The 72,089-nt window shown below is 47.6% G+C and overlaps 2 protein-coding genes and 1 pseudogene across 2 annotated transcripts; 2 read left to right on the top strand and 1 right to left on the bottom strand.

Moving 5' to 3' along the window:
* The first annotated feature begins 44,515 nt into the window (after positions 1–44,515).
* LOC147982008 (uncharacterized) lies at positions 44,516–45,532 on the top strand. Its single transcript, XM_087516171.1, has one exon. The coding sequence runs from the start codon at positions 44,516–44,518 to the stop codon at positions 45,530–45,532; it is 1,017 nt and encodes a 338-aa protein (XP_087372297.1).
* Positions 45,533–59,499: 13,967 nt separating this feature from the next.
* On the bottom strand, positions 59,500–61,529 carry LOC147982007 (uncharacterized; annotated as a pseudogene).
* A 1,822-nt stretch (positions 61,530–63,351) lies between these two features.
* Positions 63,352–64,692, top strand: LOC147982006 (uncharacterized). The gene has a single exon (XM_087517257.1). It carries the CDS (start codon positions 63,591–63,593, stop codon positions 64,371–64,373), a length of 783 nt encoding a protein of 260 aa, XP_087373383.1. The 5' UTR covers positions 63,352–63,590; the 3' UTR covers positions 64,374–64,692.
* Positions 64,693–72,089: the final 7,397 nt, after the last annotated feature.

Genomic DNA, 72,089 nt, shown 5'->3' with positions numbered 1-72,089 from the left:
CGGTGTGAACGACCCGGGCGGCTGCGTTGTCAAATAGTCGAGCCGGTGGGGGAAACCAGGCTAATTGTTTGCAATATGTAAAACAACAAAAAACTAAAAGACAAGTAACGGATAATAAGCATGATTTAATCCTGTATTCAAAAGGTGGGGGTTTCTGATTCGAATACAATCAGTAAACCGGACCAAAGGGGTTAAGCTAAGGTTCGAATACGACCATATAGCCCCCAGTGGCTTTGGCGTTGCACCGATCAAGAGGGTACCGACAACTGTGTTCTCTTTGGTTCGAATACGACCTATGTTTGAACAGGAAGCCCCCAAATGACCTTGAGAGATTTTTAATGACCCTGATTCGAATACGATCCAAGTCGGACTCAAGAGGGGTTAAGCTATGATTCGGATACGATCAAGAAGCCCCCAAGTGAGTTTGGCCTTGAGCCGATCAAGAGGGTTACGACAGCTATGTTCTCTTTGGTTCGAATACGACCTATGTTTGAATAGGAATCCCCCAAGTGTCCATGAGATTACAGCTTAGATTCAGATACGATCATAAGCCGGAGCAAAAAAGGTTAGACTTGATTCAAATATGATCAACTCCTTAATAGTCTTTTGAAAATAAGAAAAAACATAGTCTTTGAAAGGAAAAGAGACCGATGGTCTTACTTTATTGCTTATCATGGTATATACAATGTGAACGTATGTACATGATGAGAGCTGGTGGCTCAGGTGTAGTATGGCCGAAGTTGAGCAATATTCCACGGTCGGCGGGTCTCTTCCTCCGACTTACGTGAGTCTTTGTGCTCTCGAACGTCAATGAGGTAATATGACCCGTTTTTTAAATTCTTACTGACCACAAAAGGTCCTTCCCAAGTCGGAGATAACTTGTGTGCATCTGACAGATCCTGGATGAGCCAAAGTACCAAGTCGACTTCCTGAAAAGTCCTGGACTTAACCCGGCGGCTGTGATAAAGACGCAGGTCCTGTTGATAAATTGCTGACCGGGCTGTTGCTAAGTCTCTTTCTTCATCCAACAAGTCAAGTGCATCCTGTCTGGCTTGTTCATTATTAGCTTTAACATAAGCCGCCACACGGGGCGAGTCATGACGGATGTCACTAAGGAATACTGCTTCTGCTCCATAAACCATGAAGAAAGGTGTGTAAACCGTAGACCTATTGAGCGTAGTGTTGATACTCCATAACACCGAGGGTAATTCCTCTACCCAACAACCCGGCGTTTGCTGTAAAGGAACCATAAGCTGGGGTTTGAGCCCTTTCAAAATTTCCTGATTGGCTCTCTCAGTTTGACCATTGGATTGAGGATGAGATACAGAAGAAACATCAAGCCGGATGTGTTCTTGTTGAAAAAACTCTTCCATAGCCCCTTGGGACAGATTAGTGCCATTGTCAGTGATAATACCGTGTGAAAAAACGAAATGGAAAATGACTTTTTTCATGAACTGAACCGTCGTGGCTGCGTCACATTTACTCACAGGCTCCGCCTCAACCCACTTGGTGAATTTATCAACTACCACTAGGAGATGTGTATTTTTATCCTTAGACCTTTTGGAAGGTCCCACCATGTCAAGCCCCCAGACCGCAAATGGCCAAGTGATTGGGATCATCCGGAGCTCTTGAGCCGGCACATGCGCTCGTCGTGCAAATTTTTGACATCCATCACATCTACTGACCAGATCTTCTGCATCAGCTTGAGCCGTCAACCAGTAAAAACCGTGACAAAATGCCTTGGCCACTAAAGATTTTGACCCGGTGTGATGAACACAATTGCCTTCATGGATCTCACGAAGGATTTCTTGACCTTCTTTGGGGGAAACACACCGCTGAAACGCTCCGGAAACACTGTGATGATATAACTCTCCATCTGAAATCGTCATGGACTTAGATCGCCGGGTTATCTGTCGAGCCAGGGTCTCATCCGCTGGCAAATCACCCCGGGTCATGTAAGCCAAGAATGGCACCGTCCAATCTGGGATGACATGAAGAGCCGCTACCAACTGCGCCTCCGGGTCAGGAACAGCTAAATCTTCCTCTGTAGGCAACTTGACAGAGGGGTTATGCAAAACATCCAAAAAGGTGTTAGGTGGCACCGGCGTACGCTGAGACCTCAACCGGCTTAAAGCATCATCTACTTCGTTCTTTCAACGGTCAATGTGCTCCACCTGATAACCTTTAAAATGTCCTACAACAGCATCAATCTCTCGGCGATAAGCCGCCATGAGAGGGTCCTTGGAATCCCACTTGCCGGACAACCACTAGATCCGAGTCGCCAAGACATCTGACCCGGCTCAAGCTCATCTCTTTTGCCACTCGAAGACCATGGAGCAAGGATTCATACTCTACTACGTTGTTAGTGCAAGGAAACATCAACCGTAACACATAACAAAATTTGTCACCTCGTGGGGAAGTTAGCACGACTCCAGCCCCCAAGCCTTCCAACTGCCTGGACCCATCAAAATGAATAGTCCAATACGTGTTTCCTGGGTTCTCTTCTGGCATCTGCATCTCTGTCCAGTCATTGATGAAGTCAACCAGGGCTTGAGATTTAATTGCAGTACGTGGAGCATACTTCAACCCATGAGACCCAAGCTCAATTGCCCACTTGGTGACTCGCCCAGTGGCTTCTTTGTTTGGAATAATGTCTCCCAAAGGAGCAGAGCTAACCACAGTGATTGGATGTCCCTGAAAGTAATGCTTAAGCTTCCGGCTTGCCATTAACACCCCATATACAAGCTTCTACCAATGTGGATACCGTTGCTTAGATTCAATTAGCACTTCACTGACGTAATAAACCGGCCGTTGAACCGGATGCTCTTTGCCAGCCTCCTTGCGCTCTACCACAATAGCCACACTAACAGCTCGTGAGTTGGCAGCCACGTATAACAATAGCGGCTCTTTCTCAATTGGAGCAGCCAGGACTGGCGGCTCAGCAAGCTGTGTCTTCAGATCCTCAAAAGCGGCGTTCACAGCATCGGTCCAAACAAAAGCATCTGTTTTCTTCATCATCTGATACAGAGGCATTGCCTTTCCCCTAACCGGCGTATGAACCGGCTCAAAGCAGCAACTCGACCCGCCAGCCGCTGGACATCATTGATGCATGTTGGTTTGGCTAGGGATGTAATTGCCTTGATTTTCTCCGGGTTTGCTTCAGTGCCCCGGTTGGACACCAACAAAAGCCAAAAGCTTGCCGGCTGGAACTCCAAAAACACACTTGGCCGGGTTAAGCATCATCTTGTAGACCCAGAGATTATCGAAAGTCTCTTTCAGATCTGTGATCAAGGTTTCCTATTTCCTGGATTTCATCACTATGTCATCCACATAAGCATGAACATTACACCCAATCTGATCGTGAAGACAATTTTGTACACACCGCTGGTAAGTCGCCTGGGCACTCTTAAACCCGAAAGGCATAGATACATAGCAGAAAGCTCCAAAGGGAGTAATAAAAGTTGTCTTCTCCTGATCCTTGACCGCCATCTTAATCTGATGATAACCGGAATAAGAATCCAAGAAACTCAAACGTGCGCAACCTGCCGTAGCATCAATGATCTGATCAATACAAGGGAGAGCAAAAGGATAAGCCGGACAAGCTTTGTTCAGATCGGTGTAATCTACACACATACGCCAGGTGCCATTCTTTTTTAGTACAAGCACCGGGTTAGCTAACCATTCGAGGTGAAAGACCTCCACAATGAACCCGGCTGCCAAGAGCCGGGCCACCTCTTCTCCAATGGCCTTGCGCCCTTCTTCATTGAACCGTCGGAGAAACTGTCTGATAGGTTTGAATTTTGGATCGATATTAAGAGTGTGCTCAGCGAGTTCCCTTGGGACACCCGGCATGTCTGTAGGTTTCCATGCAAAGATGTCCCGGTTCTCACGGATGAACTCGATGAGCGCGCTTTCCTATTTCGGATTCAAGTTTGCGCTGATGATGAAATGTTTGGATGAGTCGCCAGGTACAAAGTCAACCATCTTAGTGTCATCAGCTGATTTGAATTTCAACTCCGGCTCATGCTTTGTTGTTGGTTTCTTTAATGACGTCATGTCTGCCGGGTCAACATGATCCTTATAAAAATTTAACTCTCTATTGCCCAAACAGATTCAACATGATCCCTTGAGCCCTTCGAAGTTGCCCTTCAAGAACTCAAATCCACCGTGCGCTGGCCCCACGGTGGGCGCCAACTGTCGTGGAGTTGACACGGCAGATGTCCTAGGGCAAGGACTTAGTCATAGGGCCATCGCACAAGGAAGCTTAAAGGGGTTAATCGGGACAAAGGACACGAGAGAGTTTTTATACTAGTTCGGCCCCTTATGATGACGGTGAAAGCCTACGTTTAGTTGAGATTGGTATTGCTGAGGTTTCAATCTCCAAGGGGCTCAACTCACCGGCTTGGTTATCGATCTGGTTGTTTTCTTCCCCTAAGCCGCCACCGGGTCGTCCCCTTATATAGATGGGTTGACGCCTGGTGGCCTAGAGAGTCCCGGCCGGCTCATAATCGCGTCCGGCTCGGTGACTTCCTTTACATGCCTTTCTTTACAACTCTTTCCTTACATACGGCGGTTTACAATATCGGGCCTTAAGCCCGCCCAGGCCTTTGGGCCTTTGATATGTTTAATAAACTATCATCTTGAATGTTTATTGGGCTTCTTATGTAACCCGCCATTAGGGCTGACCCGGCCCCTCCGGGGCGGGTCATATTGATAGTAATATCCCCAAGAGAAGTAATATATTCCGCAAAAGTCATTCTAAAGGAAAAAATTAGGTAAACAAAAAGGTTGAACTTTTTGGAATATTGAAGAACATTAGGCAATGGGCAAGTGGCTACGGAAGACGGCAGAGCCGTAACTCTACAAAAACTTTACTGAAACACTACAACTATTTTTATATTTTCCCTTTTTCCCATTTGATATTCTGAATCTTTTTACTTGTTTCAAGAAATTGAGTTCATGTCTGGCAAGTTTGAAAAGAATTTCATTACAATTTCAATAAGATCTTTAGGGAATTGTTGGCAAAACAGTTGGACACAACTACTAACTGGAAGTTTGGCAAAAGTGCTGGATCGACATGGCGTGATGGCTGGGACGCGACCCTGCATTCTGTCGGGTGACCCCGTTCGGGAGCGAGGCAGAGAGAGCGAAGAGATGTGGTAAAAGGGATAGATGAAGGGAAGAATACCTCAGTATTCTTAATCTTCTTGGTACGAATTAAATCAAGGGATATATGAAGGGAAGAATACACATTTAATCTTCTTGGTACTCGGAAAGCCAATTTTAAACTAACAGAATTGTAACTTATTTGCATTGTAGATCGACCATATGGTCTACCTGAACCATCTATTTTTTTATCATGTTTGCGATGCTAGCATTTTTTCCTTTTGCTTGTTGTGCCTTGCCCCCCCCCCCCCCCCCCCCAAACTCAAATCCTGGCTCCACCCCTGCGAAGAAGCCTACCCTCAATCGACCCATCGATTCCACCGGTAGCGACGCTCGTTCCGTGACCCGGTTGACCCGGATTTTTGGCAACGTGATCTGGACCTCGTGCTTCTGTACTTGGGCTGCCATGGCCATGGTCGTGTCCTGCAGCTCCGGATGCGTCGCTTTGTGCATCGTCCGTGGCCATCGCCGTCTCCGAGACCTAGGGCAGAGAAGCCAACTTCTCGCATCCTTTTCACACGCACGCTCTCTTGTTTTGTCCTCTCTTTTCTTGCTTTTCTCTAGAGGAATATGACTCCTTTGCAGGAGTCATTTGTTGTCTGCAGGCGACCGCTTTTGCGCCACAGTGGCATCGGAGCCTAGTTAGCTTGAGGAGCAGCACCTCCGGGGCTAACCATTGCCCATGCCCTCACCGGTGCTTCATCCCAACAGTTTATACTAGTAGTGGGTTCGTACTAATAAACAGGCACTTGCAACACATCGAAAATTGTGTACACAATCTATATAATTTGCTAGAAAATTGTGTATACTATCTTTAGTATTGTGTACACTATCTATAAGGGTTGGGGCCGAGCACCCTTAGCCGAGCAACCGGAAGGCGCATGCTGGCACACCCGCGTGTGGTCGGCAGCCTCGTGGTACACGATGCGGCCGGCGTCGCAGCCATACTTCTCGAAGTCACACGACACCGTGGCGGCTGCTGCGAAGGCGTCAAGAATGGCGTAGTGGACAACCGTGAGGCCGCAGGATTCTCCATGGACTCCACGACAGGACGAGCACATCACATGGTCGGCGTCACACTGGCTGCAAGATTCAGTTCAGAAAGCAGGATCTAGATATGATATGCAAAGACGATTAATTGACGAAAGAAACTGTGGATCCATCTTTGATACCTTGAAGATGGGAGGTTTGAGGGGGAGGTGGCAGGTATGGCAGTCCAGCAATGCCGCGGGCATGTATGCCATGATAACGCTCACGGCGTGCTCCGGTTTCATCTCCGTTGCGGTGGCTACCACCGCAAGAGCTCGCTCTCCTCCTCCATGGCTCATGTTTTTTTTTCTTTGACAATGACGGCGGGGGGGGGGGGGGTGATGGGTAGTGGCTGATTCTATCGCTGAAAGCATCGGCGATATATAGTGTCATACGTTTTCCTCTAGGGTGGAGGTGGAGGTGGCGGCGTGGGTTGGTGGGAGGAGGTCCCGCATAGGAGCTCTGCCTCGGCGGCGTCTAGGGTTCCCATCGATTGCCAGCACGGGAGTACGAGCGGTAAATGGATTTGGATTGGATCCTACCAAATTGGAAAGAAGTAAAATGAAGGCTGAATTGGAAAGAATTAAATTTCCACGTATCTCAAAATTGAATGTCTTGCCGATTGATCAAATAATGTTTTTTTGCTTCTGTCACCTCTGGAAAATCACTGGAGGCGCATTTGGTTTCTTGGCTTGCACCTGCATCGCACCCACCATGCAATTTTCTCCAGGCTACACATCTCACTGGAAAAGGCCCCAACGACGCAAAATCAGGCTCCCAGCCAGGCTGAGCGGAAACGTAGGGATCAGCCGCTTCCACGAGTCAGGCCCGCGCATACACCCGCGCATGTCAGCCCACATCTCCCCGCCGCTCTCTCCTCTGGTGCGATGCCCAGGGCCGGCCCTGGGGTATGGCCAGAGGGGCGATGGCTCAGGGCCCGTGCTGGGAGGGGGCCCATGACGTAGTACACATATAGGCCTCCTTTGGTTCATAGGATAGAAATGTTGTAGGAATAGAAAAATCATAGGAAGTGAGATGACATGCATCTTAATTCCTATAGAGAAAGAGATGTCATTTGATGCATAGGATAGGAATTTTTTCATTGAGTCCTAGCTAATGTTTTTTTTTTCTCCAAAATATGAAGGACTGATTCCTATCCTATATAGAAATAGGAATCCATTCCTACAAACCAAAGAGCCTCAAAGAAAAAAAAAATTATGCAAATCCTATCCTATAGAAATCCTATGACATTTCTACAAACCAAAGGAGGCCATATAGTATAGCCCAGAAGAAAATATTTAAGGGGAAAAATTATGAAAGAAAAAACGAGATGGGCTCGGCCCTTCGGATCACTAGGTAGCTAAGCATCGGCCCACGCAAGTCACGGCTGCAAAGGACCGTGATTGAAATGCGTACGTATGAAACAAATCGATCAATTGATCTGGCTTGTCCTGTTCATGGCTCGTCGGTTCGTCTTTCTCGTCTCATCGGCTCGTCGCTCCATCGCTCCTTGCTCGGCGCCTCAGCCACTTATTGTCGCCGCCGCGCGCAGCAGTCCGCCACTCCAGCAATATGGCAATACGTCAGTACGTATCCTGATCCATTCATCCACCCCTCAATTTCAGATTTCCAGTAGTTTTTTAATATGTCTATTCAACTATTCATCCATGATCCATCCCTCAATTTTAGTTTTTCAGTAGCTTTTTAGTACGTCTATTCTACTATTCATCCATGATTCATCCTACAAAGTTTCATTTTTTTTATGTATAATTTTCTAATTCAATCGTACAGATTATGTATTCAACAATCCTAATTTTTTGTTGTATACATGTCTATGGTACCCATCATCCGATCTATAAATTTTTAATTCTTTGTATACTCTTTACTTCATAATTTTAGGAGATTAGCTTGTCATGTTGACTAAGATACATTTTTCGGGTGCTAAAAAGGAAGAAGAAAGAAAGAAAGTAATTTGAAAATTCAACCACCGAAGGGTTCTTTGACTTAGGGGCCCATGCCGTCCAATTCTCCTAGGGCCTCCCAAAACATAGGGCCGGCCCTGGCGACGCCGCATCTCCTCATCGGTGCCATGGTAAAGGTCTCCTTCTCTCTTCCCCCTCCCTTCCCGAGCTCTGGCCCCTCCCTCCCATTCTCAGCCGTCGCTCACGGGTCGGCGCTGCCCACCTGATCTGGCCATCAATGCAAGCACGGGACTCTGGCGGGACATACACCACATGCGTGTGCGCGATCCACGCGGGTGAGCAAGCACGGACCAGCGTGTTGTGCTCTTATCAGCGGGGAAGGCCTGGTCATGGTAGATGAGATCTGCTGGACCTTGTGCTTAGGCAGCTGTACCAGCAATCACCTGGGCTTCTCATCGATGCTTGTGTGCGCAACGTTGTGTCATCTATTTTGGAATGGAGGGAGTACATGACAGATTCCTGTAAAAATGCGTGAAGCGTATGTGAGGGAGTCCTGGATTAGGGGGTCTCCGGACAGCCGGACTATCTTCATTGGCCGGACTGTTAGACTATGAAGATACAAGATTGAAGACTTCGTCTCATGTCCGGGTGGAACTCTACTTGGCGTGGAAGGCAAGCTAGGCAATACGGATATGGATATCTCCTCCTTTGTAACCGACCTTGTGTAACCCTAACCCTCTCCGGTGTCTATATAAACCGGAGGGTTTTAGTCCGTAGGGAACAACAACGACAACATACAATCATACCATAGGCTAGCTTCTAGGGTTTAGCCTCTCTGATCTCGTGGTAGATCTACTCTTGTACTACCCATATCATCAATATTAATCAAGCAGGACATAGTGTTTTACCTCCATCAAGAGGGCCCGAACCTGGGTAAAACATTGTGTCTCCTGCCTCCTGTTACCATCCAGCCTAGACGCACAGTTCGGGACCCCCTACCCGAGATCCTTCAGTTTTGACACTGACATTGGTGCTTTCATTGAGAGTTCCTCCGTGTCGTCACCTTTAGGCCCGATGGCTCCTCCGATCATCAACAACGATGCGGTCCAGGGTGAGACCTTTCTCCCCGGATAGATCTTCGTGTTCGGCGGCTTTGCACTGTGGGCTAATTCTCTTGGCCATCTGGAGCAGATTGAAAGCTACGCCCCTGGCAATCAGGTCAGATTTGGAATTTTGAACTACACGGCCGACATCCGCGGAGACTTGATCTTCGACGGATTCGAGCCACAGCTGGGCGCGCCGCACTGTCACGATGGGTATGACCTAGCTCTGCCGCCGAACAGTACCCCAGAGGTCGCGCCCGCATCAGCTCCGACCCTTAGCTCGGAGCCAACTACGCCAATCGAGGACGGGTGGCTAGACACCGCCTCAGGGGCTGCAGTTTCAACGGCGATCGAGCCGAACACCAGCCTAATCCTCTGCGAAGCCCGTGACTCCAAGGTGCCGGACTCTTTTCCAGACTCCGAACCGTCCGCGCCCCTGCCAATAGAATCTGATTGGGCGCCGGTCATGGAATTCACCGCCGCGGATATCTTTCAGCACTCGCCCTTCGGCGACATTCTGAATTCACTAAGGTCTCTCTCTTTGTCAGGAGAGCCCTGGCCGGACTATGGCCAACAGGATTAGGATGCGGACGACGAAGAAATTCGACGCCCACCCACCACCCACTTCGTAGCCACTGTCGATAATTTAACCGACATGCTCGACTTCGAGTCCGAAGACATCGACGGTATGGACGATGATGTAGGAGACAAACATGAATCAGCGCCTATAGGGCACTAGAAAGCCACCTCGTCATATGATATATACATGGTGGATACACCCAAAGAAGGCAATGGCGACGAGATAGCGGAGCATGACCCCTTCAAGAAGCAACCCAAGCGTCGACATCAGTGGCGCCGCACTAAGTCCCGCCAAAGCAAAAGTGGTGATACCTGCACAGGAGATAATAACACTCTGGATAGTGCCGAAGACAACAACAATCCCCTCCAGCAAGATTTAGAGCAGGAGGATGGAGGACCAGCCCTCCTGAGAGAGCGGTAGACCGAGAGGAGGAGGATGACAATTACATGCCCCTCCGAAGACGAGGCAAGCCTTGGCGACGATGAATTCGCCATACCAGAGGATCCCGTCGAACAAGAGCGCTTCAAGCGCCGGCTTATGGCCACGACAAATAGCCTAAAGAAAAAGCAGCAGCAGCTTCAAGCTGATCAAGATCTGCTAGATGACAGATGGACTGAAGTCCTCGTGGCCGAGGAATATAAACTTGAGTGCCCCTCCAAGAATTACCCAAGTGCAGGTTACTACCCCGACTGGAGGAAGAAGCGTATGATACGGCTGATCGGACACCTCATGGCCGCGATAGAGAGGCATTCCAGCCAAAAACTCAGCCTCCACCCCGACGCCATTCAAATAAAAAGGCATGGGGAGATACGCCAGACCCGCAAGACATATTGGAGGACAAAGCAAAGCATGCAAGATCGATCTACGGATCACGAGGGCGCACCACTCTGTGAGACGATAAACGTCACGTCGAATACAGTAAAAGCAAATCCGGTCGGGCCGAACACAGCGGGCAAGACCCATTCGAGCTGTGTCACGATATAGCCCAATACAGAGGCGCCGCACACCCCTTATGCTTCACAAACGAAGTAATGGATCATCAAATCCCAGAAGGTTTCAAACCTATAAATATTGAATCATACGGCGGCACAACAGATCCCGCAGTATGGATCGAGGATTTCCTCCTCCACATCCACATGGACCACGGTGATGACTTACACGCCATCAAATACCTCCCACTAAAGCTCAAAGGACCAGCGCAGCATTGGCTTAACAGCTTGCCGGCGGATTCCATTAGCTGTTGGGAAGATCTGGAAGCCACATTCCTCGATAACTTTCAGGGCACTTATGTGCGACCACCAGACGCCGATGACTTGAGCCACATAATTCAGCAGCCAGAAGAGTCGGCCAGGCAATTCTGGACTTGGTTTCTTACAAAGAAAAATCAAATCATCGACTGTCCGGATGCAGAGGCCTTGGCGGCTTTCAAACACAACATCCGAGACGAGTGGCTAGCCCGGCACCTTGGTCAGGAAAAGCCAAAATCTATGGAAGCTCTCACGACGCTCATGACCCGCTTCTGTGCGGGAGAAGACAGCTGGCTGGCTCGCAGTAATAACATATCAAAGAACCATGGTACCTCCGATACCAAGGACGGCAATAGCAGGTCACGTCGCAACAAACATAAGCGCTGTATTAACAACGAAAATACCGAGGATACGGTAGTCAATGCCGGATTCAAAGGCTCTAAACCCGGTCAGCGGAAAAAGCCATTCAAACAAAGTACGCCGAGTCCGTCCAGCTTGGACCGTATACTCAATCGCTCGTGTCAAATACACGGAACCACAGACAAGCCAGCCAATCACACCAACAGGGATTGTTGGGTGTTCAAGCAGGCCGGCAAGTTAATTGCTGAAAACAAGGACAAGGGGCCGCATAGCGATGACGAGGAGGAGCCCCGGCAACCGCACACCGGAGGACAGAAGAGGTTTCCCCCGCAAGTGCGGACGGTGAACATGATATACGCAACCCACATCCTCAAGAGGGAGTGGAAGCGTGCGCTCATGGACGTATATGCGTTGGAGCCAGTCACCCCAAAGTTCAACCCTTGGTCCTCCTGTCCGATCACCTTCGATCGGAGGGACCACCCCACTAGTATCCGTCATGGCGGATTTGCCGCACTAGTCCTCGACCCAATCATTGACGGATTTCACCTCACTCGAGTCCTTATGGATGGCGGCAGCAGCCTGAACCTGCTTTATCAGGACACAGTGCGCAAAATGGGTATAGACCCCTCAAGGATCAAACCCATAAAAACGACCTTTAAAGGCGTCATTCCAGGTGTGGAGGCCCATTGCACAGGCTCAATTACACTGGAAGTGGGCTTCGGATCCCCGGATAACTTCTGAAGCGAAGAGTTAATCTTCGATATAGTCCCGTTCCGCAGTGGTTATCACGCGCTGCTTGGGCGAACCGCATTTGCTAGATTCAATGCGGTACCGCATTATGCATACCTCAAGCTCAAGATGCCAGGACCTCGCAGAGTTATTACAGTCAATGGAAACATAGAGCGCTCTCTCCGAATGGAGGAGCACACCGCGGCCCTCGCAGCAGAAGCGCAAAGCAGCCTCTCAAGGCAATCAACCAGTTCGGCGCTTCAAAGCCCGGACACCTTCAAGCGCGCTCGAAGCAATCGGCAAATAGACCGCCTGGCGCGACCTGAGCTGGCGTAGCAATACGGCGGCCACCCCAATCCCAGCCCAACGGTGAAACTCGTGCCGCGCGTACATAATTACGCATTAAAAATACCATGGGCACAGGTGGGGAGGGGGGCACAACTGCGGCACGCCCCAAGACGCGGCTTAAACCGCACTAGGGGCTTCCCGTTTGGTTATCTTTCTCTTTTTTTTCAGGACCTTAATCTCTGGAAACACTGTCCGGCAGCACTATTGCCGAACACATGATGCAGCAACCAAGGAGGCAGACAACTACGTCATACCACGGAATTCCCAGGTGGATTACAGTAACGAGCGAAATATTCGATTTAATATCATTCCTCAGCTTGCCCTTGGAAGGGACATAGTCCTACTCTTTGCTTATCGCACTATCTGTGTCACTCTGCTTTAACGCAATTTTCTGAATAAACAATGCATGACATTACGACTATTATTGCATTCTTGTTATATATATATATATATATGTGTGTCATTAATGACGCCTCGCAACCGTACACTTTGGTACGACCAATACACCAGGGGCTTACGTACCCCACAATACGGTGTGAAAAATCCGAACACTTTCACAAGTGCGGCACCCCGAACTTATAGCATTATATGTATCAGCTCCGAATCATGTCTTTGGTCAAATGTTGGGTTTGCCCGGCTCCTATGTTTTGGTACCTTACGTTCCGCTCTATCAGCTAAGGTAGCGCTAGGAGAACTACTGCGATTGTGCCCCAGTTCTGCTGGGTTCAGCACCTTGGTAGAGAAAGCTAAAACTGACTGTCATGATAAGGCGAGAGACTGGTCGCTGTTCGGCGAGGTTTTCGAGTCCCTAAAGACTTATGCCGCTTAGAGCGAGGGGCCGGCCCTGTCCGGCTTAAAGGCATGTATTGCGCCCCAAATTCGGCCTTCCGAATACCAGGGGCTTCGCCGAAATTTAAAATTATAGAATTCTATGGCTAAGTGAGAGTGATAAAGCATTATTAGTCCAGTTGTCTTGTTCGCTGTGCTGAGCACCTCCCTCGAAGGACCCAAACATGGGAACAAGAGTGCTCAGGTTTATCCCGAACACCCCAGCACTCGTGGCATGGGGGCAGAAGCCGAGGACTAGCCATCTCTCAAATTGGATAAACAACCAAACAGAAGGTAATATTTTAAATTCAAACAAGCGTCGCATAGCGCATATGGAACAACTTTTCATAAATACAGGATAAAACGAGCAAGTCTCACTCAAATATTACATCTTTTGAACACTCGTCCGCTATGAGATGGGCACCCGGCAGAACACCCTCGTAGTACATCTCGGGGTGGCGGTGCTCCTTGCCCTCCGGCAGCCCCTCCTTGATAAGCTTCATGGCGTCTAGCTTGACCCACTGCAATTTCACACGGGCGAAAGCTCGGCGTGCACCTTCAATGCAGACAGATCGCTTGATGACCTCCAGCCACGGGCAGGCATCCACAAGCCGCCTCACCAGGCCGAAGAAGCTGTTCGGAAGGGTGTCGCCAGGCCACAACCGGACTATAAAGCTCTTCATGGCCCGATCGGCCGCCTTATGTAGCTCGACCATCTGGTTCAGCTGGTCGCTCATTGGCACCGGGTGTTCGGCCTCAGCATACTGAGACTAGAACAACTTCTCCGTTGAGCTTCCATCCTCGGCCTGGTAAAATTGTGCGGCATGGGACACGCTACGGGGCAAATCTGCGAATGCTTCTGGAGAGCTCCGGATTAGGGTAAGTAATCGGTAATTTACTTTTACATGCTTGCTTTGCATATAGAAAGCCTTACCTGTCGCTATCTTCTTCATTGCGTCGATCTCCTAGAGGGCCTTTTGGGCTTCGGCCTTGGCACTTTTTGCGCTCTCGAGGGCCGCGGCAAGCTCAGACTCCCGCGTATTTGAGTCAAGCTCCAACGCCTCGTGCTTCGCCATGATAGCCTGGAGCTCTTGCTGCGCCTCGCCCACCCGAGCCTCGTGCTTCTCTCGCTCGGTGCGCTCCTTGGTCGCTTTATCTTCGGCCTTGGTTAGCGCTTGCTTCAGGGTCGCCACCTCGGTCGTGGCCCCTGGCAAATATACGATGATCCTGTCATTGTGCAATCGCGTCTTCTTTTATATAAACATATCTATAGACAGGGTATTACATACCCTTGTTCTCCTCGAGCTGCCTATTGGCAAGGCCAAGCTCTTTCCTGGACCCCTCGAGGTCCTGCTTCAGTACGGCGACCTCCGCAGTCAATGCGGCGGACGCCAGCAGCAAAGCCTGCATATGCATATTGACATACTTATATTAGACTCCTGCGATATTATTTGATCCTCTGTTCGGCTTTTCTTTGTGAACATCGAACAAAGCATCAAGGGCTACTGTCTATGCGGTAATATTTCTACTGCATTTTAAAAACACTTACCTCAAAGCCTGTCAGAAGGCTGGCACAGGCTTTAGTCAACCCGCTCTTGGCGGACTGAACCTTCTAGACCACCGCACTCATAATAGTACGGTGCTCCTCGTCGATGGAAGCGCTGCGAAGCGCTTCCAGCAGATTGTCCGGCGCCTCTGGATGGACAATGGTCACCGGCACAGGCGTCTTGCCCCTCTTAGAAGGAGGCCGCCTGCCCGAGCCCGGAACCACTGGAGGTTCCGGCGCGGTGTTCAGCTGAGGGCCGAACTCAGAGCTCTCAGGGGCCCCGTCCCCTCGGCTCCCGGAGTCCGGAAGGTCGCCTTGAGGCGCCTCGGGACTGTCCCCCCTCGATCCGGTGCCTCTTGAGACAGCACCTCAGCGTCGTTGGCAGGATGAGGGGAGGCGGCGGTCGGGACTGGATTGCTATCCATGTCCGACGAGCCCAGGGAGCCGTCCGATGATACATCGATACTGGCTCGTGGCGGCCTGCATAATTATGTTCGGCGTTAGGGAAAGCAGTGCGACAAAGGAATGCTATGAGTTACTCTGGTATCCGAATACTTACGATCTCCCCAGGGGCTTGGCCCTGGGCAACCACTCGTCCTCGCCTTCGTCGGCGGCGGTGGAACTGTCCGGAAGGAGAGTCCTTCCCTTCTTGGACCCTTCGCCCCCCCCCCCCAGTTGGGGCGGCCTTCCTTTTCTTATCTCCCCCAGCAGGAGGGGGAGCATCTTCTTCTTCTTCCTCGTCTTTGAGGGAGGAGTGCGCCGCAGAGTCATCGGACGGTGAGTCCGACGACGCCTGGCGTCGGGAACTCTTTCGGGTTCCCTTGGTCTTCTTGGTCTTCTCCGGCACCGTATAAGGAGCCGGAGTCAGCATCTTCACCAGAAGAGCGTCTACAGGGCCTTCGGGCAAAGGAGCCGGACAGTCGATCTGTCCGGCTGTCTCCTGCCAGTCCTGTCAAAGGTACGGGAGTTTAGATCCCACATGGAGTCAATCTATAAAAAATAAGTATCCCGTGAGAGGTAAAGCAGCTTACCGCACTGGCTTGGTGCTTCGCGCTGAATCCGTGATCCTCAGTAATGGGAGGGGGGACCTCGGCGCTTTTGAACAGCACCCTCCAGGCATCTTCGTGAGTTGTGTCGAAGAGCCTGTTCAGAGTTCGGTGCTGCGCCGGGTCGAACTCCCACAAGTTGAACTCCCGTTGTTCGCACGGGAGGATCCGGCGGTGGAGCATGACCTGGACCACGTTGACGAGTTTGAGCTTCTTGTTCACCATGTTTTGAATACGTGTTTGGAGTCCGGTGAGCTCTCCCGAACTACCCCAGGACAGGCCCTTCTCTTTCCAGGAGGTGAGCCGCGTGGGGATGCCAGATCGGAACTCGGGGGCCGCTGCCCATGCAGGGTCGCGCGGCTCGGTGATGTAGAACCACCCCGATTGCCACCCCTTTATGGTTTCCACAAAGGAGCCCTCGAGCCATGTTATGTTGGGCATATTGCCCACCATGGCGCCTCCGCACTCCGCCTGGCGGCCGCCCACAACCTTCGGCTTGACATTGAAGGTCTTCAACCATAAGCCGAAGTGGGGCTTGATGCGGAGGAAGGCCTCGCACACAACGATAAGCACCGAGATGTTGAGGATGAAGTTCGGGGCAAGATCGTGGAAATCCAGGCCGTAATAGAACATGAGCCCCCGGACGAATGGGTGGAGAGGGAATCCCAGTCCGCGGAGGAAATGGGTGAGCAACACTACCCTCTCATGGGGCCTGGGGGTGGGGATGAGCTGTCCCTCATCTGGGAGCCGGTGCGCGATGTCGTCGGGCAGGTATCTGGCTCTCCTCAGCTTCTTGATGTCTCCATCCATGATGGAGGAGACCATCCACCTGCCTCCCGCTCCGGACATGGTTGGAGAAGGTTGAGGTGTGAAGTGCGGACTTGGGCACTAGAGCTCGAGTGTGCGAAAACGGATGAGCGAAGGAGGAGGAAGGCGTGGATAGAAAGGTGAATCCTTATCCCTTTATATGGGCGGACGACACTAAGCGTCCCCACTTGCCTGGTAAAACTCGCTTATCCGCCAAGCGCCATAATTGATGGCGCAGTTGGGTTACCCACGCCAGTATTGATGAGAATCCCGTAATAAGGGGACACGATCTCTGCTTTGACAAGACGTGTCGAAAAACTGCCTCGCGTTATGTGCGGGGCTAGTTAAAGGAAACGGTTTGAATAATCACTTGGCCATGACATAACGTCATACTGTCAAAACAAGTCAGCAAATTAGATTTGCGAAAATATTATTCTCTCTACGGTGGTATGTGGAACTTATTTTGTAGGGTCGGACACTATCTTCGTATTCAAATTCTTCTGTGATGTATTCGGAGCAGGAACGCGCCTTGCAATGCCGAAGACAATACTACGCGCCGGACTCATCGTCATTGAAGCCTGGTTCAGGGGCTACTGAGGGAGTCCTGGATTAGGGGGTCTCTGGACAGCCGGACTATCTCCATTGGCCGGACTGTTAGACTATGAAGATACAAGATTGAAGACTTCATCTCGTGTTCGGGTGGGACTCTACTTGGCGTGGAAGGCAAGCTAGGCAATACGGATATGGATATCTCCTCCTTTGTAACCGACCTTGTGTAACCCTAACTCTCTCCGGTGTCTATATTAACCGGAGGGTTTTAGTCCGTAGGGAACAACAACGACAACATACAATCATACCATAGGCTAGCTTCTAGGGTTTAGCCTCTCTGATCTCGCGGTAGATCTACTCTTGTACTACCCATATCATCAATATTAATCAAGCAGGACGTGGGGTTTTACCTCCATCAAGAGGGCCCGAACCTGGGTAAAACATTGTGTCCCCTACCTCCTGTTACCATCCGGCCTAGACGCACAATTCGGGACCCGCTACCTGAGATCCGCCGGTTTTGACACAGACAGTATGCCTTAGTAGGGACGCGCTGCATGTTTATATAGGCATATGGATTACAGGGTTAGTTGTTAGGTAGTTGCTAGATTGAACTCCAAGTAATGATCTATACAAGAGATATACGAGATCATCCCCAACAACCCTAAAAATCGGATTACAACGCAATGCCAACCCTTATCTACTCTTACTTACGATTTATACACATACCATACATACGTTCACAATATACACTTTAGCACGCCCCCTCAATGACAACTTCACCAAGTTGAGATTGTTCTTAAACTCTTGCAACTTGCTTCATGACAAGGCCTTGGTAAAACCATCTGCAACTTGAGCATTTGTAGGAATGAATCGTATGTCTAGTAGCTTCTTAGCTACTCTTTCACGAACAAAATGATAATCAGCCTCAATATGTTTTGTCCTTGCATGGAACACTGGATTTGCTGACAGATAAGTAGCACCAATGTTATCACACCATAAGCATGCCGCAGAAGAGCGTTTTATGCCAAGTTCATTAAGCAAAGCCTGAACCCATATCAACTCGGCTGTTAGCCAAAGCTCTTTATTCAGCTTTGGTGCTAGATCTTGACACAGTCGCTTGCTTCCTTGCACTCCAGGATATAAGGTTTGGTCCAAAGAAAACTGCAAACCCTCCTATAGACCTTCTGTCAACAGGACAACCTGCCCAGTCTACATCAGAGAAGGAACTTACCAAAGTTGAGGTTGATTTTGTGAACTGTAACCTTGTACTCATAGTACCTCTGAGATATCTCAGATCCTTTTAACTTTAGTCAATTGCTGAAGAGTAGGAGCATGCAGAAACTTGCATACTTTGTTGACAGGAAAACATATATCAGGTCTTGTAAGTGTTATGTATTGCAGAGCACCTACAACACTTCTATAATTTGTAGCTTCTTCGTCTCCCAAAGGCTCACCCTCTTCTTTAAACTACTTTTCAGTGCTTGAAAGTGGCATATTTGAAATCTTACAGTTCATCATACCTGATCTCTTCAGTATATCTGACACATATTTTTGTTGACTTAGAAGTATGCCATCAGTTACCTTCTTTACTACTATGCCCAAGAAATAATGCGAGTCACCAAGATCTTTTAGAGAAAAATCCTTCTTTAGATCTTCTAATAGTGCATTACTTCCTTCCTGTGATGAGCTAGCCACAATTATGTCATCAACATATACCAACATAAAAATGATTACTTTGCCTTTTTATAGAAGAAGAGGGATGTATCTGCCTTTGAGGGTCGAAATCCAAGCCTTTGAAGTTTTATACTTAACCTAGAGTACCATGCTCTAGGTGCATGTTTTAAACCGTATAATGCTTTATCAAGTTTGCAAACATGATGTTGCTTGCCTTTTACCTCATACCCAGGTGGTTGTTTCATGTAAACTTCCTCCTCTAGAACGCCATGAAGGAACGCATTCTACACATCCAATTGACGAAGACTCCAAATGTTTGATACTGAACAGAGAGAACAAGTCTGACAGTAGCTGCTTTACCAACAGGGCCAAAAGTATCATCATAGTCTATTCCATATCTTTGTTTGAACCCTTTGCCACTAGTCTAGCCTTGTACATGTCTATCTCTTCATTAGCTTTCCGTTTAATTCTATAAACCCATTTACAATCAATGATATTTCTCCCCCTTGCTGCAGGGACTAAGTGCCAAGTCCTATTTTGAACAAGAGCATTATATTCCTCATCCATAGCATTTTTCCAATTTTTACTTTCAAAAGCCTCACTTAGATTATTGGGTTCACCTGTGACAGCAAGGCCTCCAAAACGCTTTTCATACCTGACCATACCATCAGTATGAATTTTTGGTTTGGAAACTCCATGTTGTGATCGTGTTCTTGGCGCTAGTACAGGAGCTGCAGCGGAATCCCGTGGCGCAAAGGATCTGACGGAGTTCGAGGCAGCACACGATCCAGCGGCGCCCAATCCAAGGCGGATGCTGTCGGAGCCATGCGGGGCGCCCGATCCAAGACGGATGTTGTCGGAGCCATGCAGCGGCGAGCCCGCGCCCGTTCCCACGTCTGCGTCGGGCTGGGCCACTTGGCGAGGCCCAGTTAGTTGGTTGGCGGGATCGAGGGACCGCCCGGTCGGACGTGTCAGAGCGGATGGCCCGCCACAAGTGTGGGGCCCGCCACGAGACATCGTTTTCTCGCTCGTGGGACCGCGGGGGGACATGTGGCCGCCTGGCGATGGCCCGCCTGGCCCCGAGGCGGATACGCCGCCATTGCCTGGCGTAGCAAGCGAGGATGGATCGCCTTCGGGATCACTGCTGTCAGAATCTGGCGCAGCACCTGAATCCACCTCGTGTCATGTGTTTGTCTCTTGCTGCTGCATAAAATCATGACGCAAAACAGGATTTCCACCAAAATCATGATTTGCATGAAATTACCCGAAGTGTCATTAGCTAGATGTTCGTCCTCCTGATCAACAGAAGTTGGTTGGGTATTTTCAGAGAGGAGAAGAACTTCAGATCTAATGAGAGCACCGGCGTTTGCATTGAGGGCAGCAAAAGGAAAAATTGTTTCATCAAACACAACGTCACGTGAGATGTAGACACGTCCAATAGTGATATCTAGGCATTTGGAACCTTTGTGAAGATTGCTATAACTAAGAAACACACATTGCTTTGACCGGAATTCTAACTTGTGAGAATTGAAAGGATGGAGATTAGGCCAGCAAGCACAACCAAAGGTGCGAAGAGCATGGTAGTTTGGTTTCTCATGGAAAAGTTTTTCCAAAGGTGTTTCAAGGTTTATTACTTTGCTAGGAGTACGGTTGATCAAGTATGTGGCAGCAATGAATGCTTCATCCGAGAATTTTAAGGGCATGGATGTATGTGCTAGGAGGGAGAGACCAACTTCAATGATGTGGCGATGTTTTCGCTCGGCAGAGTCGTTTTGCTGATGAGCGTGTGGGCAAGAAACATGGTGTGTGATGCCAATTTGGCGAAAGAAGGAATTCAAACACTCATACTCACCACCCCAGTTTGTTTGCATGGTGATGATTTTATGATCAAAGAGTCTCTCAACAAGTGCTTGAAATTCATGAAACACTTTAAAAACTTCAAATCTATGTTTAAGAAGAAATATCCAGGTGAACTTGTTGTAATCATCGATAAAACTCACATAATAGTTTTTGTTATTTATAGAATCACGAGCGGTCCCCCATACATCCGAGAAAATGAGCTCTAAAGGAGCATTCGAAGTGCTACTAGAATTCAGATACGGGAGCTGGTGACTTTTGCCCTTTTGGCATGCATCACACACTCCTTTATTCAACTCTTGATTGGAAAAAGGAATTTTATTCTGCCAAAGGACGTGCTGGACGATTTGCAAAGAGGGATGACCTAATCTAGTGTGCCACCTTGAAGGAGATATCTTGGTGGCGCCAAAAGCTTGCCTGCCAAGGTGTAACAAAGCTGATGATAGGGGATAGAGACCGGTGCTACGCCTGCCTTGGAGGAGGGTGCTCCTCGTTGCCTTGTCCTTGATGAAAAAGAAGCGAGGGTGAGTTTCAAGAAACACATGATTATCTTGAGACAAACGATGGGCAGAAACAAGATTTTTCGTGTCTTTAGGAGAATAAAGGACATCTTTTAGATGAAGATTGCGAGTGGGAGTACGAACATAAGCTTGACCAACATGAGTAATTTTCATACCTGATCCGTTGGGCATGTTCACTTGGTCATGGCCATTGTACCTCTCCCTCATGGTGAGTTTGTCCAGCTCGCCGGTAATGTGGTCGGTGGCGCCAGTGTCGACGCCATAGGATGAATTGGCCATGGCACTTGCACTCTTCTCCTTGGTGAATGCAATGTCAAAGCGTCGGTAGCACTCAATAGCCGTGTGGTTTGGCTTCTTGCAGATCTGACAGAAGACCTCCTGGAGATCGTCGTGGCCGCCTCCTCCTGCATGGCCACGGCCACCATGACCATTGTTGTTGCCACGGCCGCCGTTGCCTCCATTGCCATGGCCACCAGCATGGCCACGACCACCTCCGTTCCTGCCGCGGCCACCACGAGTGAAGCCACCACGGCCGCCGCGAGAAGCAGCGTTGGCGGATGAGTGTGATGATGATGAGTTTCCCTCGAACATGGCAAGGCGACTCTCGAAGCTGATCAGCTGGGAGTAGAGCTCGTTGGGCTTGATGGGGACGGTCCTGGCGCAGACGGAGGAGACGAAGGACATGTAGTCGAAGTCGAGCCCGGCGAGGATGTATGACGCCATGTCGTCGTCAGTGAGCGGCTTGCCGATGGCAGCCATCTCATCTCCAAGGGCCTTCATGCGGCCAAGGTACTCGGCGATGGTGGAAGTCCCCTTCTTGGTGGTGGAGAGGGCGATCCTCGTGTTGACAATGGCCGCCTGCGTCCGGGAGATGAATATCTTCGTGATTGCAGTCCATGCTACTGACGCCATAGTGCAGTTTGCAATCTGAACCATCACAGGGGGTGAGATGGAATTGAACAAAAAACTCAGAACCTGAGAATCTCGTGCCTTGTTGATCTCATAGGCCGAGTTGGGCACGTCAGTAGGCTTGCTGTCCTTGTTAGAAAGCTTGAGCGCCGAGATCTCCCTCTCTGGATCGAGGTAGGAGACTAGCTGAGCGCCCACGGATGGTGGCTAGGGCTTGCGCACGCCAGACATTGAAGTTGGAGCGGTAGAGTTTTCCGGCTATGGGGATGAGGACGGATGCGGCGGCGGCAGTGGTGCTTGAGGAAGCCATGGCGGGGCAGAGAGGATGTGCTAGAGGAGATAGGCTTTGAATACCATGTAAAAATGTGTGAAGCGTATGCCTTAGCAGGGACGCGCTGCATGTTTATATAGGCATAGGGATTACAGGGTTAGTTGTTAGGTAGTTGCTAGATTGATCTCCAAGTAATGATCTATACAAGAGATATACGAGATCATCCGCAACAACCCTAACAACCGGATTACAACGCAATGTCAACCCTTATCTACACGTACGTACGGTTTATACACATATGGTACATACGTTTACAATATACACTTTAACAGTTCCGTGCCATTTAAGTTTCAAGCCAGTAGGTAATCAAAAGTATTTACATTTGGAAAACTTGAAATTCAATCATATGGTGGGTTTATATAATTGGGAAAGATTCACCTACATATTTCAATGGAAAAAAAATGTAAGCCTGGGTCAAGGCAGAGTTGCATACACCATTTCTAGATAATTTGGCTTGTGTGTCGCTACGGCACCATACCTTTCATCTGCAACTGCAATGTCGCATCATTGCCTAACAGCAAACATGGCGGCTACATCTGCAGGGGTAACAACTTCAGCTGCTTCCCTATGCTGTCGAGTAGGAGTGTAGGACTAGGACAATGCTTGAGTATTAAAACCACCCAGCTGGATGCTAAATACAGTACATGAATAATCATTGAGGGCTATCTTGTCCTCATAATGAGATAAATAGAGCAAGTTGTATTTATGTTGCGGTGAGCAGAGAACTATGTCTTGTTTGTTGTTTCCCCTAGCTACAGTTAAGAGTACAGTTTATAGTCCGTGTTGTCTACAATTGATCATCTATTTCTTGGTTTGGCCGCTGGCCTTGTAGAGGTCCGATTTGGTTGTGAGAGCTGCCTATGGATTAGAGATGATTCTGCATATTTTTATGTTAACTTGACAAATAATTTGTGCATATTTTTCCTTTTGATTTGATCAGGAGGAAGATGAACAAAAGAGAGACAACCTAGTTTTGTTTAGTATTTGTGTTGTGGGGATCAAGAGATCAGCGACAGACACTAAAAAGGTGCCTTAGAAGGGCTTGCTGTTCTGTGCATGTATGTTAAATATAGGAGCTCAAATGGATGCTGTCACTGCAATACACATAGAAGTACATGGGTATACATTTGTTTTCATTCCGTTCTTAGCTGCCTCTTTGATTCAAAGGATCTTCATACGGAATTTGCAAGGTACAGAATATTATGATTTCTTATCTGTGTTTGATCATATTAAAACACGATCCAGATCTGGTCTTCACTAGGGAAAGAGGAGAGGTGATGGCACCGGGGTCTTCGACGCCGGCCCGCGCTGACGCACCCGGTGATCGCCGGAGAGTGGGGGGGAGATTCTGGGCTCTGGCGGACGAAGACAGCGGAGATGACGAGGACGACAGCGGGCAATCCGGCGACTCCACGGACTACTCGCCTACTCCCTCCGATATAATCTGTGAGGCTTTTTCTCCTGGCTACGATGAGGATGAGGTGGCTGAGATCGTGGAGACGGTCGTCCCTCCCGAGGATCCGGCGAGGAACGGCTTGCGACCCGGAGAGAAGCTGGAGCTGCTCCGGCGTGTCGTCCATCGAAGGACAGCGGCGAACCCATCTCGGCCATGGAAGGGTCCAATTCCCAAGGTACGTCTACCCAAACTTACGGTTTTCGATTTGGTTGCGCCGAAGGCATGGACGGTTGTGGTAAGACGGAAGAAAGGTGGCCGTGTGGCGGCCGGCCGGCAGCAGGTGACGCCGGCGGCTTCGATCGGGATCGCGGCGGCGAGGGCCCTGCGTTTGAACTCCCTGATTGGCGCCTGTGGGCCATCGGTGGCTACTGGGCCTCCTTCGGCTGGGTATGTGGCCCTGTGCGAAGGGGCTGCTGTTGGGTCGGGTCCAGTAATTCTGGAAAAGGATGGGATCGAGGAGACATCGATCGTCGACGTGAATTACGCATGCATTAATCGATCGGGTTCATCCTCCTCCTGCTCGCGCCGTAGGATTCTGCTGCGGCGTTCTCCACATCGGCGGGCGGTTCTTGCCGGCCGTGCTTGTCGCATGCCCCCGCTAGGGTCCATGGCGGGTCGGGGTGCGGCCGGGAAGAAGCCGACCGAGCCTACTGGGGCGGGCCGCGCTGGGGCTGTGTCGGGCGGTGGCCGTGGTGTGCTGCCCTCGGCTGTGCCGCCGCCGGCTGCTGCCTCTGGCCGTGGTTCCTTGCTCCCTGGAGCTGGCCGAGCTTCTACTGGTGGGGGGGCTGGTCGGGGCACCGGAGCTCCTGGCGGTGCGGCTGCGGCCACGATGGGCTGAGGAATTGGCGCACCGACCGGGGTGAGGCCGCCCGTGCTCCCAAATTCGATGACCACCGCGGGCCGTGGTGCACCTCCGCCGAGGCCTCCCGTCACCCCCGTCATGGGGCGCGGAGCTGAGCCGCCAAGGCCGCCGGTGCATAATGGCCCTAGACCGGTTGTCCATGTCGATGGGGTTGCACCACCGCCTCATTACATCGCGAGGCCGACGCATAATCGCTCGGGTCCGACACAGATGGGACATGACAACGTGACTGCCGAGTCATTGGATCCGCCCCGAGGACAGTGGGGAGATGATGGTTATGATGTGCATGGAAAAGGCCAACACCGTGGTTCGTCATCTACGGGAGGTGGACGCGGATACGCCTGGCAAAGTGATGGTTCGGACGAGAGACCTTTCCTTGGCCCGGCGGGTAGCTTCGTCGAAGGGACTTTGGGCCCGAACAGCCGGCAGAGAGGTGGTTTCCGTGGCCATCGTGGTGGCCGTGGTGGTGGACGGGGTGGTGGTCGTGGTCGGTTTCGCAAGCCGCCCCCAACACCGGTCGTGGTTGACCAGGCCTCTTCGGATATGGCTATTGATCCTGTGCAGTCGACTGAGTTGCCTAGCCAGGCGATGGAGGTGGTGACGGCCTTGGACAATGTGGAGGTCCCTATTACTGGTGGAGATGTCGAGGTAGGGGACATGGCTGAGTCTGAGAGGGCATCTAAATGGGCACGTAAGAAAGAAAAGATGTTGTGCTATCGTTGTGGTGAGAAAGGCCACTTTATTGCAGAATGTGTGGCGGAACTATGTAGCTTGTGTGGCAAGAATGCTCATGTTATGGGGGACTGCCCGGTTATGCGTGATCAGGCTCCTGGGCTCATGATGTACGGAGTATATTGTGCCGAACTCACTTTCTTTGAGTCCCCGACGCCGAGGGACATTACTGTTGTGGCTCAGAGTATGACTACTGGCATTGTGAAAGACACCCGAGAGGTGGTGTCTGAGGCTCAAATTGTGCGGAGACTTCAGGAACTGGCTCCCGGTGACTTTCAGTGGGAGCTTGTTCGGATCGAGGACAATGTATTTAGGGTTGATTTCCCAACGGTGGACGACTTGCAGAAGCTGTTGAGTTTCGGGTTATGCAGGGTGCCTGGTACTAAGTGTATCCTGGAGTTTCACGAGTGGAAAAAGGAGGAGCCTAAGGGCAAACCGCTCACACAGGTGTGACTGCGGTTTTCAGGGGCCCCATCTGAGGCTTTAACCGATGCTCGAGTAGTGGCGAGTTTGGGTATGCTGGTGGGTAAGACTGAGGAAGTGGACATGGCTTTTACCCGCGCACATGGGGTGGCCCAGCTCTTAGTGGGCGTTCTGGACATTGATTTTATCCCGAACATGGTTAACTGGTTTTATCGAGGAGAGGTGTTTCCTCTTGAGATAGAGTTTGAGGATGCCGAGTTGTTTGCCGATGTGGGTTCTGGGGCTGATATGGACATGCACGAGGGGGATGGTGATGCCGGTGCTCGTGAGGACCCGACTGATGAGGCAGGACGAGAGAGGGCTAATGGGCCTAGTACGGCTGCTCAGTTGCCCGGTGATGGTTCTGGAGTAGAACCTGCATCGGCCCCGAAGGTACCGATGAGTACGTTGCGTTTTTGGTCCTTCGAGCCAGCTTCCGCTCCTCCTTGGCTTTGGAGTGACAGGGTTGAGTCTGATGATTGCTTTGAGTGTATGCTCCCTCCTTTGGAGCTTGATGTTGTGGCTAGTCCTGTGATGGTTACGGAGGTGGAGCCTCAGGTGGGTTCACTTCCTCATACCGTGGCTTCGAGTAGGGATATAACGACAGGTTCGGAGGTGCTCTTTGGGGAGGAGAGTCTAGGGCAGGTGTGTTGGAAATATGCCCTAGAGGCAATAATAAATTAGTTATTATTATATTTCCTTGTTCATGATAATCGTTTATTATCCATGCTATAATTGTATTGATAGGAAACTCAGATACATGTGTGGATACATAGACAACACCATGTCCCTAGTAAGCCTCTAGTTGACTAGCTCGTTGATCAATAGATGGTTATGGTTTCCTGACCATGGACATTGGATGTCGTTGACAACGGGATCACATCATTAGGAGAATGATGTGATGGACAAGACCCAATCCTAAGCCTACCACAAAGATCGTATAGTTCGTATGCTAAAGCTTTTCTAATGTCAAGTATCATTTCCTTAGACCATGAGATTGTGCAACTCCCGGATACCGTAGGAGTGCTTTGGGTGTGCCAAACGTCACAACGTAACTGGGTGACTATAAAGGTACACTACAGGTATCTCTGAAAGTGTCTGTTGGGTTGGCACGAATCGAGACTGGGATTTGTCACTCCGTGTAAGCGGAGAGGTATCTCTGGGCCCACTCGGTAGGACATCATCATAATGTGCACAATGTGATCAAGGAGTTGATCACGGGATGATGTGTTACGGAACGAGTAAAGAGACTTGCCGGTAACGAGATTGAACAAGGTATCGGGATACCGACGATCGAATCTCGGGCAAGTATCGTACCGATAGACAAAGGGAATTGTATACGGGATTGATTAAGTCCTTGACATCGTGGTTCATCCGATGAGATCATCGTGGAACATGTGGGAGCCAACATGGGTATCCAGATCCCGCTGTTGGTTATTGACCGGAGATCGTCTCGGTCATGTCTGCATGTCTCCCGAACCCGTAGGGTCTACACACTTAAGGTTCGATGACGCTAGGGTTATAAAGGAAGTTTGTATGTGGTTACCGAATGTTGTTCGGAGTGGATGAGATCCCGGACGTCACAAGGAGTTCCGGAATGGTCCGGAGGTAAAGATTTATATATGGGAAGTCCTGTTTTGGTTACCGGAAGAGTTTCGGGGTTTATCGGTAATGTACCGGGACCACCGGGAGGGTCCCGGGGGTCCACCAAGTGGGGCCACCTGCCCCGGGGGGCCACATGGGCTGTAGGGAATCCTCCTTGGTCTACATGGGCCAAGGGCACCAGTCCCACTAAGGCCATGCGCCTAGAAGGGAGAGGGGGCAAACCCTAAGGGCAGATGGGCCCTAAGGCCCATATACCCTGCGCCTCCCTCTCCTCCCCCTTGTGGCCGCCACCCTTAGATGGGTTTGGGGCTGCCGCCCCTCTAGGGGTGGGAACCCTAGAGGGGGCGCAGCCTCCTCCCCTTCCCCTATATATATGAGGCCTAGGGGCTGCCCATAACACACGTGATTCGATCTCTCGTTAGTGCAGCCCTGCATCTCTTCTTCCTCCTCTTCTGGGGTGCTTGGCGAAGCCCTGCAGGATAGCCACGCTCCTCCACCACCACCATTCCGTTGTGCTGCTGCTGGATGGAGTCTTCCTCAACCTCTCCCTCTCTCCTTGCTGGATCAAGGCGTGGGAGACGTCACCGGGCTGTACGTATGTTGAACGCGGAGGTGCCGTGCGTTCGGCACTTGGTCATCGGTGATTTGGATCACGACGAGTACGACTCCATCAACCCCGTTCACTTGAACGCTTCCACTTAGCGATCTACAAGGGTATGTAGATGCACTCTCCTTCCCCTCGTTGCTGGTCTCTCCATAGATAGATCTTGGTGACACGTAGGAAATTATGAATTTCTGCTACGTTCCCCAACAGTGGCATCATGAGCCAGGTCTATTGCGTAGTTTCTATGCACGAGTAGAACACAAAGTAGTTGTGGGCATTGATTTTGTTCAATATGCTTGCCGTTACTAGTCTTATCTTGATTCGGCAGCATCGTGGGATGAAGCAGCCCGGACCGACCTTACACGTACTCTTACGTGAGACAGGTTCCACCGACTGACATGCACTAGTTGCATAAGGTGGCTAGTGGGTGTCTGTCTCTCCTACTTTAGTCGGATCGGATTTGATGAAAAGGGTCCTTATGAAGGGTAAATAGCAATTGGCATATCACGTTGTGGTTTTGCGTAGGTAAGAAACGTTCTTGCTAGAAACCCATAGCAGCCACGTAAAACATGCAAACAACAATTAGAGGACGTCTAACTTGTTTTTGCAGGGTATGCTATGTGATGTGATATGGCCAAAAGGATGTGATGAATGATATATGTGATGTATGAGATTGATCATGTTCTTGTAATAGGAATCACGACTTGCATGTCGATGAGTATGACAACCGGCAGGAGCCATAGGAGTTGTCTTAATTTATTTATGACCTGCGTGTCAACATAAACATCATGTAATTACTTTACTTTATTGCTAACCGTTAGCTATAGTAGTAGAAGTAATAGTTGGTGAGACAACTTCATGAAGACACAATGATGGAGATCATGATGATGGAGATCATGGTGTCATGCCGGTGACAAGATGATCATGGAGCCCCAAGATGGAGATCAAAGGAGCTATATGATATTGGCCATATCATGTCACTATTATTTGATTGCATGTGATGTTTATCATGTTTATACATCTTATTTGCTTAGAACGACGGTAGTAAATAAGATGATCCCTCATTAAAAATTTCAAGAAAGTGTTCCCCCTAACTGTGCACCGTTGCGACAGTTCGTTGTTTCAATGCACCACGTGATGATCGGGTGTTTGATCCAAACGTTCACATACAACGGGTGTAAGACAGATTTACACATGCAAACACTTAGGTTAACTTGACGAGCCTAGCATGTACAGACATGGCCTCAGAACACAGAAGATCGAAAGGTCGAGCATGAGTCGTATAGAAGATACGATCAACATGAAGATGTTCACCGATGTTGACTAGTCCGTCTCACATGATGATCGGACACGGCCTAGTTGACTCGGATCATGTAATCACTTAGATGACTAGAGGGATGTCTATCTGAGTGGGAGTTCATAAGATAAACTTAATTATCCTGAACATAGTCAAAAGGATTTTGCAAATTATGTCGTAGCTCGCGCTTTAGTTCTACTGTTTAGATATGTTCCTAGAGAAAAATTAGTTGAAAGTTGAAAGTAGCAATTATGCGGACTAGGTCCGTAAACTGAGGATTGTCCTCATTGCTTCTTAGAAGGCTTATGTCCTTAATGCACCGCTCAGTGTGCTGAACCTCGAACGTTGTCTGTGGATGTTGTGAACATCTGACATACACATTTTGATAACTACGTGATAGTTCAGTTAAACGGTTTAGAGTTGAGGCACCGAAGACGTTTTTTGAAACGTCGCGAAACATATGAGATGTTTTGAGGGCTGAAATTGGAATTTCGGGCTCGTGCCCACGTCAAGAGGTATAAGACCTCCGACGATTTTCTTAGCCTGCAAACTAAGGGAGAAAAGCTCAATTGTTGAGCTTATGCTCAGATTGTCTGAGTACAACAATCATTTGAATCGAGTGGGAGTTGATCTTCCAGATGAGATAGTGATGTTTCTCTGAAGTCATTGCCACCAAGCTGCTAGAGCTTCGTGATGAACTATGATATATCAGGGACATATATGATGATCCTTGAGATATTCGCGATGTTTGACACCACGAAAGTAGAAATCAAGAAGGAGCATCAATTGTTGATGGTTGGTGAAACCACTAGTTTCAAGAAGGGCAAGGGAACAAAGGGATACTTCATGAAACAGCAATTCAGCTGCTGCTCTGGTGAAGAAACCCAAGGTTGAACCCAAACCCGAGACTAAGTGCTTCTGTAATAAGAGAAACAACCACTGGAGCAGAATTACCCTAGATACTTGGTAGATTAGAAGGCTGGCAAGGTCGATAGAAGTATATTGGATATACATTGTGTTGATGTGTACTTTACTAGTACTCCTAGTAGCACCAGGGTATTAGATACCGGTTCGGTTGCTAAGTGTTAGTAACTCGAAATAAAAGCTACGGAATAAACGGAGACTAGCTAAAGGTGAGCTAACGATATGTGTTGGAAGTGTTTCCAATGTTGATGTGATCAAATATCGTACGCTCCCTCTACCATCGAGATTGGTGTTTGCGTTGAGCATAGACATGATTGGATTATGTCTATCACAATACGGTTATTCATTTAAGGAGAATAATGGTTACTCTGTTTATTTGAATAATACCTTCAATGGTCTTGCACCTAAAATGAATGGTTTATTGAATCTCGATCGTAGTGATACACATGTTCATGCCAAAAGATAGTAATGATAGTACCACCTACTTGTGGCACTGCCACTTTAGTCATATCGGTATAAAACGCATGAAGAAGTTCCATGCCGGGGTTGCTGATCCACGGGCACCTATGGGACCGGCGGACCGGGTCCCTTTTTGGTTCGGCGGGGGCGGAGGTCGCGCAAAGAGCAGATCGAGGCGAAGCACGCGGCGATTTACCCAGGTTCGGGCCGCACGGATGCGTAAAACCCTACTCCTGCTTTGTGGTGTTGTATTGATTTCTAGCTCGGGAGCGCGGAGTGCTACAGTGCACACCAGCAGCTAGCAAGACCGAGCGTGAGTGTTCGAAGTGGCTAACCTCCCTCCTCGTTGCACTCGGGCCTCCTTTTATATGCTCAAGGGGTTACCGACATAGCAACGGGGGTAAAGGGCAAAAATGGAAAGGTGCTTGTGGTAGGTACAGCTACCTGCTACAGTGTTATCATACCTAACCCTGGCGGCAGGGGACAAGGGCATTAATTGCCCGCCTGTGTCGCCTAGACAGTACCGAAAGGGACCGCTAGGGACGCCACCGTTTGCCACGGTGGTTATCTTGTCAGCGCCTGCTTGCCACCTCGCACCCCTAGCTGCATGGCCCCCTGCCACGTGTGCTCCGGAGGGCCCTAGAGCAACACGTTGGCAGGTGTGCTGGAGCGCGTGCACGAAGTGGGGGTTTCCCGCGGCAAGCTCCTTCCCGCGGTCGTCGTCTTGGCGTGTCCGGGAGCTTGTCGCTCACCAGGCCTTGCCGGGACGCGTGGCGCGTCGCGGTAAGTTTTCTTGGTATGCCTTGGGTGGCCTTCCCGGCAAGCTCCTCTTGCCGGGGTCCTGTTTCCTTCCCGGCCAGCTTCTCTTGCCGGGGCCTTGTTTGGCCTTCCCGGCAAGCTCCTCTTGCCGGGGCCTTGTTTTGAGTACTTTGTTCTTGAATGGTCTTCAAGGTAGCCGCGGAGGGTCTTGGCGGCCACCCGGCAAGCCTTGCCGCGGGATGCTGCGACTGCCCGTGCACAAGTTCGGGATACTAGGGTACCCCTACTCTAGTACACCGACACTCCATGTAGATGGATCTTTGGGCTCACTCGTTTTTGAAAGGTTTGAGACATGCGAACCATGTCTATTGGTGTATATGCATGAAGAAACTCCAAATGGACCGTTTGGACTCACTTGATTTTGAATCACTTGAGACATGCAAATCATGGGCAAGATGACTGAAAGCCTCGTTTTCAGTAAAATGGAACTAGAAAGCAACTTGTTGGAAGTAATACATTTTGATGTGTGCAGTCCAATGAGTGCTGAGGCATGTAGTGGATATCCTTATGTTTTTACTTCACAGATGATTTGAGTAGATGTTGAGTATATTTACTTGATGAATCACGAGTCTGAATTATTGAAAGGTTCAAGTAATTTCAGGGTGAAGTTGAAAGATCGTCGTGACAAGAGGATAAAATATCTATGATATGATCATAGAGATGAATATCTGAATTATGAGTTTGGCACAGAATTAAGACATTGTGGAAATTGTTTCACAACTAATACAGCCTGGAACACCATAGTGTGATGGTGTGTCCGAACATCATAGTTGCACCCTATTGGATATGGTGTGTACCATGATGTCTCTTATCGAATTACCACGATAGTTTATGGGTTAGGCATTAGAGACAACCACATTCACTTTAAATAGGGCACCACGTAATTCCGATGAGATGACACCGTATGAACTATGGTTTAGAGAAACCTAAGCTGTCATTTCTTAAAAGTTTGGGGCTGCAACGCTTATGTGGAAAAGTTTCAGGCTGATAAGCTCGAACCCAAAGCGGATAAATGCATCTTCATAGGACACCCAAAACAGTTGGGTATACCTCCTGTCTCAGATCCGAAAGCAATAAGGGATTGTTTCTAGAATCAGGTCCTTTCTCGAGGAAAAGTTTCTCTCGAAAGAATTGAGTGGAAGGATGGTGGAGGCTTGATGAGGTTTTTGAACCGTCTCTTCAAATAGTGTGTGGAAGGGCACAGGAAGTTGTTCCTGTGGCACCTACACCAATTGAAGTGGAAGCTTATGATATTGATCATGAGACTTCGGATCAAGTCACTCCCAAACCTCGTAGGATGACAAGGATGCGTACTACTTCTGAGTGGTACGTAATCCTGTCTTATAAGTCATGTTGCTAGACAACAATGAACCTACGAGCTGTGGAGAAGCGATGGTGGGCCCGGATTCCGATAAATGGCTCGAGGCCATAAAATCCAAGAGAGGATCCATATATGAAAACAAAGTGTAGACTTTGGAAGAACTACTTGATGGTCGTAAGGCTGTTGGGTACAGATCGATTTTAAAAGGAAGACGGACAATGATGGTAAATGTCACCATTAAGAAAGCTCGACTTGTCGTTAAGATGTTTTCCGACAAGTTCAAGGAGTTGACTATGATGAGACTTTTCTCACTCGTAGCGATGCTAAGAGTCTGTTGGAATTATATTAGCGATTACTGCATTATTTATGAAATCTTGCAGAAAGGATGTCAAAACATTGTTTCCTCGACGTTTTTCTTGAGGAAAGGTTGTATGTGATACAACTGGAAGGTTTTGTCAATCCTAAAAGATGCTAATAAGTATGCAAAGCTCCGGCTATCCTTCTGAGGACTGGAGTAAGCATCTCGGAGTTGGAATGTGCGCTTTGATGAGATGATCAAAGATTTTGGGTTTATACAAAGTTTATGAGAAACTTGTATTTCCAAAGAAGTGAGTGGAGCACTATAGAATTTCTGATAAATATATGTTGTTGACATATTGTTGATCAGAAATGACGTAGAATTTCTAGAAAGCATATAGGGTTATTTGGAAAGTGTTTTCAATGGAGAGCCTGGATTAAGCTACTTGAACATTGAGCATCAAGATCTATAAGGATAGATCAAAATGCTTAATGGTACTTTCAAATGAGCACATACCTTTACATGATCTTGAAGGTGTTCAAGATGGATCAGTCAAAGAAGGAGTTCTTGCCTGAGTTGTAAGGTATGAAGTTAAGACTTAAAGCTCGACCACGGCAGAATAGAGAGATAGGATGAAGGTCGTCCCCTATGCTTAAGACGTAGGCTCTACAGTATGCTATGCTGTGTACCGCACCTGAAGTGTGCCTTGCCATGAGTTAGTCAAGGGGTACAAGAGTGATCCAAGAATGGATCACGGGACAGCGGTCAAAGTTATCCTTAGTAACTAGTGGACTAAGGAATTTTCTCGATTATGGAGGTGGTAAAAGAGTTCGTCGTAAAGAGTTACGTCGATGCAAGCTTAACACCTATCCGGATAGCTCTGAGTAGAGATACCGGATACATATAATGGAGCAACAATTTAGAATAGCTCCAAGTAGAACAGTTATTTGGATTAGCTCCAAATAGAACGTGGTAGCTACATCTAGGAGATGACATAGAGATTTGTAAATCACACACGGATCTGAAAGGTTCAGACCCGTTGACTAAAACCTCTCTCACAAGCAACATGATCAAACCTAGAACTCATTGAGTGTTAATCACATAGTGATGTGAACTAGACTACTGACTCTAGTAAACTCTTGGGTGTTAGTCACATGGCGATGTGACCTGTGAGTGTTAATTACATGGCGATGTGAACTAGATTATTGACTCTAGCGCAAGTGGGAGACTGTTGGAAATATGCCCTAGAGGCAATAATAAATTAGTTATTATTATATTTCCTTGTTCATGATAATCGTTTATTATCCATGTTATAATTGTATTGATAGGAAACTCAGATACATGTGTGGATACATAGACAACACCATGTCCCTAGTAAGCCTCTAGTTGACTAGCTCGTTGAATGTCGTTGACAACGGGATCACATCATTAGGAGAATGATGTGATGGACAAGACCCAATCCTAAGCCTAGCACAAAGATCGTATAGTTCGTATGCTAAAGCTTTTCTAATGTCAAGTATCATTTCCTTAGACCATGAGATTGTGCAACTCCCGGATACCGTAGGAGTGCTTTGGGTGTGCCAAACGTCACAACGTAACTGGGTGACTATAAAGGTACACTACAGGTATCTCTGAAAGTGTTTGTTGGGTTGGCACGAATCGAGACTGGGATTTGTCACTCCGTGTAAGCGGAGAGGTATCTCTGGGCCCACTCGCTAGGACATCATCATAATGTGCACAGTGTGATCAAGGAGTTGATCACGGGATGATGTGTTACGGAACGAGTAAAGAGACTTGCCGGTAACGAGATTGAACAAGGTATCGGGATACCGACGATCGAATCTCGGGCAAGTATCGTACCGATAGACAAAGGGAATTGTATACGGGATTGATTAAGTCCTTGACATCGTGGTTCATCCGATGAGATCATCGTGGAACATGTGGGAGCCAACATGGGTATCCAGATCCCGCTGTTGGTTATTGACCGGAGATCGTCTCGGTCATGTGTGCATGTCTCCCGAACCCGTAGGGTCTACACACTTAAGGTTCGATGATGCTACGGTTATAAAGGAAGTTTGTATGTGGTTACCGAATGTTGTTCGGAGTCCCGGATGAGATCCCGGACGTCACAAGGAGTTCCAGAATGGTCCGAAGGTAAAGATTTATATATGGGAAGTCCTGTTTTGATTACCGGAAGAGTTTCGGGGTTTATCGGTAATGTACCGGGACCACCGGGAGGGTCCCGGGGGTCCACCAAGTGGGGCCACCTGCCCCGGGGGGCCACATGGGCGGTAGGGAATGCTCCTTGGTCTACATGGGCCAAGGGCACCAGTCCCACTAAGGCCCATGCGCCTAGAAGGGGAGAGGGGGCAAACCCTAAGGGCAGATGGGCCCTAAGGCCCATATACCCTGCGCCTCCCTCTCCTCCCCCTTGCGGCCGCCACCCTTAGATGGGTTTGGGGCTGCCGCCCCTCTAGGGGTGGGAACCCTAGAGGGGGCGCAGCCTCCTTCCCTTCCCCTATATATATGAGGCCTAGGGGGCTGCCCATAACACACGTGATTCGATCTCTCGTTGGTGCAGCCCTGCATCTCTTCTTCCTCCTCTTCTGTGGTGCTTGGCGAAGCCCTGCAGGATAGCCACGCTCCTCCACCACCACCACGCCGTTGTGCTGCTGCTGGATGGAGTCTTCCTCAACCTCTCCCTCTCTCCTTGCTGGATCAAGGCGTGGGAGACGTCACCGGGCTGTACGTATGTTGAACGCGGAGGTGCCGTGCGTTCGGCACTTGGTCATCGGTGATTTGGATCACGACGAGTACGACTCCATCAACCCCGTTCACTTGAACGCTTCCGCTTAGCGATCTACAAGGGTATGTAGATGCACTCTCCTTCCCCTCGTTGCTGGTCTCTCCATAGATAGATCTTGGTGACACGTAGGAAAATTTTGAATTTCTGCTACGTTCCCCAACAAGGTGGCCCCGGCCTCTCCCTCTCGTGGTCTGGCGCAGGTCACACCGGTGAGGCCGGTGTTGGTCGGCAGTGGGGGAGGTAGCCTAGCCTCCTCTCCCACTGCGACGCCGGTACCGGTCGGCTTGGCCAGTGCCGGGGTAGCGAGCCCGAGGCAGGTGGCCTCGGCTCCTGCTTCTCCGGTTGGGGCGGTGGCCCTCATGCCGGCGGCTGCGCTGGGGGGAGAGCTGGGGCCGGTGGCCGTGGATCTCCACTCCTCTCCGGCAGTCAGGCGGACTGCTTCTCCTTCGACAATGACGATTTCCCCTGCACTGGCCCTAGACATCCCTTCCTCGTCTGCGGTCAGGAGGACCGCACCGTCGGCGACTTCGACGCTTCGCCCTGAGCCGGTGGGCGGGGCAGGAGGAGGGAGTGGGTAGGTGGCCCAGTTGTCCCGTCTCTTGTCCTACCCGCCGGGCACTTGTCCGAGGGCATTGGGAGCCCGCCGCCTCCTCATTCTCGAGAGGAGGTTATTGCCTTTGGCGGGATCCTAGACCCGGTCTCGACGGGGAGACGGATGAGTGCTCGCGTTCTGGACCTTCCGGCGGTGGACGATATGCAGCAGCGGTGCGCTATGAGGGCGGCCAAGCTTCACGATGCTGCGATCTCTTCTGGTATGTCCGTTAACATATCTAATTCTTTATTGCATTTTGCTCCTGAGGAGATTATTAATAATGCAAACCAATTAGGAGTTTCACTAGGCGCTACTGATAATGAAATTTCCAATTCGGTGAATGATATGTTAGATTTAGAGGCGGAGCGGGCCTTAGAGACTATTCGTAATCTTGCTGCGGTCAAACCCATGAACGATGAGGAAATTGATGCGTTAGGGGTTAGAGTGCTAAATAATCTATGTGCGGATCTAGCACCTCCTAATCAGGAGTCTGAGGGCGATGATGCGCCCTTAGATGATGTAGCTGTCGGTTCCGTTCAGCCCGGTTATGAGGACCGGGTGACGGAGCCCACTAAGCCAAAGCATAAGTGGAAACGAAAGATTTATCCCGATTCTGCAGTTCGTAGGAGTGCTAGGATTCGGACTGCTAAAAAATTCCATGATGAACTATGAAAGGAATCTTTTGGAATAGCAGAGGTCTGAAGGACTTGGCTAAAAGAAGGTTTCTTGCTGAAGCTTCTCTGGAACATCGGTTAGATTTCATTGCTTTATTGGAAACCGGTAGAGAGAATTTTGCGCCGCAGTTTCTTTCCTCTCTTGTGGGTGGTATTGATTTCGACTGGCATTGTCTCCCGCCACGAGGTAGATCGGGAGGTATCTTACTGGGTGTGAGATGCGATTCCCTTGAAGTCCGGAGTGTAGTAATGGGTGACTTCGCGGTAAAGTTTCGAGTTAGATCTAAAGTTGATGGGTTCAACTGGGCTTTGGTAGCGGTCTATGGTGCCGCACAACCCGAGCTTAAACCGGAGTTTCTGGCGGATCTTGTTCGGATCTGTGGATCCGAACAGCTTCTGATTTTGGTCGGGGGTGATTTCAATATCATTAGGAGGAGAGAGGAGAAAAATAATGATAACTTTGACGGCAGGTGGTCGTTTATGTTCAATACCATTATTGAAAGCTTAGATCTAAGGGAGATAGAGCTTTCTGGTAGAAAGTTCACCTGGGCTAATGCTCTGCCAAACCCGACGTATGAAAAGCTTGATCGGGTTCTCGCCAGCGTGGAGTGGGAACAGAAGTTCCATCTTGTTACGGTGCAAGCTCTCACGCGGGGAATCTCCGATCACACACCATTGTTCGTTGACTCAGTGGAGCCGAACCATATGGGAAACAAAAACACCTTCTCATTTGAGATGGCCTGGTTCGAACACGAGGGGTTCTTAGACATCATAGCCAGGGAGTGGGCCAAGGGTGTTGGAGGAAGGACGGCGGTCGAGCGCTGGCAGAATAAAATTAGGCATTTGAGAAGTTTCTCAGTGGGGTGTATAAGATTGAGAAGGATAGGCTCCTCTCTCTTGTACAGGCCTTGGACGTAAAAGCCGAATCCGCGATGTTGCTGCCCGCCGAGCTCCAGGTTAAAAATGAGGCGGAGAAGAGGCTGAAAGAACTTCTCCACGAAGAAGAATTGAAGTGGGCTTTGCGTGCCAAGGTCCGCAAAGTAGTCCAAGGGGACACGAATACTCAATTCTTTCACCTCATTGCTAATGGTAAGCACAGAAAGAAGCGGATCTTTCAGCTAGAGCAGGATGAGGGCACTATTTTAGGTCAGGATAATCTCAAAACCTATATTACCGAATACTATAGACAGTTATTTGGACCGCCGGAGGACAATTGTGTGTCCCTCGATGAGTCCAGGATCGAGGACGTGCCTCAATTGTCTGCTGCTGATAATGATATCCTGGTTGCCCCGTTCTCAGAAAAGGAGGTGTTCGATGCTATTGCACAAATGAAAAATAATAAGGCTCCCGGTCTGGATGGGTTCCCGGCTGAGTTCTATAAAAAGTGCTGGCACATTATTAAGGGGGATTTACTACCGATGTTTCATGATTTATTCTCTGGACAGCTTCAATTATTTCACTTGAATTTTGGAACTATCACATTGCTCCCGAAGAAAACGGATGCTGTGAGGATTGAGCAGTTCAGACCGATCTGCCTCCTCAATGTTAGTTTCAAAATCTTCACCAAGGTCGGGACTAATAGGCTCACACAGATTGCGCAGTCTATGGTGCAGCAATCCCAAACTGCTTTCATGCCGGACAGGAACATCCTTGAAGGGGTGGTTGTTCTTCATGAAACACTCCATGAAATCCATTCCAAAAAATTAGATGGAGTAATTTTTAAGGTGGATTTCGAAAAAGCGTACGATAAGGTTAAGTGGCCATTCCTCCAACAGGCATTGCGTATGAAAGGTTTTGATGAAGCCTGGCGCCGACAGGTCGAATCATTTACGCAAAAAGGGAGTGTGGGAATTAAAGTGAATGACGACATAGGTCATTACTTCCAGACACATAAAGGCCTAAGACAAGGAGATCCGATGTCCCCTATCCTGTTTAACATTATGGTGGATATGTTAGCAATTTTGATAGGAAGGGCTAAGGAGAATGGTCAAGTGGGTGGGTTGGTACCTCATCTTGTTGAGGGAGGTGTTTCCATCCTACAGTACGCCGATGATACAATCATCTTTATGGAGCATGATTTGGCCAAGGCGAGAAATATGAAGCTAGTGTTATGCCTATTTGAACAATTGACCGGGTGAAATATTAACTTTCATAAGAGAGAGTTGTTCTGCTTTGGTAGAGCCAAAGACGACCAGGAGTCTTATAGGCAATTGTTTGGGTGCGAGTTGGGGAGTTTACCCTTCTCTTACCTTGGTATTCTGATTCACCATCGTAGGCTAACAAACAGAGAATGGAAGTGCATCGAGGAATGATTTGAGAAAAAACTGAGCTGTTGGAAGGGTGAGCTCATGTCATACGGAGGCCGTTTGATATTGATTAATTCGGTGCTCACGAGTATGCCTATGTTTCTCTTATATTTCTTTGAGGTCCCAGTTGGTGTTAGGAAACGACTGGACTTCTATCAGTCGCGTTTCTTTTGGCAGGGTGATGAACTTAAAAGAAAATACCGGCTTGCTAAATGGGACATCATCTGTAGACCGAAAGACCAAGGGGGTCTTGGTATTGAAAATCTTGAAGTTAAGAACACATGCCTTCTTAGTAAGTGGTTGTGGAAGCTGTCTTCCAGGACTGAGGCCATGTGGGCGCAGATCCTCCGTAACAAGTACCTCCAGACTAAAACATTGTCCCAGCTCACAGTCAGGCCGACTGATTCAATTCTTCTGTGCAGCAATGAGGATAAACCTCATATCACGGATCCAATCCGCATCATTGCTACTAACATCTTTCAACACAATTTTCTCTAGGAACATATCAAAATTAAACGGGGAAGCAACAACGCGAGCTATTGATCTACAACATAGATATGCTAATACTACCAGGACTAAGTTCATGATAAATTTAAGTTCAATTAATCATATTACTTAAGAACTCCCACTTAGAAAGACATCCCTCTAATTTTCTAAGTGATCACATGATCCAAATCAATTAAACCATAACCGATCATCACGTGAAATGGAGTAGTTTTCAATGGTGAACATCACTATGTTGATCATATCTACTATATGATTCACGCTCGACCTTTCGGTCTCAGTGTTCCGAGGCCATATCTGCATATGCTAGGCTCGTCAAGTTTAACCTGAGTATTCTGTGTGTATAAAACTGGCTTGCACCCGTTGTAGATGGACGTAGAGCTTATCACACCCGATCATCACGTGGTGTCTGGGCACGACGAACTTTGGCAATGGTGCATACTCAGGGAGAACACTTTTATCTTGAAATTTAGTGAGAGATCATCTTATAATGCTACCGTCAATCAAAGCAAAACATGATCATCTCATATAATAAAATTTAGCATCATGCCTTGACCATATCACATCACAACATACCCTGCAAAAACAAGTTAGACGTCCTCTACTTTGTTTGTTGCAAGTTTTACGTGGCTGCTACGGGCTTAAGCAAGAACCAATCTTACCTACGCATAAAACCACAACGATAGTTTGTCAAGTTGGTGCTGTTTTAACCTTCGCAAGGACCGGGCATAGCCACACTCGGTTCAACTAAAGTTGGAGAAACTGACACCCGCCAGCCACCTGTGTGCAAAGCACGTCGGTAGAACCAGTCTCGCGTAAGCGTGCGCGTAATGTCGGTCCGGGCCGCTTCATCCAACAATACCGCCGAACCAAAGTATGACATGTTGGTAAGCAGCATGACTTATATCGCCCACAACTCACTTGTGTTCTACTCGTGCATATAACATCAACACATAAAACCTAGGCTCTGATACCACTGTTGGGGAACGTAGTAATTTCAAAAAAAATCCTACGCACACACAAGATCATGGTGATGCATAGCAACGAGAGGGGAGAGTATTGTCTACGTACCCTCGTAGACCGATAGCGGAAGCATTATGACAACGCGGTTGATGTAGTCGTACGTCTTCACGGCCCGACCGATCAAGCACCAAAACTACGGCATCTCCGAGTTCTTGCACACGTTCAGCTCGATGACGATCCCCGGACTCCGATCCAGCAAAGTGTCGGGGAAGAGTTCCGTCAGCACGACGGCGTGGTGACGATCTTGATGTTCTACCATTGCAGGGCTTCACCTAAGCACCGCTACAATATTATCGAGGATTATGGTGGAGGGGGGCACCGCACACGGCTAAGAGATCTCAAGGATCAATTGTTGTGTCTTTGGGGTGCCCCCCTGCCCCCGTATATAACGGAGCTAGGGGGGAGGCGGCCGGCCAAGGAGGAGGGCGCGCCAAGGGGGGAGTCCTACTCCCACCGGGAGTAGGACTCCTCTTTTCCTATTAGGAGTAGGAGAGAAGGAAGGGGAAGGGAGAAGGGAAGGAAGGAGGGGGCGCAGCCCCTCCCCCTAGTCCAATTCGGACTAGGCCTTGGGGGGGCGGCCTGCCCTAGGCAGCCCCTCTCTCTTTCTCGTATGGCCCAATAAGGCCCAATACTTCTCCCGGCGAATTCCCGTAACTCTCTGGTACTCCGAAAAATACCCGAATCACTCGGAACCTTTCCGAAGTCCGAATATAGTCGTCCAATATATCGATCTTTATGTCTCGACCATTTCGAGACTCCTCGTCATGTCCCCGATCTCATCCGGGACTCCAAACTCCTTCGGTACATCAGAACACATAAACTCATAATAAAACTGTCATCGAAACCTTAAGCGTGCGGACCCTACGGGTTCGAGAACAATGTAGACATGACCGAGACACGTCTCTGGTCAATAACCAATAGCGGAACCTGGATGCTCATATTGGCTCCCACATATTCTACGAAGATCTTTATCGGTCAGACCGCCTAATAACATACGTTGTTCCCTTTGTCATTGGTATGTTACTTGCCCGAGATTCGATCGTCGGTATCTCAATACTTAGTTCAATCTCATTACCGGCAAGTCTCTTTACTCGTTCTGTAATACATCATCTCGCAACTAACTCATTAGTTGCAATGCTTGCAAGGCTTAAGTGATGTGCATTACCGAGAGGGCCCAGAGATACCTCTCCGACAATCGGAGTGACAAATCCTAATCTCGAAATACGCCAATCCAACATGTACCTTTGGAGACACCTGTAGAGCTCCTTTATAATCATCCAGTTACGTTGTGATGTTTGGTAGCACACAAAGTGTTCCTCTGGTAAACGGGAGTTGCATAATCTCATAGTCATAGGAACATGTATAAGTCATGAAGAAAGCAATAGCCACATACTAAACGATCAAGTGCTAAGCTAACGGAGATAGAGTTTGAGGATGCCGAGTTGTTTGCCGATGTGGGTTCTGGGGCTGATATGGACATGCACGAGGGGGATGGTGATGCCGGTGCTCGTGAGGACCCGACTGATGAGGCAGGACGAGAGAGGGCTAATGGGCCTAGTACGGCTGCTCAGTTGCCCGGTGATGGTTCTGGAGTAGAACCTGCATCGGCCCCGACGGTACCGATGAGTACGCTGCGTTTTGGGTCCTTCGAGCCAGCTTCGGCTCCTCCTCGGCTTTGGAGTGACAGGGTTGAGTCTGATGATTGCTTTGAGTGTATGCTCCCTCCTTTGGAGCTTGATGTTGTGGCTAGTCCTGTGATGGTTACGGAGGTGGAGCCTCAGGTGGGTTCACTTCCTCATACCGTGGCTTCGAGTAGGGATATAACGACAGGTTCGGAGGTGCTCTTTGGGGAGGAGAGTCTAGGGCAGGTGGCCCCGGCCTCTCCCTCTCGTGGTCTGGCGCAGGTCACACCGGTGAGGCCGGTGTTGGTCGGCAGTGGGGGAGGTAGCCTAGCCTCCTCTCCCACTGCGACGCCGGTACCGGTCGGCTTGGCCAGTGCCGGGGTAGCGAGCCCAAGGCAGGAGGCCTCGGCTCCTGCTTCTCCGGTTGGGGCGGTGGCCCTCGCGCCGGCGGCTGCGCTGGGGGGAGAGCTGGGGCAGGTGGCCGTGGCTCTCCCCTCCTCTCCGGCAGTCAGGCGGACTACTTCTCCTTCGAAAACGACGATTTCCCCTGCACTGGCCCTAGACATCCCTTCCTCGTCTACGGTCAGGAGGACCGCACCGTCGGCGACTTCGACGCTTCGCTCTGAGCCAGTGGGCGGGGCAGGAGGAGGGAGTGGGTAGGTGGCCCAGTTGTCCCGTCTCTTGTCCTACCCGCCGGGCACTTGTCCGAGGGCATTGGGAGCCCGCAGCCTCCTCATTCTCGAGAGGAGGTTATTGCCTTTGGCGGGATCCCAGACCCGGTCTCGACGGGGAGACGGATGAGTGCTCGCATTCTGGACCTTCCGGAGGTGGACGATATGCAGCAGCAGTGCGCTATGAGGGCAGCCAAGCTTCACGATGCTGCGATCTCTTCTGGTATGTCCGTTAACATATCTAATTCTTTATTGCATTTTTCTCCTGAGGAGATTATTAATAATGCAAACCAATTAGGAGTTTCACTAGGTGCTACTGATAATGAAATTTCCAATTCGGTGAATGATATGTTAGATTTAGAGGCGGAGCGGGCCTTAGAGACTATTCGTAATCTTGCTGCGGTCAAACCCATGAACGATGAGGAAATTGATGCATTACGGGTTAGAGTGCTAAATAATCTATGTGCGGATCTAGCACCTCCTAATCAGGAGTTTGAGGGCGATGATGCGCCCTTAGATGATGTAGCTGTCGGTTCCGTTCAGCCCGGTTATGAGGACCGGGTGATGGAGCCCACTAAGCCAAAGCATAAGTGGAAACGAAAGATTTATCCCAATTCTGCAGTTCGTAGGAGTGCTAGGATTCGGACTGCTAAAAAATTCCATGATGAACTATGAAAGGAATCTTTTGGAATAGCAGAGGTCTGAAGGACTTGGCTAAAAGAAGGTTTCTTGCTGAAGCTTCTCTGGAACATCGGTTAGATTTCATTGCTTTATTGGAAACCGGTAGAGAGAATTTTGCGCCGCAGTTTCTTTCCTCTCTTGTGGGCGGTATTGATTTCGACTGGCATTGTCTCCCGCCACGAGGTAGATCGGGAGGTATCTTACTGGGTGTGAGATGCGATTCCCTTGAAGTCCGGAGTGTAGTAATGGGTGACTTCGCGGTAAAGTTTCGAGTTAGGTCTAAAGTTGATGGGTTCAACTGGGCTTTGGTAGCGGTCTATGGTGCCGCACAATCTAAGCTTAAACCGGAGTTTCTGGCGGATCTTGTTCGGATCTGTGGATCCGAACAGCTTCCGATTTTGGTCGGGGGTGATTTCAATATCATTAGGAGGAGAGAGGAGAAAAATAATGATAACTTTGACGGCAGGTGGTCGTTTATGTTCAATACCATTATTGAAAGCTTAGATCTAAGGGAGATAGAGCTTTCTGGTAGAAAGTTCACCTGGGCTAATGCTCTACCAAACCCGACGTATGAAAAGCTTGATCGGGTTCTCGCCAGCGTGGAGTGGGAACAGAAGTTCCCTCTTGTTACGGTGGAAGCTCTCACGCGGGGAATCTCCGATCACACACCATTGTTCGTTGACTCAGTGGAGCCGAACCATATGGAAAACAAAAACACCTTCTCATTTGAGATGGCCTGGTTCGAACACGAGGGGTTCTTAGACATCATAGCCAGGGAGTGGGCCAAGGGTGTTGGAGGAAGGACGGCGGTCGAGCGCTGGCAGAATAAAATTAGGCATTTGAGAAGTTTCTTACGGGGTTGGGCTAAGCACCTTAGTGGGGTGTATAAGATTGAGAAGGATAGGCTCCTCTCTCTTGTACAGGCCTTGGACGTAAAAGCCGAATCCGCGATGTTGCTGCCCGCCGAGCTCCAGGTTAAAAATGAGGCGGAGAAGAGGCTGAAAGAACTTCTCCGCGAAGAAGAATTGAAGTGGGCTTTGCGTGCCAAGGTCCGCAAAGTAGTCCAAGGGGACGCGAATACTCAATTCTTTCACCTCATTGCTAATGGTAAGCATAGAAAGAAGCGGATCTTTCAGCTAGAGCAGGATGAGGGCACTATTTTAGGTCAGGATAATCTCAAAACCTATATTACCGAATACTATAGACAGTTATTTGGACCGCCGGAGGACAATTGTGTGTCCCTCGATGAGTCCAGGATCTAGGACGTCCCTCAATTGTCTGCTGCTGATAATGATATCCTGGTTGCCCCGTTCTCAGAAAAGGAGGTGTTCGATGCTATTGCACAAATGAAAAATAATAAGGCTCCCGGTCCGGATGGGTTCCCGGCTGAGTTCTATAAAAAGTGCTGGCACATTATTAAGGGGGATTTACTACCGATGTTTCATGATTTATTCTCTGGACAGCTTCAATTATTTCACTTGAATTTTGGAACTATCACATTGCTCCCGAAGAAAACGGATGCTGTGAGGATTGAGCAGTTCAGACCGATCTGCCTCCTCAATGTTAGTTTCAAAATCTTCACCAAGGTCGGGACTAATAGGCTCACACAGATTGCGCAGTCTATGGTGCAGCAATCCCAAACTGCTTTCATGCCGGACAGGAACATCCTTGAAGGGGTGGTTGTTCTTCATGAAACGCTCCATGAAATCCATTCCAAAAAATTAGATGGAGTAATTTTTAAGGTGGATTTCGAAAAAGCGTACGATAAGGTTAAGTGGCCATTCCTCCAACAGGCATTGCGTATGAAAGGTTTTGATGAAGCCTGGCGCCGACAGGTCGAATCATTTACGCAAAAAGGGAGTGTGGGAATTAAAGTGAATGACGACATAGGTCATTACTTCCAGACACATAAAGGCCTAAGACAAGGAGATCCGATGTCCCCTATCCTGTTTAACATTGTGGTGGATATGTTAGCAATTTTGATAGGAAGGGCTAAGGAGAATGGTCAAGTGGGTGGGTTGGTACCTCATCTTGTTGAGGGAGGTGTTTCCATCCTACAGTACGCCGATGATACAATCATCTTTATGGAGCATGATTTGGCCAAGGCGAGAAATATGAAGCTAGTGTTATGCCTGTTTGAACAATTGACCGGGTGAAATATTAACTTTCATAAGAGAGAGTTGTTCTGCTTTGGTAGAGCCAAAGACGACCAGGAGTCTTATAGGCAATTGTTTGGGTGCGAGTTGGGGAGTTTACCCTTCTCTTACCTTGGTATTCCGATTCACCATCGTAGGCTAACAAACAGAGAATGGAAGTGCATCGAGGAACGATTTGAGAAAAAACTGAGCTGTTGGAAGGGTAAGCTCATGTCATACGGAGGCCGTTTGATATTGATTAATTCGGTGCTCACGAGTATGCCTATGTTTCTCTTATCTTTCTTTGAGGTCCCAGTTGGTGTTAGGAAACGACTGGACTTCTATCGGTCGCGTTTCTTTTGGCAGGGTGATGAACTTAAAAGAAAATACCGGCTTGCTAAATGGGACATCATCTGTAGACCGAAAGACCAAGGGGGTCTTGGTATTGAAAATCTTGAAGTTAAGAACACATGCCTTCTTAGTAAGTGGTTGTGGAAGCTGTCTTCCGGGACTGAGGCCATGTGGGCGCAGATCCTCCGTAACAAGTACCTCCAGACTAAAACATTGTCCCAGGTCACAGTCAGGCCGACTGATTCAATTCTTCTGTGCAGCAATGAGGATAAACCTCAGATCACGGATCCAATCCGCATCATTGCTACTAACATCTTTCAACACAAGTTTCTCTAGGAACATACCAAAATTAAACGGGGAAGCAACAACGCGAGCTATTGATCTACAACATAGATATGCTAATACTACCAGGACTAAGTTCATGATAAATTTAAGTTAAATTAATCATATTACTTAAGAACTCCCACTTAGAAAGATATCCCTCTAATTTTCTAAGTGATCACGTGATCCAAATCAATTAAACCATAACCGATCATCACGTGAAATGGAGTAGTTTTCAATGGTGAACATCACTATGTTGATCATATCTACTATATGATTCACGATCGACCTTTCGGTCTCAGTGTTCCGAGGCCATATCTGCATATGCTAGGCTCGTCAAGTTTAACCTGAGTATTCTGTGTGTGCAAAACTGGCTTGCACCCGTTGTAGATGGACGTAGAGCTTATCACACCCGATCATCACGTGGTGTCTGGGCACGACGAACTTTGGCAACGGTGCATACTCAGGGAGAACACTTTTATCTTGAAATTTAGTGAGATATCATCTTATAATGCTACCGTCAATCAAAGCAAGATAAGATGCATAGAAGATAAACATCACATGCAATCAATATAAGTGATATGATATGGCCATCATCATCTTGTGCTTGTGATCTCCATCTCCGAAACATCGTCATGATCACCATCGTCACCGGCGCGACGCCTTGATCTCCATCGTAGCATCGTTGTCGTCTCGCCAATCTTATGCTTCTACGACTATCGCTACCGCTTAGTGATAAAGTAAAGCATTACAGGGCGATTGCATTGCATACAATAAAGCGACAACCATATGGCTCCTGCCAGTTGCCGATAACTCGATTACAAAACATGATCATCTCATATAATAAAATTTAGCATCATGCCTTGACCATATCACATCACAACATACCCTGCAAAAACAAGTTAGACGTCCTCTACTTTGTTTGTTGCAAGTTTTACGTGGCTGCTACGGGCTTAAGCAAGAACCAATCTTACCTACGCATAAAACCACAACGATAGTTTGTCAAGTTGGTGCTGTTTTAACCTTCGCAAGGACCGGGCGTAGCCACACTCGGTTCAACTAAAGTTGGAGAAACTGACACCCGCCAGCCACCTGTGTGCAAAGCACGTCGGTAGAACCAGTCTCGCGTAAGCGTACGCGTAATGTCGGTCCGGGCCGCTTCATCCAACAATACTGCCGAACCAAAGTATGACATGTTGGTAAGCAGTATGACTTATATCGCCCACAACTCACTTGTGTTCTACTCGTGCATATAACATCAACACATAAATCCTAGGCTCTGATACCACTGTTGGGGAACGTAGTAATTTCAAAAAAAATCCTACGCACACACAAGATCATGGTGATGCATAGCAACGAAAGGGGAGAGTGTTGTCTACGTAACCTCGTAGACTGATAGCGGAAGCGTTATGACAACGCGGTTGATGTAGTCGTACGTCTTCACGGCCCGACCGATCAAGCACCAAAACTACGGCACCTCCGAGTTCTTGCACACGTTCAGCTCGATGACGATCCCCGGACTCCGATCCAGCAAAGTGTCGGGGAAGAGTTCCGTCAGCACGACGGCGTGGTGACGATCTTGATGTTCTACCGTTGCAGGGCTTCACCTAAGCACCGCTACAATATTATCGAGGATTATGGTGGAGGGGGGCACCGCACACGGCTAAGAGATCTCAAGGATCAATTGTTGTGTCTTTGGGGTGCCCCCCTGCCCCCGTATATAAAGGAGCTAGGGGGGAGGCGGCCGGCCAAGGAGGAGGGCGCGCCAAGGGGGGAGTCCTACTCCCACCGGGAGTAGGACTCCTCTTTTCCTATTAGGAGTAGGAGAGAAGGAAGGGGAAGGGAGAAGGGAAGGAAGGAGGGGGCGCAGCCCCTCCCCCTAGTCCAATTCGGACTAGGCCTTGGGGGGCGGCCTGCCCTAGGCAGCCCCTCTCTCTTTCCCGTATGGCCCAATAAGGCCCAATACTTCTCCCGGCGAATTCCCGTAACTCTCCGGTACTCCGAAAAATACCCGAATCACTCGGAACCTTTCCAAAGTCCGAATATAGTCGTCCAATATATCGATCTTTATGTCTCGAGCATTTCGAGACTCCTCGTCATGTCCCCGATCTCATCCGGGACTCCGAACTCCTTCGGTACATCAAAACACATAAACTCATAATAAAACTGTCATCGAAACCTTAAGCATGCGGACCCTACGGGTTCGAGAACAATGTAGACATGACCGAGACACGTCTCTGGTCAATAACTAATAGCGGAACCTGGATGCTCATATTGGCTCCCACATATTCTACGAAGATCTTTATCGGTCAGACCGCCTAACAACATACGTTGTTCCCTTTGTCATTGGTATGTTACTTGCCCGAGATTCGATCATCGATATCTCAATACTTAGTTCAATCTCATTACCGGCAAGTCTCTTTACTCGTTCTGTAATACATCATCTCGCAACTAACTCATTAGTTGCAATGCTTACAAGGCTTAAGTGATGTGCATTACCGAGAGGGCCCAGAGATACCTCTCCGACAATCGGAGTGACAAATCCTAATCTCGAAATACGCCAACCCAACATGTACCTTTGGAGACACCTGTAGAGCTCCTTTATAATCACCCAGTTACGTTGTGACGTTTGGTAGCACACAAAGTGTTCCTCCGGTAAACGGGAGTTGCATAATCTCATAGTCATAGGAACATGTATAAGTCATGAAGAAAGCAATAGCCACATACTAAACGATCAAGTGCTAAGCTAACGGAGATAGAGTTTGAGGATGCTGAGTTGTTCGCCGATGTGGGTTCTGGGGCTGATATGGACATGCACGAGGGGGATGGTGATGCCGGTGCTCGTGAGGACCCGACTGATGAGGCAGGACGAGAGAGGGCTAATGGGCCTAGTACGGCTGCTCAGTTGCCCGGTGATGGTTCTGGAGTAGAACCTGCATCGGCCCCGACGGTACCGATGAGTACACTGCGTTTTGGGTCCTTCGAGCCAGCTTCGGCTCCTCCTCGGCTTTGGAGTGACAGGGTTGAGTCTGATGATTGCTTTGAGTGTATGCTCCCTCCTTTGGAGCTTGATGTTGTGGCTAGTCCTGTGATGGTTACGGAGGTGGAGCCTCAGGTGGGTTCACTTCCTCATACCGTGGCTTCGAGTAGGGATATAACGACAGGTTCGGAGGTGCTCTTTGGGGAGGGGAGTCTAGGGCAGGTGGCCCCGGCCTCTCCCTCTCGTGGTCTGGCGCAGGTCACACCGGTGAGGCCGGTGTTGGTTGGCAGTGGGGGAGGTAGCCTAGCCTCCTCCCCCACTACGACGCCGGTACCGGTCGGCTTGGCCAGTGCCGGGGTAGCGATCCCGAGGCAGGAGGCCTCGGCTCCTGCTTCTCCGGTTGGGGCGGTGGCCCTCGCGCCGGTGGCTGCGCTGGGGGAGAGCTGGGGCAGGTGGCCGTGGCTCTCCCCTCCTCTCCGGCGTGAGGTGTTCGTGGCAATGGTATTCCAATCTGTCCCCCTTAATATTCAGTTTCGACAGTCGCTAGCGGGCAATCGTTCGGAAGAATGGCTCCATCTAGTTAGGAGACTGATGGAGGTTCAACTTTCTCACCAACCCGATATATTGCGCTGGAAGTTGACTAGCTCTGGAGTATTTACAGTTAAATCAATGTATATTGATGTTATTAATTCGAATGCTATTCCAACTTCCAAGTATGTTTGGGTTGTCAAAGTTCCTTTAAAAATTAAAGTGTTTATGTGGTTTGTCCATAAACAAGTTATTTTAAGAAAGGACAACTTGATTAAATGCAATTGGACAGGACCTACTAGGTGTAGTTTCTGTGATCGGCATGAGACGATTAAGCATTTATTCTTTGATTGCCCGTTGGCCAAAGTTCTATGGCGGACGGTCCATATTGCTTTTAATATTACTCCACCGACTTCGGTCAATGCTTTATTTGGGACATGGCTTAATGGGGTTGAGCCTGAATTAGCAAGACATATTCGGGTTGGAGTTTGCGCTTTGTTATGGACTATCTGGAATTGCAGAAATGATTTGGTTTTTAACAGAACATCATGGATTCATTTCTTGCAGGTTATTTTCCGAGCTATGGCACTGATCCGTTCGTGGTCGCTACTCACTCCGATGGAGGCCAGGGAGCATTTGGTTACTGGATCTATCCGTTGGGAGATGGTAGCTCGGGATATCTTCAACCGATTTGGATGGCGGTCATGTAATAGGATAGGCAATTAGTTTCCCTATCTATTTTTAGCCAGCCGGTTGTGGCATCTTTTTCGGGCTAGTTTGTGTATCTAGCCGTCTGTTGCTCTGTGTGAGCTGCATTTATCCTTTGCTTTTTGTTTGGCTGGAGACTGTGGAACCTTGTTGGCACTTTTTGTTATTTGGTTAATAAGATGGCCGTATGCATCGTTCTGATGCAGAGGCCGGGGAGATCCCCCTTTTCGAAAAAAAATTATTCTTTTACTTCAACAATCAGCAAAGATATCTAAGTTGAAATGCAGGTCACCAAAAGAATCTTCTAATTATTTTGCATACCTGTGTACAAGCACCTAGAATCAAATTCCACATCTATCATATTGTTTGGCCTTATGCAGCCTACCAAACAACATCTGAGGTGAGCGTGGCCCATATCATGCAAGTATACCAAAGACCAAACACACATCTCACCTCCTTCTTGCATGAGCTCAACCAGGCCAGCCCCAGCCAAGCTCCTTCATGCGATGCAGGTTGGATATGCCCAGAAAACTAAACATGCCGAATATGCTTCTGGATGTTTGATTGGTTCTTAATTTTGACATTTGATCATAGATTGTGTTTTTTTGTGGGTGACGTTAGACTGTTTGATACTGAACAAATATATTCTCAATGGAACTATACCACTCACCAATATACACACATTCCTTTGCTAAAATTTTCAGTTTAAAAAATAGGCCCTGTTATACCAATTTTAAACACAAGATAAAGAATAAATATAACTTCTGCAACAAAAAAGAGAGTGTGAACTGTAAATATTTACACAAAATTTGAAAACCAAGACATGAACGAACCAGCAAGGCATGCTGCGCTTTGCTGGTGCAACCATGTCTTATCTTCTACATATTGCATAGATTCATAAACATTTTTTTCTTCTTTTTTTAGTTTTATTTAGTTATTTCATTTTGTTTTCTTGTTGAAATGTTGTTTTGTCTCCGTTCCTGAGTGGGAATGTTTGCTTATTTGTGTAATGAAGTTTGCTATGTAACTTTATATAATTTTTTAGAACACTATCTATACTAAATATAACGGAACACAAGCAAGCACACATGCACAATGCCTCAAAATGGAATGTTGTGTACATGTCAATTTTGTTTTTCTATCTTTTGTAGTACATTGTTATCTGCATTGGAAAAAACAGTGATTTGGGCGAGTTTGGCATTGCAAGACAGATAGTAATATCACAGAAGTAAGTTTGGTATTAGACGACATCTGCTAGAAGATTTCATAACATGATGTGAAATGAAAATGCAAATAGATTTTGCGCATTGTAAATGAAGGAATCTAGCAAATAGAGCTTCAAACCACAGACTGACATATATATATTTGTGAACTGAACATGACAGAAACGGGCAATATAATATCACAACACAGTTTGGAAATAAAATATGACAGTACATGCCAATAACATTCAAAAGAACCATAAAGCACTTTAAAGCTCTTAATGTCACGGATATGGCGTCGTGCGAGCGTGTTCACCGGCAGCCGTCGGTAGTCACGGAGTTGTGCCCCCCCGCGCCCCCAGTCCACCGGGGCGACTGGAGGCAGGTGTCGACGCTCCTACTGTGGTGCTGGTGATCCACACTTCATGGCTGATGCTGGGCTAGGGGTGAGAGGAGAGCACTTTTACCCCTCCTACCGTGGTGGGTACACCGTGATGTGGGCGGCTGGTGATGGCTTGGACATGGATGCCACGGTGGCGGCCCCGGTTGGCGCTCCACATGGTTGGTTCTTCGGCGGGCTACCTCATGGCAGTGGTGACTCCCTATCTTGGTCGTGTGGGCAACATGACAGGTGAGACGGGGTGGTGGCTCGGGCGTCCTCTCTGTCTTCTCAGTGGCGGTGCCCCGATCTGGATCAAGGGACCTGACCTCGCCGTGCTAGTCCTGAGCACCTCGTGGTGGCACGAGTGAGTTGCCGAGCGAAAGCTCTACGCCTCGGCGCCGACAACGGCGACGTTTGCGGGCGCCGCTCTCTTCCTGAAGACGTTGCCGTGGCTCTTCTCACCATGTCGGGGTTCTAGGTAAAAACTATGTTCGTTGCGGACATGACAGAGGTGATGCTTTGCGCCGTTCTCCCTCCTAGGGAGATGTCGTGGAGCTTAGATGCGCTAGGGCGTAGTGTGGTGTTGTGTTCAATTCTTCCTGTATTTTCTTTTGGTTTCATTACAGGTTATCTTGGGATCGGCTTTGTAAGAGGACCACCTCACCACCTTATATCGTTCGGTGTGGACCTGTTTGGTTGTGGTTTTATTTATAAAGCGGGGCGAAAGCCTGTTTCGAGAACATTAGGCAACATGCGGCTCTATTTTCTATTTCACTCTAAATTAAGGGAACTAAACATACGTACACAACATGTATTCACATGACATGGTAGACAAGTGCTATGGAAGGAATCCTCGGAAATTATAGTGGAATAACATTATTCAGTGTGATAATTGACTACCATAAAAAGAATGAAGCAAAGGAACAAAGGAGAAGTCCACATGGCGGCTTTAGAGAAAAAGCCTCCCTAGTATACGAGCGCACCCGCTCGTATGTGTGGTCGTATAAAGCACCAGCACCGCCGCCTCGTCCAGAACAACCACATGGTGAAGTCGGATCAGGGATCAGACGAGCACACACACTAGAAGCACATCCACAAGATAGAACCCTAGCCCCCGGAGTCATCCATAGGAGGGATTGACAAGGAGGAGATCATTATCTTCACCACCACACACAAGGTGACGTCAACATCATCACCACTGTCGTCATCACCACCATCCTCATCCATATCCACACCTCCATCTTGTTGTAACATCAGGAACCCTAGTGGACCGTCTTGTGTTTTTTTGCGGTAAAAAAACACACTAGACGATCGTCTTGTATGTTACTTTCTTGATTCATTCATGTGTACCGTCACCATTCCCATGATGTTTGCTATTCCCATGTGTGAGTAGAGTCCTTAGTTCTGGGGGACATGGAAGAGCCTTGGTATGTATAGGATCTAAAATGTTATATTGGATATAAGATCCTCTGTAGACATACACCACCTATGGGGTCGAAATGGCAAAGAGAGATGCAATTGCCTTCATTTTCCCTCCGCCATTGACTCGGAAAATAGCGATGCATACCGACAAATTCCTAGTTGCATCGTAAGAACTCGCTGGGCATGTTTGACCGAAGAATTTGGCTTGGAAATCGCCATAACTAGAAGGGTTGGGGCGCTTTGCTACATCATTGGTGTTGTTGGGTATCTTCAAAAAATAATCACTCTGTTTCAAAATATAAGATGTATTACTTTTTTGAAAAGTCAAACATTTTAAGTTTGATCAAATTTGTATAGAAATATATCAAAATACATAATATCAAATTAGTATTTAAATTCATCATGAAATGAATTTCCATAGTTTTTTTGTGAATGTTGTGACATTGATATTTTTGCTCTGAATTTAGTCAAAGTTAAAGAAGTTTGACTTCCAACAAACCTAATACCCGTTATATACTGGAACTCATGGAATGCCCCCTTTGGTTGGGCTACAGATTCCTAAGAATCGACCGCGGCTTCGATTCCTAGAATCAGTTGTAGCTGCAGATTACGAGAATCAGAAATAGGCTCTTTGTTTACCCGACTTTAGAGAAATCGGAAGTGCCATTAAATGCCTAGAACACCCCAAATGTGTAATGGTCAATAACAAAACTTGTAGAACATGGCAACCAGCGAGGACGATGGGGGGGGGGGGGGGGGGGGGGGGGTTGGCACCATGGTGGAGTGGCGCAGGTTGACCGGAGCCTGGTGGGCTGCCCTGGCAGAGTATGGTGGCTGGAGCTCAGAGAGGGGCGGCATACACGGAGATCGGAGGCGGTAGGTCATAGGCGGAGCTCCTGGGCAGCGATAGTGGCGGGGCTCATGGACGGAATAGGGGGGAGGCGGAGGTGATGGCACAGGATCCACCCGTTTTGGACAAGCTACATGTGCCGGACGCTAGTTGAGCCCTGCATCGCCCCTCTCTCTCTCTCTCTCTCTCTCTCTCTCTCTCTCTTCGTTCGGGGGAGAGGATAACGTGTGTTGGAGACTTTGGTCAGGGGAGGAGGAGTGGCATTCTTTTTGTGATAACAGGGAGAACTTGGGCCAAACTTCAACTTGGGTAAGTGGCATCTTGGGAATCACCAAGAATCACCAAATTTGCAGCTTCGGCTTGGACGTGGCTGGTAGTTCATTTTCTAGAAGCGATTATAGGAAGCTGGGGTGAGAATCTATGTGTTTGTTCTGGATTCTGATTTTGTGAGGCCTAGAATCTGGGAATCTCTAGCTGAAGCCCAAACAAACGCCACCTTAGTTTAGCGTGTGGGGGATATGATAGAGTGTGTTTTATTTTTATTTATAATTCGATGATTTGGTGGGCCTTTCATGGTGTTATTCTGTGTTATCCGCTAACCAACCTATATTTGTGTGGGTAAATTTCTGTATTAGTGCTCACATGTACTACTATATTGGTGCTACAATACCACATGGTGGCGATTCTTTTTTCTAGGTTGTGAGAGGGTAGGCGGGATTGATATATTTTTATAGACCGGTTGCTACTGATTGATTTGAAAAATCGTTCGCCCAGTCAAAATCGTAAACCAAATATAAAATTGAATAAAGAGTTTCAAAATTAGGGAACATAGTGAACTAAAAGAATTGAATGGGAGAGCTTAAGAAAGTGTTGCCGCTCAAAATCGGTTGACCCAATTCTAAATTAAATACCTCAATTAATTGTGAGGCCTTAAAAATTAGGAAGCATAGTATATAGTATAAAGAATTGAATGAGAGAGCTTTGAAAAATTCTTTACCTGGTCAAAATCGGGTGACCCAATTCTAATTGGAGACCTCAATTGAATGTGGGCTTTTTAAAACTAGGGAGCTTAGTGTTATAGATGATTGCCAAGCGCACTCTGCAGCATGGGGAGCCCATACGGATGAAGGGGTGATTACGTTGCCTTACTTGTTGCACATTCAGAAGAGGGAGAGTAACAGTGTAGCAATATGGCTCCTGATATGGGATAACACTTCCCTCAGAATTGCACGATTAGTATGCACCAAGAGGCGATTGGCATGGCAATAGGTGTGGTGAAGGAATACACCAAAATTAGTGTAGAGCATGGTGGGGATAGACAAACAAGGTCACCCCCACGCCCACCAATGGCCCATCAACTATCGAAGGATTCAGGTCCATCGCCAAATCAAATCTGATTTTGGTGCCGACCGTATCAACCGTAGTAGATGAGGAAAATCCATATGTATGGCATAACTTCGATTCCATTTCAGTACAACACTTCCGAATAATTTAGAAGTCTACTTTGTGAAACGGGATTCATGTTGAAACCAGAGTTCGGTCTGTCCCGGGGCATATCATTCAGGTTACCTCGGAAGAATGTATTGTAATGTATGTTTGCATTTCATTCGAAAACTCTCCCATGGATTGGATTTGACAGCGAAAGTTTTTTTTTTGGATTTCTGTTGGGGTGTGATTTTTATTTTCAAGGGTGCCCAGTTTGCTTATTCAAATACTGCACGCGCAAAAAGGTTTAGCAAACCAATGTTCGGATTTGTGTCTCAGTGCGATAATATCCGCCCATTTGGTGTCATGTTGCGTCAAACTACCATCTCACACTCACAGAACACGTTATGTGTAAAAATCAGGTGTTGCATGTAAAAGCACCCATGCTAGGACCACATAGCAATAAATTTCTATGTACAGACAAGAAAATAAAAAATGAGCACATTTAAAGATGATTCCCACAATAAAAGAAAATATTTTGCAAATCAAATCTTTTGTTTGATTCGCCATTTGTTTTCACAATTGGCTTAGTATTAATGTGGGCCATATAATTTCCAATATTTATATATCGTATCTTCGAATATTTGAGGCATTGAACTAATTATGTGCTTGCTCGATGGCCCAGCTGATCCATTCATCTTCCTGCACAAATCTTATTAATTTTCCATGTCCTAAAGTAAATACTCATCCTTTGCCATTATGCTTGGTGATAACCTTTTTGGCATGTTTTACATGGACACACTGAATAGTTTAATCATTCTCTTTATTTGACACATTGGAAAATCCATCACCACCAAGGGTTATTTGACACAATCGAAAGGGCATCCCTCGATGTGCACCTTTTTCTTGAGAGAATGCTATTATGAATAATTTGCTGGCACCATAGAAAATTAATTGGAATAAGTACATTTATTGAAGATCATATGTAAGGTGTCGTATAAATTAATAAATTACAGATTTTTATTTGCATGAGGACATATCTGATGTGCCTTCATTGGTATGCATTAATTGAAATCTTCATAGCAAAATTTGTATGAATTTAATGTTTCACAATACTACAATTTTCTTTTAACAATAAACATCAATGTATAGCAGAGAGGATGGGAAAATTTTCTAACTTCTAACATACTAGAGCACATAATGCTAAGCTATCTTTCTAGAACATGCATAGAATTCTTTTGGCAACTTCACATAGGGAGCCCCCTACCTTTTCCATTACAAATGGATGTCATGCATGGAGAAACTTGTCCAACACAAATTTTACATGCACAATGTGAAGAGCAGAATAGTACATCTCCAACGTATCTATAATTTTTATTGTTTCATGATATTATATTATCAATCTTGGATACTTTATATGCAATTTTATAACATTTTTTGGAACTAACCTATTAACTCAGTGTCGAGTACCAGTTGCTGTTTTTTGCTTATTTTGGCTATTCAGAAAATCAATACCAAATGGAGTCCAAACACGATGAAACTTTACAGTGATTTTTTCTGCACCAGAAGGGACACTAGAACGTTCGGGGGGGGGGGGGGGGGCTGAAGATCTACAGGAGAGCGACGAGCTCACCCGGCTCACCCCCTGAGCTCTTGGGTCCCACATAGCTCTGTTTGACCTAATTCCAGCACTATAAATTCCTAAATATTCCTAAACCAATAGAGAGCCACTCGAACACTTTTTCCGCCGCCGCAATCTTCTGTTCTTTTGTGAGCCCATCTCGAGGCCCTTTCTAGTACTCTGCCAGAGTGGGAATCCATCACAGAGGGTTTCTACCTCATCCTTGTGGCACGTCCAATGATGTGTGAGTAGTTTACCACAGACCTATGGGTCCATAGCTAGAATCTTCAATACAAAGTTCTCCATGGTCTCCATGGAGTTCTATCTAATGTAATCTTCTTTTGAAGTGTGTTTGTTGGGATCCGATAAATTGGTGGTTTATGACAAGATTATTCATTGATAGTAATTGAGTCTTTTATAAACTTTATTATGCATGATTGTTATAGCTTTGTATTTATTTCTGATCTATCCATTTGGTCTGGCCAACTAGATTGAGTTATCTTTAGTGGGAGAGGTGCTTTGTAATGGGTTCAATCTTGCGGTGTCCTCATCCAGTGACAGAAAGGGTATTGAGACACACATTTGTATTGTTGTTATTAAGGGTAAAACGATGGGGTTTAATAGCTTTCTTTTATTATGTCTACATCATGTTATCATACTTCATACATTACTCTGTTTGTTATGAACTTAATAAGTAGAGAAGCAATTATAGAAGCGCTCTCGAAGTGGCACAATAGTAGTAGATGTAGAATCTTTTCGGTCTCCTTGTCACGGGATGTGATGCCTATATACATGATCATTGCCATGGATAATGTCATAAGTATGCGCTTTTCTATCAATTGCCGAACAATAATTTGTCTACCCACCATATGCTATTTATTCAATAGAGAAGCCTCTAGTGAAAACTATGCCCCCCGGGTCTATCTTTATCATATTGCTAAAACCAAAAATATCTTGCTACAATTTATTTACTTTTTTGCAATTTATCTATCTATCACTACCCAATTTGATCCTTGCAAGTAACGAGTTCAAGGGGATTGACAACCCTCTTACCCATGTTGGGTGCACGTATTTGATCTTGTGTGTGCAGGTACTGTTCACAAGGATTTGTTAGGTTCTCCTATTGGTTCAATAACATTGGTTCTACTAAGGGAAATACATGCCAATTAAAATCATTAGTGCTAGCAATACTATTAAGTAAACTAGCATCCGTATTTTCTCTTTTGGTTTCACGGAAACCAACAAAATCAGCATGATTATTGTTCCCAAAATCAGCAAGGCACTGTAATTTACCGGGTTAACCAAGCCCTCAAACATTCCAGAAAGCACCTATCATTTAACTCTAAATGGACGCGACAAGCCACAAGGCTGATTTTTAGTATGAATAGATGGACTATCTAAATCCAGAACAACAACGCCCCCTGTCCTGGAGGAATTACAATTAGAGGGAAAAACATCACTATCTAAATCAATATCAAGTGATCCAGGGAAAACAATCTCCGGATTCATATATGCAAATTGAAGGCACTTCATTTTTTCTATTAATCAAATCTAAGATGATATCATTACGCTCTTCCCTACTATCTACAATGCAAATGCCCACCATGACAGATTGAGAAGCAAAAGCATCAGTATCAAGAGTAGCAAAAGATTTACCTTTGAAAGTGGTGGGTATATCCTAGTTTTTATTCTGCATATACACAGCAGCCTTATCCATGATCTTCACATTCCCATGATTCCTAGTTCTTGGTCTGTTCACCAAGACAGGACCCCATGATGAAGTTTTTTCCACATTAGGCTTCTTTTTCCTGTCTGGTTCAACATTTTCCAAAGATTCCAAAAAGGATCTCTTAACAGAACCAATTGACGCAACTAAATCTTCAGGAAAGCATTGAAGTTTAGTCGCCATAACTTCCTCTCCCCCCTTGGATTCATCCATTTCAACTTTGCTAAGATGTTCATTGCAGTATTCCAGATGTAATGGCATAGGAACAATATCCATTTCATCAAATATCACCTTGTATGAACAAGGACTGATACCTCCTTCCTCCACCTCATTACTATCTTCTTTCCTGGGGTTTTGGTTCCTGATTTCCTGCACAAAGCTATCATGAACAGAGTCCATCATGTTCATTGGGTGAAATTCAGCTGCAGAAGCAGACAGTGTCTTATTGGTTTTGCTTGAAGATGCATGAGTTTTTTGTTTGGTAGGGAAGTTAGCTCTGTCCAAGTCATCAATAGCTTCCTCTTCATCCTCATCCATTTGATCTTTGCCAGAAGGATCATTTCCATTGTCCTCCTCATTTCCTTCTTGTTTACCGATGTTAGGATGACAATCCTCTCCATTAGAATCTTAACTATGCTACTCAAACACCTCCAGGGAAAAGAAAAGCAGCTATAGTTTCTTTTTCATCTCTACTAGCCTCTCCAAAGTAATTTTCTCAGGGTCTCTGCAAGCAACCTTAATCTTGATGATTTCATAGAAAATTTGAAAGATACCGCATTCCAGTCCACATCCACAAGGATTCCAAAGCACACTGCCACTTGAGTAAAAACCTTCCATGCACACCACTTAGATGGTATCCCTTCAATCTGCGCCCAAGCTTCCATTAGATCTCTAAACTCATCCAACTTCCCTTTCCACTCACAAATCTTGACAGAGACCCCATCAATTGGCAGGCCAAAAGCTGGGGATTCGATCAGATCCACAACATTTTTCCATGGGGGAAATCTTAAGGAAAACAAATTTATCCTCCAATTCCTTGATTTGCCACGGCCACTCTTTGATTTTGCAGAATATACCTTTCAACTAAACCAACAACTCTGAAGCAGAAACTTCACCTTTGAACAGTCACAATACCGCACAATTTTTGTAATTCAGCCAACTAGATTCAGCCACAACAGGAATGTCCACATGGTAGAAACCAAGCCCCACAGCAGCACTGCCGAAATAATTAGTTGTAGGTTGCGGCTCAGCCCAAGCCACGCAGTAGTTTACATTATGATTATCAACACAGATGAAGCATTTTTGGGCTCATGAAATTTCCCACATAGTGTCCAGGCCAACTGCAATTGAAGCATGTCATGTCCTTATATTTCGGGTCAAGGGGTCGTACCAACGGGGTTGTGGTTGGAGTTGAGGCTGGGGCCGTCGGAGCAGAGGAGGCCCCTGTGCCGTAGAAGCTTGCTTCACCACCCCTGCCGGCTTCCAGGCCCCCCTATGGAGCAGGCTTGACGGGGACAACAGACGCCGACGACGAGGCCTTGCCGTCCTATGTGGGGATGGTCTTCTTCCTTGGCTGCGGACACCGATGATGCTGAGCGTGCTTTCCATGGTTCTCCATACCTATCTGAACAACTTCTGCAACGATGCAATCCAAGTCAAAAACCCTCCACCGATGGCTTAAATTTCATGGGTACAACGTCAAATCAACCACAATATGGCACTGGACAACAATCTTCTATGGTGAAATTACTTGATTGAAACATATCCTTCCTTGCCCAAAGGAGCTATGGGATGGCATAGCTAGGGTTTGATGGCTTGGCAAGATGTATATGAGGTTGGGGGTGGCAGCGTGGGGATGGAATCACACACAACTGCCCAAAGAAATCCACCACCACCTCATCATACCAGTCATCCTTCCTAGGACACGTATTTCTAAAAGCCATCTTCGATAAACCACACATCCTTTGATCAACACCACTAGCATAGGCGAAGGCCCTTTCGCTGGCAGCGATTGGTTTGAAACCGAAGAACCCGCCATCGCACAAGAGAAATCGCCGCCGACCATAGACCTCGCCGGAATTGGCGAATTACATGAAGATCTAATAGAATCTGGAGTACTCGGAACAGAACCAATCAACCTTAACCGAGGGACAACCCTCAAATTCATGTCACTATTAATTGCCCCACCCAAAAAACCAAATGAATCACCATTCAGAACAACACCAATCCTATGTTTCCTGATGTGGGTAAATTTTACCTTATTGTGGAGCGGTGGCACCTCCCTGAGATCTCCCGGCCACAGGAGTGGATCTAGGCCACATCTCCGCAGCCCGCCCCTCTCACAACGCGTGCGTGGACTAGGTGGCCTCCGCAACGCACGCCCACCGGGAGCGCTGATCTTCAGGGGACATGAGAGGGGCTGACCACCGGCGGTAAAAATTCCCGAGGGATGTTGTCAATTTCCACCACCGGCGGCGGACGGATGTTGAGCCTGGACTGGTTCCTTGTCTTGAACCTAGCCAACCTCGCCGCTTAGCCTGGATCCAACAACTCTGCCTCCTGAATCGCCCAGAACAACATGTCGCAATCCACCCTCCCCCCATCGTCACTGACGAGCCGCGCGACATCCGCAAACAACACGGACCGGATGATCCCCACGCAGATGTCGGGCCGCTTGGACGAGTCAGGGAAGCGCTCCCGCACCACCCGCTAGATCTCCGTCTACGCCTCCGGAGTCGCCACATCAATCTCTGGCAACTGCGCCACTGGAATCAGCGGCTTTCCCGCGAGGATTAGCGGTGCCACCACCACATGCACGGGGCATGCCCTCCTTGCCCTCGACTTGTGACTCGAACTCCCCACCATCTCGCTCGCCGATTTTGGCCGTGAGAGGAGCTCGTGGGTTGTGGATGTGGGCGAGAGATGAGGAGGAGGGGTAGGGGTGGGGAGTAGATAACCCTAAGGTGCCATTAATGCTGGCTAGAAGGCCGTTAATGGTGGTAGGTGCAATCGCCTCGCCCGGCTGGTTCGCTCATCGCCTCCGCTGCCATGCTATCATAATTTTGTTTGGGAGAAGCAATTGAGGTGGGTAATTTTCTGGTGGTATCTGCTGATCAGGAGCCAAAAATGAAAAAACTTTGTATTCTTATTATGCAGCATATGGCCCTGAAAATTTTCTAGCAAAAAAAAAAGCATATATGACCCGAAATTTTTTTCTCAGCTGGATGCCGTGCTGCCAATGATAGCGTACCAAATCCTGAAACCATTGTCCACATCCATGTGAATTAAACATTCAATAAATCCGTACCTATCCTTGGAAAACTAAAATAGGAGAAACAATAAGTTGAAGCCCGACGTGAAGACATCGAGTTCAAAACTGGAGACATCGTATCTGATCTGTGCGAGTATGGAAAGTATGAAAGAGTGACAGAAGGGATATGGACGCCGCAATTACTACATACGAATTAAGGCCGTGATCTCGACCACATTAAACTCCAGCCTGTGATCTCGCGCAATCTTGAGAATTGGCAAGTGAACTTGCATGCCAATCACATCATCTCCGCGTTTGACCCCTCCCTGCGCTCCGATCCCTTGTATAAGTTGACAAGCCCAGATCCCATCCAAGCACTCAACTCGCGTGCCAAGAAACACCAAACAGCACAACCATTAATGGGGCACAGCTTCCGAACCGCGTCCATGGAGGGGGTGAAAGGTGAGGGTGAGGGTGAGGAGGCGGAGGAGGTGCAGCCGGCCAATGAGGGGCTGTCGGCGCCGTCGCTGGACCTGAACCTCGTCGGCGCTCTCGCTCTCGTGGAGAACGCCGCCGTGGAGGAGAAGGGAAAGGCCGAGTCGGTCGTGGCGGCGGGGCCGTCAGTCGAGCCGAAGGCGGCGGTGGTGGTCGCCGGCGGCGAGAACCGTCGCACGTTCAAGTGCAACTACTGCCAGCGTAAGTTCTACACGTCGCAGGCGCTGGGCGGCCACCAGAACGCGCACAAGCGCGAGCGCTCCATCGCCAAGCGCGCGGCCGCGGGGCGGCCCGGCGACCCTGCTGCTGGCCTGTACGGCGCGGCGGACCACCACCTCCGCTACGCCACCGCCTGGCCCTATTCCGCCGCCGGCAGGTCATTCCTCGCCCGGGGCTCGCCCACGCCGCCGTTCTATGGGATGCAGATGCACCACCCCGGGTGGGGCGCGGCGCCCCAGCCGTACCTGGCCGGGCTCGCGCGTCTCGCCGCCGCCCACCGCCCGATGTATCGGCCGGAGGCTTACGGCTATGGCGCGTCTTCCAGGGCTCCCATATCGGCCTTCCCTGAGGCCGCGCCGGCGGTGACCGGGATCTCGCGGGCTGGTGCAAGCGGCAGCGGAAGTGATAACGGCGGCGACCATAGCATTAATGAGTTGAAGAAAAAGGAGGAGACCGCCAGCAACATAGACTTGACTCTCAAGCTCTAGCTAGCTCCGATCTGTAGGGTCCGATCATTTCTCCGTCAGAGCCTTAAGCTCGATCTCGTTGACAAGTGTCAAAGCTATCCGTCATTTAGTTGGTTGTTGTAGAAGAAGTTCATTTCCGTTCTTTCTTAATTGTGTCAGTCAGTGCATGGTAAGCTAGCTGAGATTAGGTTTCTAGCTAGTCTTCGTTGATCGATGTGATGTAGTGCAAGACTTCATCCTTCCATATCCATATGTATGAAAAAATGGTCATATGTCGACCACTAGTTTATGTTATTTGTTCCTTCCATGGAACTAATTTATTTTGAATGAAATTGTTTCCTGCCTGTTCCAAGCAACGTCGAGTTTCACTTCTCTTTGCTTTTCCCGTGACTGTTTAGTGGGGAGGATATCTCACCTACCGCATGTAAAATCAGGCTGTAGGGGATAAATTAGGAGGGATATCTTGCTGGGTCCCACAGTCAAATCAGAGGAAGAGTAATTAGGGATAACCAGCCTGGAGTCCATTTAGCGTTCTCATTTATTTCTTTGATTGAAGGAACAAACTACTTTGTATGAAATGACAACATAGTACTCCCTCCGTCCGAAAATACTTGTCACCAAAATGAATAAAAGGGATGTATCTAGATGTATTTTAGTTCTAGATACATCTTTTTTTGTTCATTTTGATGACAAGTATTTTCGGACGGAGGGAGTATGCAATTTTCAAGAAAAGCAGTTTCAAGATGGTTCCTCTTACCAATTAGAAGAAATATTTGCGGAAATGATAAATCCCGAACGTTCGGATTTTAAGCATGACCACCCGAACGTTTTTCATGGCAACTTTAGTTCACGCGATGTTGGCAACCATGGCAATTTTCTGTCAAGAAAACGAATTGAGACAAAGTTGCCATGTTTTAACAACTAAAGTTGCTACCACACGCCAACTAAAGTTGCCATGCAAAAACGTTCGAGATGACATGCTTAAAATCCGAACGTTCGGGATTTATCGGGGTCCTATTTAATCTGAACCGTCCATTCCATGCATAATGTTCTAAATATATAACCTATTTGTCAAAAAGGTATTGTTAAAATGATTTTTAACCTTCCTTTTCAATATGTTTACAGGAAATTCATGAATTTGTTTATTTTGTTCCATTTATGACATGCAAGCATGACTTCCATATATAATAATCATGCCTTATTACTAAATAACATTTTTTTACCAAATATACGCAGGTGGCTTCCATATATAATAGGCATTGCCTTATTAGTAAATAACATCTTTCCTTTCTCTATCCCAAATAATAAAAATTGAACATCTGATTGGTTGTTAGATCGTCGATCGTATTGCGCAGGGGAGTGGCCGGCTCAGTGCGTCCTCGTCATAAAAAGGAGCCATTCACTCACCGGCGTCTGGGCACGAACACACCCTCAAGGTGGATAGGAAGTAGCGGCAGCTGAGGTTTTAGAGGAGGAATCAACGACGGCAAGACGAGGAGGGGGAGAAGCTCCTTGAGGCCTTGTTCGTTTACTCCTTCCCTCGCGAGGTTTGGGGCCCAACCCCCGCGGATCCACGGGGATCGCCCCCGCCTGGGTGTGACTCCGGCCCATCTGTTAATGCATATTCGGTTAAGCCTGGCGTGGGTCCGTTCCCCGACTGAAACCCCTCCGGTCTTCGCGAAACGCGCGGGGAAAAAATCATCGTCTCCCCACTCGCGGAAAGAAACCCCGAGCGATCTGAGGGGAACTCTCGCTTGCGGCGCAGCCCAAAGCGGGTTAACCGAACGTTGATCTATTGAGGGACGGATTTAGGAGATATGGGGTTTAATCCGTGCATGGGATTGGGTGACGGTGTAGGGATCACCCGATCCCTGGGTGGATTGAATCTGCTAGGGGGTTTATCCTCTGCCTACCGAACAAGGCCTGAGGGGTGTGCTTGATTTGTGTCATCGTCGTGGGCCCACTGGTCCTCTAGGAGGCAGCAAGGTTGCGCGCAAAAATTGCTTCATGCGCGGCAAGGTAAATGGCAGGTCGGGTGTGGTACATGCAGCAGGTCTTGACGTAGAGGTGTCTCTCATCTCCAGGGTTGTTCGCCCTTGCTCCATCATCAGGTGCGGTGGACACTACCAGAAGCTCTTTCCACAGCGGCCGGCGTATTCACTATCGTTCTCGCCATTGCCTGCACCTTGCGTTGGTGATTGGCGCCGACAGTTACCTACCCCGCTCTGGAGAGAGCGTGGCAAGGGGAGCCAACGCCGATGTCTTTGTGTGGCCGGACTAGCGTCGCATCAGCCAAACACCTACGTGTTGCGGCTTTTGTCGCCTATGCATGACCAGTGGTGGAGGACGAAAAATAATTAAGGTGGGCGGACTCTTAAGCACAATAACAAGTAATTCTCTTCTTCCGTGGAATTCACCTGATTTTGATGAGCATCGATACATGGACACGGACACGGTGATATGGACACGACAATTTCTAGAAACATCCATATGACGAACACACATAAATAATTAATAAAATGCAATGTAATAAAGACAAAGTATAATTGATTGTGTGAGATGAGATCAAAATACTACCCCATTGTTGCTTCCATGCCTCTTTTCAAGTCCTCAATGATCGAATGATCATCAATCTCCTCAATCCTCATGGTATGTCCACTCCCTAGCCTGAACAGCAAAATCAGCAGGTGAGCAGCAGCAAGCAACAACATTACATAGCATTACAGCAATGCAAAGCAGTCAAGCACTAAGCAGCAGCAAGCCAGCGGCCAGAGCCCAGCTCATCTAGCAAGCGCGCAGCAGCCAGCAAGCAAGTGCCCAGCAGCCAGTGCATCGGAGGAGCACGACAGGCAGGAGGCAACATCACAGGAGGATCTAAGGAGAGCAAGGATGGGACCTCCTATAGGATGCTCTGTTGGGGAACGTAGTAATTTCAAAAAAATTCCTACGCACACATAAGATCATGGTAATGCATAGCAACGAAAGGGGAGAGTGTTGTCTACGTACCCTCGTAGACCGATAGCGGAAGCGTTATGACAACGCGGTTGATGTAGTCGTACGTCTTCACGGCCCGACCGATCAAGCACCAAAACTACGGCATCTCCGAGTTCTTGCACACGTTCAGCTCGATGACAATCCCCGGACTCCGATCCAGCAAAGTGTCGGGGATGAGTTCCGTTAGCACGACGGCGTGGTGACGATCTTGATGTTCTACCGTTGCAGGGCTTCACCTAAGTACCGCTACAATATTATCGAGGATTATAGTGGAGGGGGGCACCGCACACGGCTAAGAGATCTCAAGGATCAATTGTTGTGTCTTTGGGGTGCCCCCCTGCCCCCGTATATAAAGGAGCTAGGGGGGAGGCGGCCGGCCAAGGAGGAGGGCGCGCCAAGGGGGGAGTCCTACTCCCACCGGGAGTAGGACTCCTCTTTTCCTATTAGGAGTAGGAAAGAAGGAAGGGGAAGGGAGAAGGGAAGGAAGGAGGGGGCGCAGCCCCTCCCCCTAGTCCAATTCGGACTAGGCCTTCGGGGGGGGGGGGGGGGGCGCGGCCAGCCCTAGGCAGCCCCTCTCTCTTTCCCGTATGGCCCAATAAGGCCCAATACTTCTTCCGGCGAATTCCCGTAACTCTCCGGTACTCCGAAAAATACCCGAATCATTCGGAGCCTTTCCGAAGTCCGAATATAGTCGTCCAATATATCGATCTTTACGTCTCGACCATTTCGAGACTCCTCGTCATGTCCCCGATCTCATCCAGGACTCCGAACTCCTTCGGTACATCAAAACACATAAACTCATAATAAAACTGTCATCGAAACGTTAAGCGTGCGGACCCTACGGGTTCGAGAACAATGTAGACATGACCGAGACACGTATCTGCTCAATAACCAATAGAGGAACCTGGATGCTCATATTGGCTCCCACATATTCTACGAAGATCTTTATCGGTCAGACCGCATAACAACATACGTTGTTCCCTTTGTCATCGGTATGTTACTTACCCGAGATTCGATCGTCGGTATCTCAATACCTAGTTCAATCTCATTACCGGCAAGTCTCTTTACTCGTTCTGTAATACATCATTTTGCAACAAACTCATTAGTTGCAATGCTTGCAAGGCTTAAGTGATGTGCATTACCGAGAGGGCCCAGAGATACCTCTCCGACAATCGGAGTGACAAATCCTTATCTCGAAATACGCCAACCCAACATGTACCTTTGGAGACACCTGTAGAGCTCCTTTATAATCACCCAGTTACGTTGTGACGTTTGGTAGCACACAAAGTGTTTCTCCGGTAAACGGGAGTTGCATAATATCATAGTCATAGGAACATGTATAAGTCATGAAGAAAGCAATAGCCACATACTAAACGATCAAGTGCTAAGCTAACGGGATGGGTCAAGTCAATCACAGTATTCTCCTAATGATGTGATCCCGTTAATAAAATAACAACTCTTTGTCCATGGTTAGGAAACATAACCATCTTTGATTAACGAGCTAGTCAAGTAGAGGCATACTAGTGACACTCTGTTTCTCTATGTATTCACACATGTATTATGTTTCCGGTTAATACAATTCTATCATGAATAATAAACATTTATTATGAAATAAGGAAATAAATAATAACTTTATTATTGCCTCTAGGGCATATTTCCTTCAGTCTCCCACTTGCATTAGAGTCAATAATCTAGTTCACGTCGCCATGTGATCTAACATCAATAGTTCACATCTTTATGTGGTTAACACCCATAGTTCACATCGGTATGTGACCAACACCCAAAGGGTTTACTAGAGTCAGTAATCTAGTTCACATCGCTATGTGATTAACACCCAAAGAGTACTAAGGTGTGATCATGTTTTGCTTGTGAGATAATTTTAGTCAACGGGTCTGTTATATTCAGATCCGTAAGTATTTTTGCAAATATCTATGTCAACAATGCTCTGCATGGAGCTACTCTAGCTAATTGCTCCCACTTTCAATATGTATCTAGATCGAGACTTAGAGTCATCCAGATTGGTGTCAAAAAATTGTATCGACGTAACCCTTTACGATGAACCTTTTTTGTTACGTCCATAATCGAGAAACATATCCTTATTTCACTAAGGATAATTTTGACCGCTGTCCAGTGATCTACTTCCTAGATCACTATTGTACTCCCTCGCTAAACACAGTGTAGGGTATACAATAGATCTGGTACACAGCATGGCATATTTTATAGAATCTATGGCTAAGGCATAGGGAATGACTTTCATTCTCTTTCTATCTTCTGCCGTGGTCGGGCTTTGAGTCTTACTCAATTTCACACCTTGTAACACAGGCAAGAACTCTTTCTTTGACTGTTCTATTTTGAACTACTTCAAAATCTTGTCAAGGTATGTACTCATTGAAAAAACTTATCAAGCCTCTTGATCTATCTCTATAGATCTTGATGCTCAATATGTAAGCAGCTTCACCGAGGTCTTTCTTTGAAAAACTCCTTTGAAACACTCCTTTATGCTTTGCAGAATAATTCTACATTATTTCCGATCAACAATATGTCATTCACATATACTTATCAGAAATGTTGTAGTGCTCCCACTCACTTTCTTGTAAATACAGGCTTCACCACAAGTCTGTATAAAACTATATGCGTTGATCAACTCATCAAAGCGTATATTCCAACTCTGAGATGCTTGCACCAGTCCATAGATGGATCGCTGGAGCTTGCACATTTTGTTAACACCTTTAGGATTGACAAAACCTCCTGGTTGCATCATTAAGGATTGCAGTTTTGTTATCCATTTGCCAGATTTCATAAAATGCGGCAATTGCTAACATGATTCGGACAGACTTCAAGCATCGATACGAGTGAGAAAATCTCATCGTAGTCAACACCTTGAACTTTGTCAAAAACCTTTTTCGACAAGTCTAGCTTTGCAGATAGTAACACTACTATCAGCATCCGTCTTCCTCTTGAAGATCCATTTAATCTCAATGGCTTGCCGAACATCGGGCAAGTCAACCAAAGTCCATACTTTGTTCTCATACATGGATCCTATCTCAGATTTCATGGCCTCAAGCCATTTTGCGGATTCTGGGCTCATCATCGCTTCCTCATAGTTCATAAGTTCATCATGGTCAAGTAGCATGACCTCCAGAACAAGATTACCGTACCACTCTGGTGCGGATCTCATTCTGGTTAACCTATGAGATTCGGTAGTAACTTGATCTGAAGTTACATGATCATCATAATTAGCTTCCTCACTAATTGGTGTAGTAGTCACAGGAACAGATTTCTGTGATGAACTACTTTCCAATAAGGGAGAAGGTACAATTACCTTATCAAGTTCTACTTTCCTCCCACTCACTTCTTTCGAGAGAAACTCCTTCTCTAGAAAGGATCCATTATAAGCAACGAATGTCTTGCCTTAGGATCTATGATAGAAGGTGTACCCAACAGTCTCCTTTGGGTATCCTATGAAGACATATTTCTCCGATTTGGGTTTAAGCTTATCTGGATGAAACCTTTTCATATAAGCATCACAACCCCAAACTTTAAGAAACGACAACTTTGGTTTCTTGCCAAACCACAGTTCAGATTGTGTCGTCTCAACGGACTTAGATGGTGCCCTTTTAACGTGAATGCAGCTGTCTCTAATGCATAACCCCAAAACGATAGTGGTAGATCGGTAAGAGACATCATAGATTGCACTATATCCAATAAAGTACGGTTATGACGTTCGGACACACCATTATGCAGTGGTGTTCCAGGTGGCATGAGTTTGTGAAACTATTCCACATTGTTTTAATTGAAGACCAAACTCGTAACTCAAATATTTGTCTCCGCGATCAGATCGTAGAAACTTTATTTTCTTGTCACGATGATTTTCCACTTCACTCTGAAATTCTTTGAACTTTTCAAATGTTTCAGACTTATGTTTCATCAAGTAGATATACCCTTATCTGCTCAAATCATCTGTGAAGTTCATAAAATAACGATACCTGCCGTGAGCCTTAACACTCATCGGACCGCATACATCAGTATGTATTATTTTCAATAAGTCAGTTGCTCGCTCCGCAGAACGGAGTCTTAGTCATCTTGCCCATGGTTCGCAAGCATCAAGTGATTCCAAAATCCCATCAGCATGGAGTTCCTTCATGCGCTTTACACCAATATGACCTAAACGGCAGTGCTACAAATAAGTTGCACTATCATTATTAACTTTGCATCTTTTGGTTATAAATATGTGTATCACTACGATCGAGATCCAACAAACCATTTTCATTGGTGTGTATGACCATAGAAGGTTTTATTCATGTAAACAGAACAACAATTTATTCTCTTACTTAAATGAATAACCGTATTACAATAAACATGATCAAATCATATTCATGCTCAACGCAAATGCCAAATAACACTTATTTAGGTTCAACACTAATCCCGAAAGTATAGGGAGTGTGCGATGATGATCATATCAATCTTGGAACCACTTCCAACACACATCGTCACTTCACCCTTAACTAGTCTGTGTTTATTCTGCAACTCCCGTTTCGAGTTACTAATCTTAGCAACTGAACTAGTATCAAATACTGAGGGGTTGCTATAAACACTAGTAAAGTACATATCAATAACATGTATATCAAATATACTTATGTTCACTTTGCCATCCTTCTTATCCACCAATCACTTGGGGTAGTTCCGCTTCCAGTGACCAGTCCCTTTGCAGTAGAAGCACTTAGTCTCAGGCTTAGGACCAGA

Source organism: Triticum urartu, chromosome 3A, assembly GCF_056163025.1.
Source record: "Triticum urartu cultivar PI428250 chromosome 3A, HENAU_Tu73, whole genome shotgun sequence".
Lineage (NCBI taxonomy): Eukaryota > Viridiplantae > Streptophyta > Magnoliopsida > Poales > Poaceae > Triticum > Triticum urartu.
The sequence above is the reverse complement of the archived record's forward strand: the minus strand, read 5'-3'. Positions and strand labels throughout refer to the sequence as shown.

Excerpts from the sequence above, each read along its gene's own strand:
- LOC147982006 (XM_087517257.1), top strand. The coding sequence starts at position 63,591 with ATGGGGCACAGCTTCCGAACCGCGTCCATGGAGGGGGTGAAAGGTGAG.
- LOC147982008 (XM_087516171.1), top strand. The coding sequence starts at position 44,516 with ATGGGTGACTTCGCGGTAAAGTTTCGAGTTAGGTCTAAAGTTGATGGG.